This window comes from Phodopus roborovskii, unplaced genomic scaffold (assembly GCF_943737965.1).
Source record: "Phodopus roborovskii unplaced genomic scaffold, PHOROB, whole genome shotgun sequence".
In the NCBI taxonomy this organism is placed as follows: Eukaryota; Metazoa; Chordata; class Mammalia; order Rodentia; family Cricetidae; genus Phodopus; species Phodopus roborovskii.
In genome coordinates this window covers 21,449,912-21,510,859 of record NW_026126558.1, presented here as the reverse complement: position 1 = coordinate 21,510,859, position 60,948 = coordinate 21,449,912, and the positions used below count along the sequence as shown (strand labels likewise).

The window sequence follows — 60,948 nt, the reverse complement described above, 5'->3', positions numbered from 1 at the left end:
AGGTCTTCCCTGGTGGGGATGATGGCTTTCCCTGGGGCTGCTTAGATGAATGTCCCCTTCCCTTTTTCTTCCAAATCTGTATCCTCTAGCCTCTCTTGAGACCACATGCATTTAAGTTAGAATTGTTTACAGCTGGGAGGAGTGGTTAGATATTCAGGTGAGGGTCACCTGACACACAAACACACACACACACACACCCTTGGAGTGGTTAGATACTCCAGGGAGGGTCCCCTGACACACACACACCCTTGGAGTGGTTAGATACTTCAGGGAGGGTCACCTGACACACACACACACACACCCTTGGAGTGGTTAGATACTCCAGGGAGGGTCCCCGCCCCCCCCCTGGGTGGTAGAACTTCAGGGAGGGTCACCTGACACACACACACACACACACCCTTGGAGTGGTTAGATACTTCAGGGAGGGTCACCTGACACACACACACACACCCTTGGAGTGGTTAGATACTCAGGGAGGGTCCCCTACACACACACACCCTTGGAGTGGTTAGATACTTCAGGGAGGGTCACCTGACACACACACACACACCCTTGGAGTGGTTAGATACTCAGGGAGGGTCCCCTGACACACACACACCCTTGGAGTGGTTAGATACTTCAGGGAGAGTCACCTGACACACACACACACACACACCCTTGGAGTGGTTAGATACTCAGGGAGGGTCCCCTGACACACACACACCCTTGGAGTGGTTAGATACTCCAGGGAGGGTCCCCTGACACACACACACCCTTGGAGTGGTTAGATACTTCAGGGAGGGTCACCTGACACACACACACACACCCTTGGAGTGGTTAGATACTCAGGGAGGGTCCCCTGACACACACACACCCTTGGAGTGGTTAGATACTTCAGGGAGAGTCACCTGACACACACACACACACACACCCTTGGAGTGGTTAGATACTCAGGGAGGGTCCCCTGACACACACACACCCTTGGAGTGGTTAGATACTTCAGGGAGGGTCACCTGAGACACACAACACCCTTGGAGTGGTTAGATACTTAGGTGAGGGTCTCCCCCCCCATACCCTTGGAGTGGTTAGATATTCAGGTGAGGGTCCCCTGACACACACATACCTCCTTGGAGTGGTTAGCTACTCAAGGAGGGTTCCATCACACACACACACACACACACACACACACACACACACACACACACACCCCTTTGACCCACCTAGTCAACTAGTCAAATCATCAACAAACCCTGTTGTGAGTCTCTCTTGTGAGCAGAAGTCCTGAAGATGGCAACAGTTTGATTTGGAAGAGAGCCTGTGTCAGCATCCGGTGAGTAATTCTCTGCCATCACTTCTCTTCTGTAGTATTTTCACAGTCTCTCCCATCTCCTTGAATACACCCAGTATGCATCTTCCCACTCGATTGAAACAGGCGTTGCCCATATCATGGAGGAGTGGTTTCCACGTGGTGGACCCTCATCGTACTTGGCTTACCTACAGTTTTTGACACACCCAATGACTCCTTCCTCAGCACACTTTCTTCAGTTGGCTGTCAGGATGGTACAGTCTTCTCTCTGCTTCCCCAGTGTGAAGCACTTCCCCTGGAAGAAGCTGTCTGCCAAGGATGTCTGATTAAAACTTCAATGACTGGAAAATTTGGGATGCTGCAGGTCTGGAGCCTAATTTGTTTCTCTTGGACTTTCCTCAGTGCCCTAAAGAGCTCCTCATTACCCACCTCTGTGGTGGTAACATCCTGATAGCAAATGTCTTAATTTGCTTTCTATTGCAGTGATAAAGCACCCTGGAGAGAAAGAATGGCCAGGGTAGGAACTTAGAGCAGAAACCATGGAGGAAAGACGCCTACTGGCTTATTCAGCTACCTTATACAACCCAGGACCACCTGCCCTGGTGGTCACCCACAGTGAGCTGGGCCCCTCCCACACTAATCATTAATGAAAATCTCCTGCCCCCACTTCCCTACAGCCCAATCTGAAGGAGGCAATTCCTCAATTGAGTTCTCTCTTCCCAGATGGCTCTAGCTTGTCAGATTGACAAACCAACAAAACAACAACAAAAACTAACCACATAGATTGAAAAGTTTGGAATGTAGTAACTATTCTCTACCAACCCAAGGGTTAAAGCAGCATCTAAGGCCTGTAGGGGAGCCTCCTCTGCCTGACTGTAACCTACCTGTCTGATATTTCCACCCAAGTATTTTTTTTTCCCCACCAATGTATTTCTAAGATGCCTTGGTCTAAAACTTTGTTTTATTACCATAAAAACTTTGCAACTTTATGAAATTGCTCACATACTGGAACAGGAATTTGAGATAACCTAAATCCATGTCTCCAAGCATGGTCACTCAGTTTGACTCTGGAATAATCTTGAGGTGAAAGCTGTGTTTTTATGCCTGCACTGACCACCCCTTTTCAAATGTATCTTGACCTCAAGTATAGCAGAGCCTCAGAGATCAGTCGGCAGGCCTGCGCACACAGCTCTGGGAGAGCACCTCCAGTTTCATTGCTTTAAAGACTGTGGGTTCCCACGTGTGTACCTAGCTGATAAATTCCTTAAATTCTGCAGTTCTTGGGACCCTGCTTTTTGCTAGCCAACATCACCTTGATTGTCTTAGCAGACTTCTCAAAGATAGCATGAAGTGAGCCAAATGCTAGTCCCCCCTCCCGCTCCCCATCCCTACCCCAAAGTGTTCCTTCTAGATCCTAACAAATGGAGTCTCTGTCCTTGAATTGCTTAGGCCAATATACCTTTGCAACTTCGAACTCCAGCTGCTTCAGATTCATCATCAAATCCTGCTAACCCTGATCTTTGATCTGGTCAAACACACCTGTTGCCCCTATTGTTCCAGCACCCTGGGAGGGCCAAATCCACCTTCATCTCTTACACTTGATTGCACACATACCACAACCCTTTTCAAACAAGCCTTAGCACACCTCAGCTCATAGCCTCCAGGGACTTTTCCTTAGAGCAGTATCCTAGTGACTTTGTTCTGACCTGTCAGTCTTTCACTTTCTCTGTTTTAGTCCTGCTAGTTAATTTCCAGTTCCTAGAACTTGTTTGCACGATCCTATCCCAGGTTTATTAAAGACCTACCGGTGCCTGGGGTGTTCCTCCTAGTAGTCAGTCTCACTCTGCACTTTATCTGACAAGCATGGGCTTAATGGACAGCTTTCTTTATTATCCTGTATGTCAGTCCCAGCTCTATCCCTTTAAACCTTTTTCTTCCTGACACTTTTCAACACTCAGCATCCCTGTTTCTGTAACTGCCATTTTTTTTCATAATAATGCAATTCTGCAAGGGTAAGTGTTCCCATTTTTCTATGTGCCTAGCACTCGGAAGAATGGCCCTTTGGTTGGTTATATCAGAGTAAAAACTGCCCCAACCCCCAGGCATCCATTGACCACATTTTTACTATGTGCTGTAATTCCAATACCACTTTCTTTTCTAAAGCTCTTAAAATAATTGCATCAGGACAGAGATGGATGCCTTTAATCCTAGCACACAAGAGGCAGAGGCAGAGGCAGGCGGATCTCTGATTCCAAGGCCAGCCTGGTCTACAAAGAGAGTTCCAGGACAGCCAGGGCTACACAGTAAAACCCTGTCTCAAAACAAAACACTATTACATTATTTGTGTGTTTGCGTGTTTGCGTGTGTGTGTGTGTGTGTGTGTGTGTGTGCATTCTTTCTAGCACATATGCATGGCACATGTGTGATCTGAATAAGCTTTCAGAAGTCAGTTCTCCCCTCCACTAGATAGGTTCCAGGGACAGGTGATTTCATGGCCATTCAATATGAAGCAGCCAGCTCAGGCTATATTACCTTACCTACACCTGGCCACCTCTTGTTACTGAAACCCAGATTTCCCTTCAGCTTGTGTGATGGTTATTCTTGGTCTTCAACTTGACTCCATCTGGAATTAACTAAAATTCAAATTCAAGTGGCTGGGCTCACCTGTGAGGGTTTTTTGTTTTGTTTTGTTTTGTTTTGTTTTGTTTTGTTTTTCCTTAAATCATTTGACATGGGAAGAGGCACTGTTTTTGTTTTTTTTTCTTTTTCCTTTTGAGACAGGTTGTCTCTTTGTAGCCCTAGCTCTCCTGGAACTCAGAGATCTGCCTGCCTCTGCCTCCTGAGTGCTGGGACTAAAGGTGTGCGCCACCACCTGGCTGGACAGATGCACTCAGATCTTGGACGTGGGAAGATTCACCTTTAATCTGGCAACCTAGAAAAAGGACATGGAAGCTGGAAGCTTGCTGTCTTTGCCTGCCTGCCTTCACTCTCACTGGCAAATTCATTCCTTCACTGGCATTAGAGCTGACTTCTTTGGGACTCAGGCATATAAAGACCACTTCAGAAATCCAGCCTCGTGGATCAAATAACTACTAGATTCTCGGTCCTTCTGTTGTTAGACAGTTATTGTTAGACTAGCTGGACCACATTCTAAACACCATTCTAATAAATCCCCTTTGTCTACCTATCTAGATTTATTTTTTAAGTTCTGTTCCTCCGGAAAGCCCTAAGTATATCAACATGGATACCTGTACTGGTATCAGTGAAGTGGGTTTATTTGTTGAATTTTAAAGCATTCAATACTAAGTCAGGTCTGCAGATTCTCTGGCCACATAGCTTTGCATATTTTCATGCCATTTTCCACAAGAGGGTGCACTATTGTGATATCCTTGAATTGCACCCACATGGGAAGGGGATACACCTAAAGATTTGTTTGTTTCTAGAGACAGGGCTTCTTGTTGCCCACGATAGCCTCAAACTCACTATATAGCTCAGGAAGACCTTGAGTTTCTGACTCTCCTGTCTCAGTGTCCTCAATGCTGAGATGACAGTCATAGCATTGCTAACATACCCAGCTTGCATTTCAAGAATTTAAATGGGGGTGGGGGTAGAAGATGGCTCAACATTTAAGAACCCTTGCTGTTCTAGCAGAGGGTTCAAAAGGGATTCAATTCTGGGCACCTACATCAGGTGTCTTACAACCAGATGCCCAAAACTCCAGGAGCTGTGACTCCATCTTCTAGTTTCCATAGGTAGCCACACTCACGGTCCATACACCCCCTAAATAAAAATTAATTTTATGCCAAAATTGATATACCAAAATGAGGAACTGAGAATGTAGGTCAAGGGAAGGATCCTTGCTTCACATGTGTGAGATTATTCTTTAGCTACCCCCACACACACACACACACACACACACACACACACACACACAGTGTTAAAATTATTGTCTATAAATAATAATGCCTACAACTTTATCCCTAATATCATGGGATCCAAATATTTTCTTAGAATGAATGTAATCATCAGGGCTGGAGAGATAGTTTAGTAGCTAAAAAGCACTTTCTGCTCTTGTAAAGGACCCGAGTTTGGTTCCCAGCACCCACTTCCAGTGGCCCACAACCACCTGTATCTCCAACTCTGGGTGATCGAAGGCCCTTTTCTGGCCTCTGTAGACACTGGCACTCAGGCAGACACACACACAGTGCACCTAATTAAAAATAAAGCATCTTTAAAAATAAAAAAGGAATGCCATTGATTTCAAGGTATTTGTATAGATGACACTTTTGGTAGAAGGCGACGGCTTTTTTTGTTTTGTTTTGGCACTTAGGATTTATTCTATGTATATGGATGTTTTGCCTGCATGTATGTCTGTGCACTATGTGCCTGTGGTGCCTGCAGAAGACAGAAGAGGGCACAGATCCTTTGGAGCTGAAGTTAGAAACAGCCATTAGTTTCTATGCAGGTGTCTGGGCTGGAAGCTGAATCCAGGATCTGAGCAAGAACAAGGGCTCTTACCTGCTGAGCCTACGCTCCAGCTCAGCAGCGGGCTATTGTTTTGAAGTATTGGAGGGCTTATTAAGCTTGCACCACCATGCCCTGGTGTGTTCATTTATTTCTGCAAAAAAATGAAACAGAAGAATGAGACCAAGATCTGTTTTAATATTCATTTCCCAGGACCTGTGTGTGCTGTGTACAAGATAGAAAAGAGCTGGAGAGAAATGCCCCTGGGAGGCACGCCAGTTACTGCACAGTAATTGAAACCAGAATGTATCATAAACAGGCTTTAGCTTGCTAACTGCTAAAGCAAGTCAGTCCCTTAGCCATTGTTTTCTCTAAGCAATTCCCCTAAGCCCTAAACTACAGAGAGTTAATTAAAAGAAACAAATCTTCGGAGAGGTGAATGTCATGTAGCCAGGGCTAGCCCTAAGAAAAGGATTATATTGCCTCGATGACCTAAAGGAATAGCTTCCAGCTTCCATACCCCCTCCCTACCCCTGCTTCATATCCCAAATGACCTGTGGCACCTAATCTGATTTTGGACGTCATATTGTTGTCACAGCTGTACACTTGGTGATAGAACTATCCACAAATGTATGAAGTGAGCCTACTTCTTTTCCTATCCTTGTGGAATAAGGGAAACAAAACAAAACAAAGTCAGGTAAGCTGGAAAAATAATAACTAGGTTTAACTACGTGTTAGGGGGAAAAAACCCTTATTTTCTAGCTTTGATCTGGCTGTCAACTGGAATGGACTTGCCCAAGTGATGGCCCACAGAAAGGCCAAATTTGTTCTTTCTCTGCTCCTCTTGGACCTCTTTTTTCAGTAAGAACCCTGCCTGAAAGTTTAGGTCAAATAGGCTGCTTGGTGCAAAATAGAGCGGTGTCTCATCCCAGATAGTTTCCAGGCGCTTCTTCCACCCTTCCAGGATCTGAGTCCGGGCTTCTGGTGGGGTGTGGCCAATGCTGTACACCAGCTGTGGTTCCAAGACCTGGAAGCCACAGAAATGCAGAATGCCACTCTGAAAGAGACAAAGAACACAAAGCTAAGTCTCAGGAGCAGTCTGGCAGGCTACTGTAAATGAGCATCAGAAGTTGGTCTTGGGGCTGGAGAGCTGGCTCAACCATTAAGATTTGCTGCTCTTTCAGAGAACCCAAATTTGGTTCCCAGCACACAGGTGGAATGACTTGAAGCCACCTGTCACTCCAGCTCTAAGGGATTAGATGACCTTTTCTGACCACTGTGGGCACCTACATAAATGTAGCACATTTATATAAACACAAACACACACACATACACACACAGAGCAATAAAATATATAAATAGAAATCTTAAAAAAAAAAAAAAGCCAGGTAGTGGTGGTGCATGCCTTTAATCCAATCAGGGTCTTCTGGAAAAGCAGCCAGCGCTCTTAACCACCAAGCTCTCTCTCCAGTCTCTGCTCCTGGACTTTTTGTTGTTGTTGTTGTTGGTTTTGGTTTATTGAGACAGGCTTTCTCTGTAGCTTTAGATCCTATCCTAGAACTCACTCTGTAGACCAGGCTGGCCTTGAACTCATAGAGCTCTGCCTCTGCCTCCCGAGTATTGGGATTAAATGTATGAGCCACCACTTGGCTAAATTTTTAAAATTCTTTTAAAAGGGTGATCTGGGCTTGCCAATGAGAGAAAAGCCAGTCAGAGGCCTGAGGTACCCTGGTGAATTGTCACAGTTCCTTCTCTTACCTTCTGCCTTCCCTCCCTTTCTGTCACCTCATTTAGCCTCCTTGGTGGAGCTTTCTCAATGAATAAAGCCTTGAAACTGTGCCAACCCGGATCCTCTGCCAAAAGAGCCAGAAGTTCTATTACATTGGGGAGACTGCTTGCCCCTTGGCACTGGCTCGTGCCAGGGCATGTGGATGTGCATTTTCCTGCCTCCCTCGGTCTTTAGAAATGATCCTTCCACTGCCCACCTCAATCACTCTCTTCTCCAATCCCTTCCCCTCAGAAGACATCATCCTCAGAGTCCAAAGCCCACCTCTAAGGCAAGCTGAATGAATGCAGTTCTTAACTTGTCCTGGGGAGCCAGACGTGCTGGTCCATGCCTTACACCCAGCACCTAATAAGCCGAGTCAGAACTGTCACAAGTTCAAGTCACTTTGGACTTACATAATGAGACACCCCCCCTTAAGTAATTTATTTTTATTTTACGTGCATTGATGTTTTGCCTGCATGTTGGATTCCCTGGAAGTGAATATGTGGGTACAGGGAATTGAACCTGGGTCCTCTGGGAGAGCACCCAGTGTTCTTAACTGCTGAGCCATCTTTCCAGTCCATGACATACCACATTGAACCACCACCACCACCCCTTAGAAAATAAATAAAAGGGCTGGGGAGATGGCTCAGCAAGTAAGGGTACCAACCTTGCAAGCCCTGATGGCATGAGTTAGAACCCAGAAGGCTTGTAAAAAAGTGAACACAGTGGCATGATTCTGCAGTCCCAGCATCCCACGCCAAGATGGGAGGTGGGGACATGAGAACAGTCCAGAAGCTCATAAGCCAGCTAGCCTTTACACAGCAGACACACACACACACACACACACACACACACACAGGACATGAGAACAGTCCAGAAGCTCATAAGCCAGCTAGCCTCTACACAGCAGACACACACACAGACACACACACACACACACACACACACACACTTTGTTGTTCTGGAGCTGCACATACAGTTCTAGAAGACCGAAGAGCCCAAGGCTTTGGCTCCACATGCTGAGGGTCGGGTGCACGTTGGTTAGGAGAGACTGTTTGACCATATTGTGCCCTGGTGGACTGGCTCATCTATGTCACAAGTCCCTGAACGAAGCTTGGGTGCTGCTGTGCCGTTGCCAGGCTTTCCTCCTCACACCTTGGGTCAGTTTTCGGTTACTGTCTGGAGGTTTGGACTCCGAGGAATGCTCAGCTAACAAACTCCCCTGGAAGTTCACCGACAATGAGGTACCTGAATTGGCCACAGGATGATGTTCATGTCCCCGTGGACACCGTGAAGAGAGTACATGGAGCCGCTGCCCCCAGTGGTGATGGAAAGCAAGGTCTTCTTATTCTGAAAGAAAACAAGAGTCATCCTCTCCTCTCCTGGGCCCCAGTGAGTTAATGAATGGCTCCAGGGAGAGTTCATCCTATTGTTCAGCTCCTCTGCAGCCTCAGTGTGACTCTGCACATCTTCCAACTGCAGCTGTGACTAGCATGTGGCTGCGGATAGCCACGACTGCAGCCCAAATCACCAGCTCATTTAAACATTAGGAGATGGCCTGGCATGGTGGCAGACACCTGTTATCCCAGCACCCAGGAGGCAGGTGGGTCTCTGAGTCCCAGGCCAATCTTGTCTACAAAGGGAGATCCTGTGTCTTGTTGTTGTTGTTGTTTTTAATTTAGATTTAAAAAAAAAATCAAAGGTGTTTCTTGCCACTATTTGGCCTCCAAACAACAAAGTTTTTGTTGTTGTTGTTGTCTTATTTTTTTTTCCAGGCAGAATCTCATGTATGCCGGGCTGACCTAAAACTCTCTATTTGGCTGAAGATGACCTTGAACTCCTGATCTTCCAGCCTCTACCTCCCAAATGGGATTTTAGGTGTCTGCCACCATGTCAGTAAAAATTTTCATTTGATTTTTACTATGGAAAATCTCAAACATGAAGAGAATAGTCCAACGAAGTATCCACCAAACATCTTAAAGTCTAGTTTCGTCTATCCTTTGACACTCACTAATCCCAACACTCACTTTTTCGTTTTTTTCTGGAATACTTTGCAACAAAGACTGGTGAGCTAGCTTAGCAGGTAAAGGTGCCTGTCACCAAGACTGACAACCTGAGTCTTATCTGCCAATCTGCAAGTTCAATCAATCAATCAATCAATCAATCAATCAATCAATCAATCGGGGACTGAAGAGATGGTTTAGGAGTTAAGAGTACTTGCTGCTCTCCGTCCAAGTCAGGTTCAATTCCCAGCACCCACATGGGGATCTGATGCCCTTTTCTGGACTCCTTGGGCACTGTACACATGCAGTACACAGACATACAAACAGGCATAATGCCCTTATACATAAAATAATATGTAAGTGAATGAAAAAAAATCAAACAAATGCAAAACATCATACATTTGATTGACAAGAGCTGTACAATGCATCCCTCCCTGGTCTTAAGAGTCCAGGGCAGAATCTACCAGGAAATGCCCAAAAGTTCACCTACCTTGAAAGGGCCCTTGTCATACATGGTGGCATATGTATAGGCAAATTCTGCAACAAGTATTCGCTCAAACCAACCTTTCAGAATGGCGGGCACTCCAAACCATTGCAGTGGGAACTGTGGGACAGAAGACAGACAAGATTTCAGCTCAGGGCACTCCCCCTGCTGGTCCTTTCCCCCTGTGGCCAGGAAAAAATTGTTCTTTGCCTTTGCCATTCCCTCAGAAAAAGTTAGCACATTTAGCAACCAGGGGATGTGCCTTGCTCCCTTAGTATGAACTACTTGGTAAGGCTGGAGCTGCAGGATTACTGAATTCCAAGCTACATACCAACATCTTCTGAAAAGAGCAAGAAAAGAAGAACAGTAATAGGCCATGGTGGCAAACACACACAATCCCAGCAACTCTGGGAGCTGAGGCTGAAAGATTTTGAGTTCAAGGCTAGCCCAGGCAGCATAGTGAGACTCTGTCCTAGCACTTGGGAGGCAGAGGCAGGTTGCTTTCTCTGAGTTTGAGGCCAGCCTAGTCAACATATTTAGTACCAGGTCAGCCAAAAATATACAGAGAGACCCAGTCTCAAAAAAAGAAACACGACAGATGGTTTACAGGTTGAGTCCATACTTCTCTTCCAGATGACCTAGGTCAGCCCTAGCATCTAATTCCATGGGATCCAATATCCACTTCTGGTCTTTCCACAAGCACCTACATCTACATACACATGCCCATCACAGACGCACAGCCTACATAATTTAAAAAATATATTTTCCTGACATGGTGGAACACACCTTCAAACCCAGCTCTGTGAATTCTACGACAGCTTGTTCAGCATAATGATCCCAAGCCAGTCAGGGCGACACAGAGACCCTGTCTGTCTCCAAACAAACAAAAACTCAACAAAAAACTCAAGAAAAATATATGGTAGTACCTAACTCAATAGGAGAAAATTCTATCCTTGATCTTGGCTCTCTCTCTCTCTCTGTCTCTCTCTCTCTCTCTGTCTCTCTCTCTCTTCCTCCTAAAAACTATAACCATTGGCTAGGCGTGAATAAAGTCATATGCAAATAAGATCTATTTCCATGAAATCCATTTGGTGGCAAAGTCCAAGTAGCAAGGACTGCAGGTGGGTTTGCCTCTGAGAGCATTACTGAATATTTTCCCAAGAGCTTGTGTTAGCAGGCATCCTCCCAAGACGTGCCTCCCTTGTGTACACAGATCTACAGTCCCATCATCTAGAATAAACAAAGCCACTCAGAATGCAGATCACTGGCTGCTGTGACTAAGGTTTATCAGGTGCCCCATGAGGAAGTCTTATCTGGGCTACTGTTCAGTGGCAGAGCACTGGCCTAGCAAGCAGGCATGAGGTCCTGGTGTTCATCCTCCGCATCTCAAAACTGTATCTATCTGCCTTCTGTTCTCAATAAAAGCAGCGGAGAGCCTGCTCCAGTCTTCACTCTCCTCAAAAATGTGGTTCAATACTCATGAACACATTCAGGAAGAAAACCAGGACAAAGAATTTATAGGGCTTGGAGACATGGTTCAGTCAGTAAAGAGCTGGTCTCACCAGTATGAGTGCCTGAGTTCGACTCCCAAGCACCCATGTGAGAAGTTGGGTATGGCCCATAGCATGCTTCTAATCCCAGTAACAGAAGTGGGTAGGTACAGATAGGTGGATTCCTGGGGCTCTCTAGCCAGCTAGCCTAGCTGCATTGCTGAGCTCCAGGCCTACATGTCTCACTCAAAACAGATGGTTGGTATTTCATCTTTTGGCCTGTGCATGCACGCAAATATAATTTAGATAAATAGACAAAGTGCAGGCAGTTCAGCTACCCATTATCTGTGAACCTATGCAATGGCACACCCGACGAACATTATTTATTCAGACAGAATGCAGAAAGTGTCAGGTCTAGGGCAATAAGAACAAACACCCCAGACATCGCTTTCTTATGATTTCTGTCCTGGCCATACCTGAAATATCACGAGGTCTGCAGCTTCGAGCTTTTTCTGTTCAGCCACGATATCTGGGCTCAGGCGGCCTTCCTTATATGCTAGCGTTGACTCAGAAGTGTACTGAAAGTTCTCAGAGTCCTTCAGCTTACCTGTTGGGAGGAAAGGAGGGCTGAGGCTGGGCCATAGGGTCCACTGTTGATAGAGAGACAATTCTTACCTGTGATATCCTTTCTGGAAATGATAGGGTTAAAGTCCATAGCATAGAGGTCAGATTCATCCACCTCCCATCCTTTCCTCTTTAGAGCCTCTACAGCAGCCTCCTTCATGGCGTAGTTGAATGATGTCCTCTCTGAATGGGCCAGTACAATCAGGGCTCTTCTCACTGTTCCGATACAAGAAGGTGAGACGTGGAAGGAAAATCTAAAGCTGAATGAGTCTCTCATCTAAAATGCTTTGGGTCAGACATGTTTCCACCACAGTTTTTCAGACAGGGGAATAGTGGCTAAGATTATCAATTAAATAGCTCTAATCTGAAAATCTGAAGTTTGGGCTGGTGAGATGGCTCAGCAGGTCTGTGCTTGCTGCCAAGCCTGATGACCTGAGGCAATACCCAGGATCTACGTGGTGGAAGGAGGGAACAGGCCTCTGAGGTTATCCTGACCTCCACATGGGCTATGTACACACACACACACACACACACACACACACACACACACACACACAAAAAAAATGTAATTTATTCATTTTTTTTAAAAGCTGAAGGCCAGAGGGCTCCAAAATCCAAAATATTTTGAATATCAAGTCAACACCCAAGAAAAATTCCCAAAAAAGCCAGTTGTGGTGGCACACCCCTTTAATTCCAGCACTAAGAAGGCAGAGGCAAGTGAATCTCTGAGATTGAGGCCAGCTGTGACTAAATAGTGAGACCCTGCCCCCCAAAATTGTTCATTTATTTTTATTTTTTGCAGCTGAGGGTGAGGACACACACACATGCATACACACATACAGCAGACACACAGAAGAAAGGAGGATGTGCGTGAGAGTAACTCATGGCAGAATGCTTGCCTAGCATCCTTAATACCATCAAAACCACTTTGGATTTTAGATAATGAGTTTCTGATTTTAGGTTTTCCATCTGTACCAACCAGCAAAGCAAAGCTTCAGGAGCTGGGGAGGCAAGGATCATACGGGAAGAAGTGATAGCTGGTAGCTGTCTTAGCTCACTTACCCTCTTATAATTCTACTGCTGTGAAGAGACACCATATCCAAGGCAACTCTTATAAAAGAAAGCATTTCACTATGGGTTGGCTTACAGTTTCAAAAGGTTATTCTATCATCATCGTCATAGTGGGGGACAGTGGCATTCATGGCACTGGAGGAGTAGCTGAGACCCACATCCTGATCCACAGGAAGAAAGGGCAACACAGGGCCTTTGAAACCTCGAAGCCCACCCCTCAGTGACACACTTCCTCTAACAAGGCCACGCCTCCTGATTCTTCTAATCCTTTCAAATGGTGACTAAGCATTCCAATGTATGAGCCTATGGGGGCCATTCTTATTCAACCATCCCACACTTACTGTTGCTATAACAATACCACAGACTACATGGCTTTATAATGAATTAAACATGAAGGCTTATTTGGTTCATAGCACTAGAGGTTGGGAGGAGGCTGCACCTGGCGAGGGTCCTTCTCGCTGGTGGAAACTCTGCAGAGTCCTATAACAGTGCTGAGTAGCACATAGCAAGAGGGACAGACTCCAGACGGAGCCACACTGCTTCTTACAACATCCTCACTCTAAAACAATCTCACCACATACAAATCCACAGATCTGACAATAGCTTAGACCATTTCTGAGGGCCATTGTGACCCAATCACCTCTCACCCCTATGAGTGAGGGCTTCATGTAGCCCAAGCTAGCTTCAAACCAACTGTGTAGTATAGAATGACCTTGAACCCTTGGCTCTCCAACTTCTACCTCCCAAATTCTGGGACCTCCATGTGATCAAAATTCCGGGGGGTGTGTGTGTGCGTGTGTTTACTCATATGTGTGTATGTATGTACATGTAGAGTCTAGAGGACAACTTTGGGTGTCATTCCTCATGCAACTTCTACCCTGTTTGAGACATGGTCTCCCACTAACCAGAAAGTTACCAAGTAGGCCAGGCTGGCTGCCAGCAAGCCCCAGGGACTTTCCTGCGAGTATAAGTACATACTCCTATACCTGGCCTTGTTTTTAAAACACAGGTTCTAGAGATCTGAACTCATAGACTGAGCCATTGAAATTGTAATGTTATGTTCACTGCAGCCATCAAAAAAAGAACCAATGAATGAGGCTAGGCATGTGATTGAGTTGAGTATGAGTTTTGCATTCTTTGGTTCTGGCTTCAATTTGTTATGGTTTGAAGATGAAATGCCTCCCCCCCCCAGCTAGGTTTAGTTAGTCATGTCTGTAAAGCCAAGACTTGAGAGGCGGGAGCAGGAGGATAATAGGTTCTGGCTAACCTAAGAGCCAAGGCTGACCCTGTGTTTAAAGATAAAAAGTCCCTTCAGGCTCAAGGATTGAACACTTACTTAGTTCCTAACCCCTGGTGCTACTTTAGAGTGGGGCTGGCTGGAGGGAGGGAGTCTCTCCAGGCCTCTGAAGATTAGATCTGGCCCTCTGGGTGTTCTCTCCCTGTGTGCCATGAGAGCTTCTACCACAAATTCCTGGCTCCCTCTGGTCACAGCTATGAAAAGTAACTAATAAAAATGGAGAAAAGGCTGGGAAGATGGCTCAGTAAGAAAGCTGTCAAAGCCTGGTGACCAGGAGATGATCCTCAGAACTCAGGTAACGGTGGGAAAAAACAACTGACAGTGTTGTTCTCTGAAGTTCATTCATACCTGTGACATGGCACTCACACACATGCACGCACGCATGCACGCACACACATGCACCAGTCTAATAATAACAAATAAGATACATTTCAAAAATAAAAATAAAGCCAAGCAGTGGTGGCACTTGCCTTTAATCCCAGCAGTCAGGAAGTAGAGGCAGGTGGATCTCTGTGAATTTGAGGCCAGCCTGGTCTACAGAGCAAGTGCCAGGACAGCCAGGGCTGTTACACAAAGAAACCCTGTCTCGAAAAACCAAAACATAAATAAAGTGAAAATAAAATGAAAGGAAAGGATGGAGGGAGAACAAGGAAAATATTCTGAGTCAGTGAGAAATTAATGTTGGCATATTTAATTGGCCACCTACATGAAAATAAAATGACCTCTATGGAAAATCAGTATAATGGTACCCTTGTCATTATGGTGATTAGGTTACAAAAGGGCCCTCTGAGTGCTGTCAGCGTTGTTTCTTGGGCTGGTGTTAAATAACTAATTTTTAAGGATTTATTTTTATTTTCTTGAGTCATTTGTATGCAAATACCCCTGGAGACCACAAGGGGAGCACTGAGTTCTCGGGAGCTGGAGTTATGGGTATTTGTAGGGTGCCCAGCCTGTTAGATGGGTGCTCAATACTCTTAACCAAATCATCTCTTCAGCCCCGAGTTTTGTTTGAGTTATTCCACAGACGAAAATAAATTCCAGGGTGATTAAAGACTTAAATGTTTGTTTGTTTTGCAGCTGAGCTCTGAAACACAGCAGGAATTACGGGCAGCACTGCTTGCTCAACTTCTGCTTAGTCTTGGGTCTCCCTGCAGCACACAGATCTAATGGCTCATCTACTTTCTGTCAGGTCCTGCGAATCAAACCTGGAGCCTCACACCCATGAGCCAGCCTCGCAGCCACAGCACGGTTTTGTCAATGCCCCTTGTTCCTGCCTCTGGCACGCTGCCAAGAAACAGATGGGTTCATTATTCCATGAACCCCGAACCCTGGAGACTCTTGCTCCACCCCCTGCACCCGTGTTTGATTTCACTCCATTAACCCCCTGAAATGCTCATGTCATCCGTGCCACATTGTTAACTGGGTATCTATTAGGTGTCACAGGGGCTAAGCACTTGGGATACATTACAGTGGAATCTAAAGTTTATAAAAAGTAATGTTTGGCCAGGTGTGGTGGTGAAAGCCTTTAATCCCAGCACTTGGGAGGCAGAATTCTGTGAGTTTGAGACCAGCCTGGTTGACATAGTGAATTCCAGGACAGCCAGAGCTACATAGAGAGAGACCCTGACACATGGGAAAAAATAGAATTACTTTTAAAAATCACATTTAATTTCTTTAATCTATTGATTTTATAGGTGTGGGAGTTTTGTTTGCATGTTTGTCTGTGCAGCATATGCACACCCAGAACCCTCAGAGGGACTGGAGCTACAAACAGTTTTGAACTCCCGTGTGGGTGCTGGGGATGGGGCCCAGACCTCCTACAAGAGCAGCTAGTGCCCATAACCAATGAACCACTTCTCCAGGCCTATATTTGTCTGGTGTGTGTGTGTGTGTGTGTGTGTGTGAACAAGGTTTCACTATGTGACCTTGGCTGCCCTGGAGCTTATCATGTAGACCAGACTGGTTCCAAGCTTGTGGAAAAGTGTTTTAATGGTGATATTGTAGCAGTAAAAGATTTACTACCCACATGATCTGTCTGGTAAAAGACTACAGCAAGCCAATTGAAACATAGGAGAGCCACGCTGCTACTTTCCCTGCAATCTGCTGTTAGTGGAAAACAAATGTCCTGCACATTCCAGTCAATCTCAAGACTGAGTTACGGAGCACACATAAAACTAGTTATATTGCTCATTTCTGTATTGTCAGCATCTGGGAAGCTGAGGCAGGAGGACTGCCATGAGTTCCAGGACAGTCTCAGCTGCAGTGTAAGACCCTCTTTCAAAAACAATATTCAAATGTTCCCATTCTCCACAATAACCCTCATTTCATATGTACACACAAACACACCATGTTCTGTAAGATGGTATATTTTTTTTTTTTATTCTTGAGATGAGAGTTGTAACCCAGGCCGGCCTTGAACTCAATATATAGTGAGTTCCAAAGACAGTTTGAATTTCAGATTCTCCTACCTCTCCCTCATAAACACTGGGGATTATGGGTGTGTACTATCGTGCCCAGCTATGATATGTATGTATGTATGTATGTATGTATGTATGTATGTATGTATGTATATATGTATGTTTGTATTTTGAGTCAGTGTTTCTCTGTGTAGCCCTAGCTGTCCTGGAACTCGCTCTGTCAACTAGTCTGGTCTTGAACTCAGAGATTTGCCTGCTTCTGCCTGGCAAATGCTAGGATTAAAGACATATGCCACCATTGCCTGGTTGTTATTTTAATTTTTTTTTTCTTTTTCTTTCTTTTTTTTTTTTTTTTTTTTTTTTTTTTTGCTTTTCAAGACAGGGTTTGTCTGTGTAGCCCTAGCTGTCCTAGAACTCAATTTATAGATCAGGCTAGCCTTGAACTCTGAGATTTTCCTGCCTCCCAAGTACTGGGGTTAAAGGCCTGTGCCACTACCACCACCACTGCCCAGCTGAAATTATTTTTTAAAAGATGTATGTTAAATCATGATTATATGTGTAGGATTGCTTGTGCACACAGGAGTATGAGAGGACATTTGCTCCCCTGGAGGTAGAGTTACAGGTAATTGTTGTCAGGCCCAAAGGGAACTCCAAATCCTCAAACTCCAAAGGCAGTCAAGTAGGAGGGTTTCTGGTGGTTAGATAAAAGTCAGCATCCCTCGGGAACTTGTGGAAGTGATTTGCATCTGCGGGAAGGAGTCATGTATACATCTCCCTTTCCTCTGGCAAAAGGGACACGTGGCTGCCTGTGGCACCTATCAGCATATGTGTGGCACTTAACAGCATGCTTGGCCTCTAGGCTCCCTCAGTATCTCAAGTCCCTCCCTGTTGAACATTTCAAAGTCGATCCTAGCCCTTTTCCGGGCCTCGCTCACCCTCCCCTGCAGCTTTCGGTCCCCTTTACCAGCCTGCCCTTCTCAATGCGGTTTCTCTATTTCTCTCCCCTGCTGTTCTCCCTGCTCTCACAGATTGCCCGATCATGTTCAGTCTACTTCTTTTTCTCTCTGTTCTGGACTCTTCCAGATGCCTTTGGCTGTTCTCTCATATTTACAACAATTAAAACAGCAGCAGCAGCAACAACAAAAAAACCAAACAACAACAAAAAACAAAAACAAAACAAACCCTTCCCCTTAACCATAACCTGACAGCCAAACTAATTACAGCACTCACCAGTTCCTAGATTTTCGAGCAGCCAAACACAGGTTCTAGACTCAAACGTGTGTCCTCTGCAAGAGCAGCAAGTACTCCTAACCACTGAGCTATCTCTCTATGCCTAGAAAATTTTCTAGTTCTAATTGGAGGAGAAGGTGCCAGCACTTCAGGGGGTAGTTCTAGAGTCAAATGCAATAGTGCCCTCCCCCACTGTAGTTTTACTTGCCCTGGTTTCAGCTACCTGTGGTCAACAGGTTTAAAAATATCAAGTTGAAAATTCCAGAAAAAAATTTTTTTTTTTCCAAGACAGGTTTTCTCTGTATTGCCTTGGAGCCTGTCCTGGAACTCTCTCTGTAGACCAGGCTGGCCTTGAACTCACAGAGATCCACCTGCCTCTCCTCTGGAGTGCTGGGATTGAAGGTGTACTAATTCATATTTTAAAAGCCATGTGTGCTGGTTAGTTTGTGTCAACTTGACACAAACTAGACCACCTGGAAGGAGAGAATTTCAACTGGAAAACTTCCTCCCTCAGCCTGGCCTGGAGGTATGCTTATGGGACATATTCTTGATTTATGATTGATCTAGCATCTCCCAGCCCACAGTGGGTGGTGCCACCCCTTTGCAGGTGGTACAGATTTCTGTAGAGAGTGGGCTGAGCAATCCTAAAAGCGTTCCTCCAGGGCCTCTGCTTCAGCTCCTACCTCCAGGTTCCTGCCCTGACTTCCCTCCTCAGTGATGGATTGTTAGCTGGAATTGTAAGTAAGCTGAAATAAATTAACCCTTTCCTCCCCAAGTTGCTTTTGGTCAGTATTTTATCACAGCAACAAAAAAAACCAGGATGCCTGTATTACAACCTATTTTCATCATCACTCTTCTGTTTTATTTTTATTTTTGTTAATCTCCTACTCTAATTTACAAATTAAATTTAGCTATGCATGGTGGCACCCACATGTAATCCCAGCACTTGGGAGAGAGGCAAGAGGACCCAGAATTCAAGGTCAGCCTAGACCAAATTGAGTTAGAATCTAGTCTGGCCAGAATGAACAAATGGGTGAATGAATAAACAAACATTAAAGCGAATCACAGGCATGGGGTATAAGATAACATGCATGGCACTTTGATGTCTGCGGTTCTAATGGAGGGGCTTGAACGTTTATCCCTCATGGATAAATGCAGACTAGTACGCAAAGGGAAAACAGCAGATGTAGCTTTACCAGCTGTTGAAAACTCTTCCCTGCTGTCTCTCCCGGCCACTCATGGTAGAGCTTTCCTAGAAACTGCAACGGTACCAACGGAAGCATCAGCCTCATCCCTGGCATGCTTATAGCAAAGTAAAGTTCTGAGTGCATTTGTGGAGGCTGCAGTAGTTTTAGAAGGAAAAGAACTGCATACAAAAAGGTAAAATTCTACACCAACTGTGGAAATGCTGCCCAAACTCAGAGCCAGCCCCTGTGGGGAAGCACTTAGCCCTGGACGCTGGCTGCTCAGGAAAGCAGTAGATGCCAGTTAGGTACCAGACAAGTGCAGTGCCGACCTCCAGGGACCCCTCTCACACTTACCCCTGGGATGATGGCAAAGTGGGAAGACTGTCACAAAAATAGACCAAATGGCAAACCAGATTCCCCCACCAAGTTCACTGTGAAAACTCTCCAGGGCCAAGCAGGGCCCCAGTTCTATTACCCTGCTTTCCAGCTCCGGCCAGTCCTCCATCTCCACATTTTCCTGTTTTCTTCCAGAAGTTGACCAACCCCCCCACCCCACCCCCAGTTTTTTGAGACAGTCTCTCCACTATGTAGCTCTGGCTATCCTGGAACTCACTAAGTAGATCAGGCTGTCCTCAAACTTAAAGAGATCTGTCTGCCTCTGCTTCCTGAATGCTGGAATTAAAGGTGTGTGCCAAGCTCAGCAAGAGCCCCTATAAATTGCCTCTTCATTTTTAAATGTTAGCAACTCTTTCCTAAATGCTTAAGTACTTTCTGGCCTAGGCTGTGGATCCCCACAGAACTCGGGTGGTGGAGTGCTATCCTAGGACGCAAACTGAATTCTGGTTTCGATTCGGATCCCAGGGCCATATAAGCCAGGTGTGGCGATGCACATCTACAATCCTGGTATGCAGGCAGTGGAGGCAAGAGGCCAGCCTTCGTTATGCAGCAGTTTTAAGGCCAACCTGGGATACATGAGGCCCTATCTCTAAATAGGCCAAATAAGGTGCGAGAGTGCCTCTGTTAGGGAAGGGATGTTGAAGGGACAATACTCCAGTTGCCCTCAGGTGAGAGTGGGCTGCAGAATAACCGGTGCTTTTGGCTAAGAACAGAAGCTTCCCTTCCAGAGACTATTCAAGAGATTAGTCAAGGCTCATCCAGAACCCTAATCACTTTACTTTTCCTCTTTGAAGCAAGTAACAAAACTCATAGCAAGCCCCTTCACTCATAGCAAGCCCCTTCACTCATAGCAAGCCCCTTCACTCATAGCGGCCGGCCATACTCACCAGCCATGGCTCCAGATGTTGAAGGCGGATCACAGTACAAGGTGCTGATTGGCTGAGCAGCTGGTTGCCAGGACGACCCTGCAGAGTTACTGAGAGAGCTTTGGACTGCAGTCTGGATTAGTGTAAACCGGGCCAGCCGAGCACTTGGAGGCTTTATACCCTCTTACTCTGGCAGCCAGCGAAGGCGGAGCTGGATTCCCACGCCCAGAATCGCAGGGCGGAGGATACCAAGTTACTAGAAGAGAGAAACAGTTTAGGACTGGAATAGGATTCCTGCGTATGGATACATATGGGGTAAATTCAACTGCCCCATGCCCGAGACCTCCTGGGTACAAAATAGAAATTTCCAACAGAAATTGCCCGAGCTTTTGTTGGACCTGCCTGTATATATGACCGGTGTGGATTAGTATTTGCTCAGTCCTGGGAAGTCTCACACAAAGGGAAGGGTGGGGCTGGCAAAGTACTGGATCAGATTTTGCCTAGTCATAGTGACTCCAGACTGAGCTCTCAGAGAGACTAGGCATGTGAATGGCTCCCTCCCCCCCCCAGCGTTCTGGTTCTGTTCTTCTGTTCTTAGAAACTCCTCAAAGCCTGGTGGTGGTGGCACAGGCCTTTAATCCCAGCACTTGGAGGCAGAGACAGGCGGATCTCAGTGGGTTCGATGTCATCCTGATCTACAAAGCAAGTGCCAGGACAGCCAGGACTGCCTGGAAAAAACAACAATGAGAGCTAGAGAGCGCGAGCAAGAGCGAGAGAGCACGAGAGAGAGAGAGAGAGAGAGAGAGAGAGAGAGAGAGAGAGAGAGAGAGAGAGAGAGAGAGAGAGAGAGAGAGAGAGAGAGAGAGAGAAGAAACTCAGCAAAAGCTGTCCCCCTGGTGTGTACCTCTGGGTCTCCTCAATTCTGTCTCTCCCCTCCCGCCCCCCTTCCCCGCTGACAGGTAACCAAGAACTGTGCCACTCCAAGAAGCTGAGGCTGCTGCAGGAGACAGAAGCCATGAAGGAGTATTTCTAAAGTCAGACAGATGAAATTCAATAACTTTACACAAAGATTTACATCAGAACATAGAACAAAAAGGGTTTAAATCTCCATAAGTAAAAGTTATGATTTTCGGGCTTGCTGCTGCATGTCCTTAATCCCAGCAGACAGGAGTCAGAGGCAGGCGGATCTCTGTGAGTTCAAGGCCAACCTGATCTACATGGTGAGTTTCAGAAGAGTCAAGGCTCCTGCCCCAAACAAAAACCCAAAATGGTGAGCTCCTGTCCCGAACAAAAACCCAAAATGAAGTGGTAAAGTCATTCTACAGAACAAAAGGGAGATGAACTCTCAGGAAGTCAAGTAAAGGGGACTGGAAAAAAACTCTGCTGTGAAGTGAACGCTGCTTTTCCAGGGGACCCTTTGATTCCCAACACCTAACGGGGCCACCCACAACCAGTTGTAACTCAGCTTCAGGGAACCCAGTGTCTTAGTCTCGAACCTTGGACCTAACAGAGCTGGCCTCCTAGCTAACTGAGGTGCCTGCCCATTTAACAAATCAAAGCAGTCCTGGCCACCAGGTTCTCCTGGCATCCCTCAGACTGGCATAACTTGCCCCCTCCCCTAAAAACTTCAGCCCAGGGGCTGGCTGTCCTTACCCCAGAGGTTCTTCCCATATAATCCAGCTATTTTGGCCACACTGGTCCCCTTTACCCTCCTGGCCTCTTAGCCTCCTGGTGTCCTGGCTCTCTATTCTCCCCTACCCGCTCCCCTCAATGGGTAGGTTCAGGGTCCCGTTCATTCTGGACTCTTCCAGATGTCTCTGCCTCTGGCTGTACTCTCCCTTTTATCTACAGTGAACCTTCTTCTCTGCCATACCTAGGAGCAGCCATGTCTCTTTTCCTTTCTTTTCTTGTTCAGGGTCAGGAGTTGAAGTCATCGTCAGTGTTGAGATCAGGTCATGCTCTGCTACATGTCTCACTCCATGTTGTAGAAAGCAGTGAACTTCAGGCGGTGTCCTGCCTTAATAGACTCCATTTTACAAGGACCTAGAAACTGTGTTACACCGTCCAATGAGCACAGACTATAAATGATTGACTCCTGAGAATAGAAAGGACACATCCTTAGGTTCATTGAGGAGACTTGAAACTGTGAGGTCCCATGATAGAGCAGGAGAAGAGGTTCTTGTGCTGACAGATAAGCACTAGGGGAGCCAGGGATGTCAGACACACAGGGTTGTTCCTTCAAAGGGACAGGTGTATAGCCTGTTTTCTGCCCAGAAGGCTGGGAATAGATGTGGCTAATAGCCTGATGACCTTTGGGATATCTATGTGTCTGAGACCACGCCAGATCCTCCCCAACCCTGATCTCCAACCTGTTTCCTCAGTTAATCTGTAGAACCCACCTTTAAGGATGATGTCACTTGTACTTTACAAAGAATTTTGATGTAGTCATGGCTCAGCTTTGTTGTGCTCATGGGATTGAGCAAATTATCACCGGGAAGCTTTTCACCCAATTGTGATGTGCTTAAATATGCCTAAAAGAAACTACTTGACATCAGACTTGAAGTCTGAACCACCATTGGATTGTTACTCTGTTAACTGTGGTGTTTGTAGAGATCTTTGCTTAGCTACTGGCAGAGTAGAGCCAGTGAAGCTATATGAGACATTGTTTCAAAAAGCAAAAATTAGGAGCTCCAGGTATAGCTGCATCTGTATAAGTTCTCAGCTTCCTGACTGTGGATGCCATGGGACCAGATGTCTTGAGCTCCTGCTGCCATGACTGTTTTGCCATGACAGACTCTACCCTCAAACTGTGAGCTAGAGTAACTGCCTCAAGTCACTTTTGGCCCAGAAACAGGCAAATAACTAACACACTTCAGTACAATGTTAAACACTGGGTTTTCCAGTATTTCCTTACATTTTGTGGCTGAGGGCAATTGTTGCCTTGTGGTATGGTTCAGGTGTAGACAAATGCCAGCCTAAGGACCACAGCTCTCATCCTGAAAGGAATATGAGATAGTATATTCTGGAGCCATGTTGAGTGAGCACTACCTGGGAACACAAGTTTAGGTTACTAAAAATTCCACGTTCCAATGTGCAAACAATTTCACAGGAATTTTACAGTTTTACAGCACAAAGAAAGTCATAAGTCAAGACATCTTTAAAATACATTTGTGGGCCAGGCAATGGTGGTGCATGCTTTACTGCCAGCACTCAGGAGGCAGAGGCAGGCAGACCTCTGTGAGTTTGATGTCAGCCTGGTCTACAGAGTGAATTTTAGGAAGCCAAGGTTACATAGAGAAACCCTGACTCTTTTGAAATGCAATAGGAGAAACAAGCAAGGAAGGAAGGAGGAATGAGGAAGGAGGAAGGAGGAAGAGGGAAGGAGGAAGGAAGGAACTAAGTAAGGTACAGACGGGACAAGAAATGGCTAAAGAAGCTAAAACTAGCTTCTAAACATGTATTACAGTCTCTCCACAGTACTGAAATTCCAACTGGTCCATGAGCCTCTGCAGTCACAGCACAGACTCTGTTCAGGAGGTGCTGTTGTTGCTGTTCACAGCCAGACAGCTTCTTTGCAGGCATTTTGTTCATACAAACTATGTGAACTATTTACTTCACAATAAAAAATAAGTTAAACCAGTTATGGGAAATTATACCTGGAATACCAGCACACAGGAAGTAGAGGCAGGAGGATTCCCATGAGTTTGGTGCCAGCTTGGGCTATATAGCAAGTACAACTGATAGCCATGCGCACAATACACATAGGAACACATACACATATACATACACACATGTAATAATAATTATGAAAAGAATTCTCAAGGCACTGAGGTTCAAGAACTAGGAGAAAAGTTAGGAGGCTCAGAGGTTTCCGGTCATTCTTGGCTACACAGGGAATTTGAGGTCTGCCTTGGCTACATAAGACTCTGTACCCTCATGTTTTGGGGAGGTAACATTGATCTTTTTCCATGACTCAGGGTTGCTTCACGGAGTCCATCTCCCATCTTCTGAGAATTTCCTTTGGTGGATGTAAGCTGCTTTTCCTCCCCTATCAGTACCAAGGTCTGTGCCATCCTTGTTCTTCCTTACCAACCGTCTCTCATCTGCTTTGACTCGGTGCTGGGACTAAGATGTGAAAATGTATACAAATGTTTTCGTCTTCTTTTTAAAGCAGGGTATCGAGTAGCTCAGATTCATCTTATTGTATGTCTAGGGATGACCTTGAACTCTGGATCCTCCTGCATTCACTCCCATATAGTGGGATTACAGTGTTGTGTCAACACACCTGGCCTCCCATCCAAATACTAATTCGGCCCACCCATACTTAGTTTATTGGACCAGGTGGTATGGTCATAGTTCAGGAGCCTGGAGTGGGATATGAGGTAGAGAATGAAGCTCCCAGCTTGTAAGAAAGATAAAAATCAATCACTGACATGATTTGCTCCCCCTACCATATATATAATATATATATAACATGTATGTTAATATATATAATATATATATATTTTATATATATATATATATATATATATATATATATATAGAGTCTGAAAGGTAAACCTGGGCTACCAGGCCACACAGTTGGCTCTCTGCCTCTGCTAATTCACTAGCTGAGTTACATTCAGAACATGTTTTGTTGTTGCTTTTACGAGACAGGGTATCTCTATGTAGTCCTGGCTGTCTTGGAATTCACTTTGTACCCCAAGCTGGCCTCCAACTCAGAGATCCACCTGCCTTTGCCTACCAAGAGCTGGGGATAAAGGCGTTAAAAGTGACTCACCTCTTGGTGAGTCAGAACATTTTAAAAAGATTTATTTAATTATGTTTAATTCTCTCCTCCCCAAAGTGTGTGTGTTTCTTATTTGACCTATGTGGATACAATGGTGTCTTTGTGCTGGCATGTGTTCATTTGGTGAATGTGTATGTGAAAAGCATAGGACACCTTAGTGTTTGTTGCTCAGACACATTCACCAAGTTTTTTTGTTTTGTTTTGTTTTGGACCAAGGGTCACTCATTTATGTCAGGTTTGAGTGAATGTGCTAGGGAAGAGCAATGAACAAAGAACTAAAAAAAAAAAAAAAAAACTGCAATGGGCTCTGGCTAGCTGTGATTGGTCCATGGCTCGGTGACCTCACAAGGAGCCATTGTGAGGATTGAGAGAGGCCACCCATATAAGGCACCAGCTGGGCCTGGATCTTGTCCTTTCGTTGCCCTGAAGCTGTTGGTTGGCTACAGAGGATTCCCTCAAGGCTTTGGTCGTGAGAACTTCAGTTTTATTGTCCGTCTTTGACACTGAACATCTGTGATCACCACTGATCTGAACTTCGTGAGTGTGCTGACCAGTGGGTTGGGTTTGGGCCTAAATGTGGACTTCCTGCTTGGTTTGGATTTACTTTGTGCCCCTGCTTGTGTTTATCTTGTATCCACCATTTTCTACTGTTTTCTGTCCGTTTATCTTTGACATTTTGTACATTACTGAATTTTTGACCTTAACACCTGTTAGTCTGTATTAGCTGTGAAAGATACAGAATCTGATTTTGCCATCAGCTTGGAGCACACACACCTGCTTTGTTGCTTCCCTCAGCCTTTCCCTGTGGTTATAAATTCCCCTATCATCTTAAGAGTCTTCTCCTGCCCCCTGTGCCACACAAAACAACACTGGGGATTCGTGAAGGACAACATCATCCCCATGGACTCACAGTGTCACAGACAGGTTGTCATCCTTTGGATGCCCATGAACATGAGTGTAAGGAACAGAAATTGTATCATGGGTGTAGAGATGAAGAGGTCTGCAGCAATTTCAGTCATTAAAGCATTGGAGGGTGTGAATGACAAGTATCTTGAAGGAGCCTGTGTGTTCATTCTCCATCTAGTCCATAAGCATGTCTCTAACACAGGCTGCCCAAAGATGACACAGTCCATATTTGTCTTTACTGTTGCTGCTGAAGTCCAAATGTGATCCTCACGTTGGGAATGGGACAGGTTTCCTATCATCTCAAGCTTCTGAGCTCTTGGTCTCTACCAGGGGGTGCTCTTCAGAAGGTTGTGGTCCCCCATGGTGATGAAACCCCACAGGGGGAATTGGGTCATCAGAGGCAAGGGACCTGACAATGCCCAAGTCCCCAGACATGGCTTCCTTGTCCTCCCTCGGTGTGAGCCAAAGCAAAACCTGGGAAGGACACACATGTTGCTTCTCAGGGAATTTGACATGATAGTGAGAACACTGATGCAGTCCTTGGAGATAGAAAGGGATTCCTGGGTTTAGTTTTGTTTTGTTGTGGTTGTGGATAGCTGTGATAGGCTGATTTCATCCAATGACCTCACAGGAGCCATTGTGAGGAGTTGCAGACTCCACCCACATGAGGCCCTGGCTGAGGCTGGGGCTTCTGACTCTGCAGAGAGCCTGTTGCTTGGTTGTTGCAGAGCTGTTGGATTCAGACATTGGTTCACATTAACTTTGATATTAGACACTGTTCATCTGCTTTCACATCCCAATAGTGAGTTGTTTCCAGGTTTGTTGGTGATGATTGACATCTCCTAATTGATTCTTGGTTGAATTAGTGCTTCCCACTCAGCTTCATTATACCGGCCCATATTTCTATTCCTCAGCATGATCACACTCATCTTTCTTTCATACATTCTGTTATGTCTCACATGTTTTTAATAAATTCTGTCATGCCTCGGGGTGACACAGGATTATCAGACTTCTTCATCCTCTCACATCACCACGTCTTTCATTTGATCTTTGTCTCACACTTAAGTGAGCACTTATTTCAACTCTGGTCTTCCTCATATCTGCTTTGAGCTTGGGTTGGTGTTTATTTTTCTTTATCCCCTGACCCCAAGATTATCATTAGGACTTTGAGGTAGCTATGATTTTCATGAAGCAGGAATTAGAGGCTCTCCTAGACCTGCTTTTGTCTTTTTACTTGTAGCATCTTGTGGTGGTCCCATCCCCCACCTGTCTTGGTGGTGAACATGGAAGAAGAATTTCTGTGCATGGATCTCTGGGATGCAGATTTACCAACACCATCCAGAGACACTGGATCCAGGCTGTCCATCTCCACCACTGAAGATGCCATATGTTGCTTAGGTCCCATGGCTGAAGGAACCCTGGGACTCATAGGAAAAATTAGGCTTAATGATGCCCTGGCAGAACCCAATATGATCAATGGGAGGAAAAGTGTTGGTAACTTCCTTGGGGCAATGTGGCCCCTCCCAAAGAGCCATTCTCTCAAGAGCCTCACAGGTCCTCCCACCCTCCCTCCCACCCTGAGGAGGGCAGGGAGTGAACCCTCCTTGCCCACATTCCTGCCATCTGAAGACAGCAAAGGGCAAGAGGTGAATGAAGAGAGAAATAGCAAGAGTTCCACTAGGTCCAGCTCTCCAGATTCATACAAGCTGTTGGACATCAGCTGGCTGTGGGATTCTACCCCTCAGTGTTCTCCTGTGCCAGCCTATAGCATCAATAAAAATGTGGAGGACACAGAGAGTACTGCCTCATCTGGTGCCAGTGACACAGCTGAGGACTCCCTCTCCTGGCTGGAGGATACCACTTCTTATTATACCTCAGCTCCCCATGGTACTGAGGATGCTGAGAGTGAGGAGTCGTGCAGCATCCGCTCACTCAGTAACATATCCCTGGATGTGCTGTGGTTCCTAGAAGACACAAGTGGCATAGGCATTCCAGAACCACCACAGCAGAATGCCGAGGTCACTGCTAGCATCAGCACATCTCCAGACGTGAAGGAAAGTGATTCACCACCCAGTGAGAGGACCCATGATAACATCGACACCATGGACTCTCCCCAATGTGAAGACGCAGACTTTGAAATCATCGAGGAAATAACACTTGAAGAGTCACCAGTGATGTCTAGCAAGGACCAGTCCCAGGAGGAAGCCACACGCTCTAGGAAGAAGCACAGAAGGGTCTGGAAAGGGGCGAGGAGGCGAATTAGTCACCTGTTTTCCAGCTTATTCTGTTGCCTCCACACCCCAAAGACAGGAGACACAATCCCCAGGTAAGGGACAGCAAAGCATGGGAAATGGATTCCCAGGAAACAGAGTAGGCATGGCCAGTAACGTTGTCTTGTCTGTTTGATCTCAGCTGCATGGCCCTTTGTCATTCATGTTCTGCAGCTATGTATAGGACATGAACACTAAGATGTCTATGGGCCTAGAAGGAACTGTTCCCCTCTACCTCTTCATGTGGATCCTGGGGAAGCTAAATCTGAAGCAGAGAAGCAAAGGCTGAAAACAGGGGCAGTGGAAGGAAGAAGGGAGTTGTGTTTGAGAACTGGGAACAGACTGGGGAAAAGGAATGTTGTGCAGAGATATGGGATGGCAGTGTGGCTCTGTGATAAGTCCTGCTGATGTCATAGTCACTAACAGAATCCTTTGCTTGTGTTTCCTTTCCAGGTCTGAAGAAAAGGCCTGGGTCCATGGTTCCTAAACCATGGCACTCAGTTCGGCCTGGTGTGGCAACCAGCCATGGGAGAAAGCCAGGCCAGAACTCGAGAGAGCTGTGTACCCGAAATATGTTGTTCCCTATTAGACACCTGCAGCAACCAGGGTATAAGCTCCCACCCCCTCCTCTCCCTGGAATGGGAGCTGTTCCAACGGTTACCTCCCACAACGTATGCTCATAGTTGTCCAAGCAGTATTGCTGGACAGAGTGTCAGCCACACTGCCACCCTATCTTTAAGAGCCAGCCGTCCAGCTTCTGCAACCACTTTATACGTCATATGACTTGAGGTCTTCAGCACCTCCTCTCCTCATCTTTATTATCATCAATGACCAGATGTAAAGATGTCCATACACACTGTATGCCCAGGAGGTGAGGATGCCCAGGAAGAGGAATGGAGAGGAGGAGAGGGGCATGGGTGACCTGTTAGGAGAGAGGAAAGTAAGAGTGAGGAGGCAAGGACATGAATCTGGGTGGAAGGGAGGAGTGTCTCCCTATAGGAAGCTCCAGTTCCAGTCAGACAGCTTTCTAGGCAGAAAGGAATGATGATGTTGGGGATGGACCAGGTGTATCGCTGGGCAGTGGCATGAGCAAATTTCCTGCAGAACGGTGTTAGGGGTTCATGACATGGGTTCCCAGGAAGAGAAGACCATGCCTTTCCATGGAAGCCATCCCATACCCGTCCCAGGAACCTCTTTCTCTCTCTACTGTAACCAATGTTGGGCTGATCAGCTAACTAACATCTATGTTTTCTTCACAGCCTTCTTCCGCCAGGCGCCCATGGTGACCGTCCACTGTCCCAGGAGAATAGAAACTTGTATAATATTTTTGTTTCCGTGAGTGATTCCTTGCCTTCAGTTGAGTAAAATGACAGGAGTTTCCCTGTGTGCTGTGAAAAGGTGAGTAGGGCTTGAGAGGGCTGTGGAACATCACTCCAGACAAGACCAGCATCCTTGCAGGACTTTGTGTACAGGGCCTACATTCGAGGTGTATGTTGGGATCAAACATTCGATGTCAGAAAGGTGCAAGATGTCAGCCAGGGATAGAGTGTGCGTACTTGCTGAGGGAGGTGTCTGACAAGTGCCCATTGTCACAATACAGGCTGCAATCAATCTCTGAATCAGTGGGGACTGCCCAGATGACAGGGAATCCAGAGTCTTGTCTGAAGGGATCATTTCGATCAGTGGTTCTCAACATTCCTAAAGCTGTGATCCTATTATACAGTTTCTCACATTGTGGTGACCCTCAAACACAAAACTAATTATTGCTACTTAATAAGCAACCTTGTGACTGTTGTGAATAATAATGTAAATGTGTGTGCTTTTTGATTGACTTATGTGATTCTGTAAAGAGTAATTTCACCCCTCAAAATGCTTGAAACACTCAGTTGAGAACCACTGAATTAGATGAAGTGGTTTGAGTGCCCTCTCATTGGTTGTTAGATGAGTTACTGAAGCCTGATGTTGACATAATTCAGCAATGAACTTGGGCGGTCTTTCTCTGCTGAGAATGCTGGCTTTGTTCTTTGGGATATAACTTTGAGTCTGTTAGGTATTTGCGATGCACTTCTTTGGCAATAGTTGTGGATGTCTTACATACACGAGTCTCTGGGGCAGGCGGTCCTGCCCAGAACAACTGGCAGTGATGGTGTAGTCTTTATGTCAGTCTTGACAAGCAGGGTTTGACTCTTTTCTCAGTCTTGTGAAATTTTTACCATATGTCCTAGATCCTGGATGATAGTGCACCGTGACACGCAATACTTGCATTGTGACATTCATTTTCCAAATTAGCTCACTTCCTGCTTTCTCTAACCTATTGCCATGATGAAGCACTATAACCAAGGCAACTAGGAGACAAATTGGTACTTAGACATCCACAGTTGCAGAGAGTGACAATACATGACCATTATGATGGGAATCTAGCAACATGATGGATGACATCACATTGGAGATGTAGCTGATAGCTTACTTCTGATTCTGAATCATCATTTCACACACACACACACACACACACACACACACACACACACACACAGCGAGAGAGAGAGAGGAGAGAGAGAGAGAAAGAGAGAGAGAGGGAGAGAGAGATGTATTGGAATGGATTAGGTTTTGGATCTTTAATGCTTTGTGATCCCATACGACATTGCCTCCCTCTGGGCCATACCTCCTGTTCCTTTCCAGCTTCAGCTAGGGGTATAAGTATCCAAACATGTGCATCTATGGGGGACACTCTAATTCACATTAATACAACATCTTACCAGATGCTTGGAAAGGGAACTCCCAGGTTAGCATTGCTCTGAGAGCTGTTGATATCCCCTCCTTTCTGCTCCTTTTGCATTTTCAGAGAGCAGATGACTCCAATGCCTCTCTTCCCATGAAGAAGTTCCAGATTTAGAGACCTGCACCTCCATGATAAGAGATTTAAGAAAGTCATGCACTCCACTATTACCTCCAAAGAAGCGTCTTTGGTGGATCTTCTCACCGGAGAGGACCGTGTTTGACACTGTGAACCCAGTTGGATGAAACAAGGTCAGAATTTGCTAGATCATGAGATACTATCTATGAAAAGAACAAGTAACAGACACCCCTCACAATTTTCATTGGGATACAGAACACAAAAAGCCATCAGTGATGTGCCATATGTGACATTGGAAGTCTCAACACAGAGGCAGCCTGTCAGCCAGCCCATGACACTGACTCTGTGGCAGCTGGCTCACACAGATGGGATAACGGCGTTAGTGTCTTCCAACTCCTGCCTATCATAGACAGAGTAGTCAATGTTAACATAAGATTTGAACCAGCCCAAGGCACCATGGATTCAGGGAGTGTCCTGTCAATCAACTTCTTGGGTCAGGAAAGTCTACAGAGCAAGCAAGAGATGATTTTTCACAGCTTTGCTCATGAGGCCTTGGAAGTGTGGGAAGTGGCAAACTCTGTGTGACCATTACCTCATGATCTATTTCCTGTCCTGGTGAAGCTGAATGATGGGGCAGAGTGGACAGAGAATTCAGGCTATTTACCATGGAAGCAGAGAATTCAGGTCATATGTCTGGCCATCTATCCTCAAATCAAAGGCTGTATAGCCAGGGCCAATGTGACATCAATATGTTCCTGGCAGATAAGGTTACAGAATCCACTAGGGATCCCATCCAATGAGCTAAGCCACTTCCTTTCAAAGCCTTGAAGGCACCACATCTCACCTTCCCTGCTGCCTTTCCTCAGGAATGCACCTGGTCATTTCTTTTCTCTGTCCCTTTCAGTCAACAAATCCTCACTACTCATCTTAACAGAAGTTTGTTTGTCTTTTTTTTGTTTGTTTGTTTTTATTTTTTTATCCAAACTTTCTAATTCCTCAGGCTGCTCAATTGCAGCAAGTGGAAGTATCCTTTGCCTCCCTTAGATTGCAGGCTCTCATGAGTCCTAAATCTCCATAATTCAGGGAATATCTTCAACCTGAAGTTTTCCACATTTCACGGATAGAGCATCTACAGGGGACTGACCACCACACAGGATACATGATCCATTTGTTATGTTGACTACATTGGGCTCCTGACAGATGTCATGAGATGACAATATAGCCACCAACTGCCATCCTAGTGGCAGGGATAACTCACTCCACCAAGTACTTGCTCTGCAAACATGAGGACATAAGCCCAGAAGTAGCAACTACAGCAAAGCGTTGCAGGCCAGTGTGAGCATATACTCCACTTCTGTGAAGATGGAAGGGTCACATCCCCATTTGATGCTTGTACAGATGGTCTAGCCACATTGACAACCTCAGGCTTCATGCACACTGTCTCAGAAAAGAAGGTGACTGACCCTCGAGACCCCTCCTATTCACACATGAGTGAGCACATGCAAGAGCTCCAAAACCCACGTGTGAACCTAGACACACACATAAACGTTGGGAGGCATGAAGAAATGGGAATAGAAAAAAATGTGGAGGAATGTTTCATCTTTCATAATTGATTGTTCTCACGTGTGGGATCTGTTCTCAACCTGCAATAAAGTGATTGGGTTCACCAGCATCCAAGTGACAGGCTCCTGCATAACTGGGGTTTCTCTTTACTCTTTGTCTCCTCAGGTGTGTCTGCTGTGTAGAAAAGACTGGAGAACTCTTGCCTGCTGCTTCATTGTGACCGCCACAGATGAGCAGCTCTTAGCTTTGTGTGGGAGCCATTCCCACAGAAACTCAGTACTGTGGACCCTATGGGCCTCTTCTGCTTGATGTTGACACATCAGGATATATATGGACCTGGAGCAGTGTTACACTCTCCGTAGTTGGAATAAGATTTTCTTGACCTGAAAAGGAAATTCCCTTTATTTATTAAATGTTCACTTGATTTTCATCCTGTCCCGTGTCTTGTCCTTGATAGAAATCTATGATATGCAGTCCCAAGTGAATTGAAATATTGCAGCACAACTTCTCAGTCAGCATTCTCTAATCCTGTGTGCTCTTCACAGTGTCATGGACGTCGGGACTATTCAGCGAAGCCGGGGCAGTGACATGTGTATCAGCTCTTTGTCGTTGCTCCTATGTCTTGTTGTTAGCTGTGTCTGAAGCCCACAGGCATGCCAAGCCTGTATTATGGCCAGAGGGATACCATTGAATTTTCATGGGATTGGCATGAGTAGTACAGGAATGAGTTAGGAAGGCCTGCTGTTCTCAGGGTACATGACACAGGCCTCTCATTGATGAGAACAACACAGACATTTCCTGGGATGGGCCAATGCTAAGGAGACGTCAGGGATGTAAAGCTGCCGGTCACAGAGCGGAATATTTATAGGTCAATGGAACAGCCAGAGGCCACAGAAGGTCCCCAGTTCAGATGTTCCTGCATCATCTGCCCAGCTGTCAGCACAGACACAAAGAGACCTCAACGCTGATGGAAATGTGATAAGGAAGCACACTCAGGAGTCAGAGGCAGGTGGATCTCTGTGAGTTCAAGATCAGCCTTGTCTACAATCGGATATCCAGGATAGCAAAAGCCATTACACAGGAAGCTTGAGAGAGTGGTGTGTGCACACTTCTCTGTATCCAAGCAGGAGATCTGAGTTCATCCATCTCCTTTAACACACAGTTGACAAAGCTGGATTCCTAATACTGAGACGGCAGCCACCTGTTGATTCCTGGGTCTCACTGTCAATCCCACCATCCTCCTAGAGTCCCTGAACCCTCATTTAATGCGTGTCCCTGTGTCACAAAAGACAAGGTGTATGTGTCTAAGGAACAAATGCTGAGGTTTCCCTGTGTCTTTCATATGAAATAAACCAAGTGAATATGTGTACACAGTCACACGTGCACCTGCACACATGTAATAATAAACACACAGGCACAGAGGCATAATAGATCCATTGAACTTTTGTTGATTGATTGGTGTCTCTCAAGACATTTTTATGTATTTGAGACAGGGCCAGTATCCTATTGAGAAAGTGAATGCGGACCCTATATATCTCATGGTGAATTCAAACATCTGCCTACTGAGGGCAGAGGTAGGTGGATCTCCAGCGTGGCAGGCAAGCCTTGCCTACAGAGAGTTCCAGGACAGTAAGGGTGGCAGAGAGTAACCATGTATGCTTTTAAAATCCAAAGGGAGGAAACAAAGAAGGAAAGAAAAAAAATGTAAGAAAGAGAGGGATCGAAGGAGGGAAGAAGGGTGTAGGTAGGGAAGGAAGGAATGAAAGAAAGAAGGAAGGAAAGAAACAAGAAGGAAGGGTGGAAGGCAGGAAAGAACTCGGATAACGATGGGGACTAGGAATGGCTAGAAAAGCTGAACCTAGCCCAAAGTAATTGGATTAGCATTGACATGTATCAAGTTCTAATCTATCTCAAGTGCTGAAAGAGTGACTGTTCCTCCTAGCTTGCAGACACAACAGAACCTTTCTGGAGGTGTTGCCTTTGCTCCTATGGGACAGCTGCTCTTCAGGTGTTTTGTTCACACAAACTATGTGATCTATTTTCTATATAATAGAAAGTAAATTAATCCAGTTATAGGGAAGCACAACTGAAATACCAACACACAGGAAGCAGTAGGATTACCAGGAGTCCAGTGAGAGCTTGGGGTAGATACCAAGTACATCTGACAGCCATGTGTGCAACATACTTACACATAAGAACACACACACTCATCCCATCCCCCAACACACTAATAATAAAAATAGTCATTTACCTAATTTTCAAGGCACTGTCAGGCTTATTCCTGCAGTACAAGATCCTTAGAGAAGAAAACAAGAGACTGAGTTGCTCCAGGTCATTTTTGGCTACATACGGAATGGAGTTCTGCCTTGTCTACATAAGCCCCTGCACCCTCATGTCTTTGGGGGATGGAACATTGATCATTGTCCAAGAGTCAAGGTGAAAACACACTAAGCAATATAAAGAGCAATACAGCTAGTGGTGCTCCAACACCAAGACTAGATCATTCTGGCACCGTTGGAGAAGAAAACAACATAAATAACTATATGAGGATGATTGATGCCTTTAAAGTGGAAAAGAAAAAAAGAATCATCTAATGGAATCATAACAGGGATTTCCAAGATCAGATTGTCGCTGGCCGTGTCTGTTAGAAACTGTCTTGATTGGTGACTGATGTGGGAGGCTCTGACCCACTGTGGACAGCACCATCCCTAGGCAGAAGAGCCATGGTTATATAAGAAAGTTAAATGATCATGAGCCAGAGAGTGGAATGAGTCCATAAGCACTGTTCCCCCCATGGTTTCTGCTCCAGGTTCCTGCTTTGAGTTCCTGCCCTGATTTTCCTCTGTGAATAACTTGTTACCTTGAAGTACAAGCCAAATAAACCCTTTACTCCACCAGGAAAAAAAATAAAGTGGAAAAGAAAAATTATCATAAAGACATCGAGGAAAAGACAAAAAAAAATTGGAAGATATCAACAAATCCCTTAAAGAAAAACAAGAAAAAGCAATCAAACAAGAGAAGGAAACAATACAAAATATGAAATCTGACACACAGTCAATCAAGAACACACAGACCGAGCGAATTCTTGAAAAGAAGAAGCTGGGTAAATGATCAGGAACCACATATGCAATTATAAACAACAGAGTACAAGAGATGGAGGAGAGAATTTCAGGCATTGAAGATAATGTTGAGGAAATAGATATATCGGTCACAGAAAATTTTAAATCCAAAAAATTCTTAACACAAGATATGCAGGAAATCTGGGATACCATGAAAAGGCCAAACATAAGATTCATAGGGACAGAAGAGGGTGAAAAAGTCCATCTGAAAGGCATATTTAATGATTCCATAAAAATAATAGAAGAAATCTTCCTGAACCTAAAGAAAGACATGCCTATGAAGATGCAAGAGGATTACAGAACACCAAATAGACTGAACAAAACAAAACAAACAAAAAAAAAAAAACAGCTCCTCACCATATAATAATGAAAACAATTACATATACAGAATATACAGAATATACAGAAAATATACAGAATGCAGCAAACATATTAAGAGCTGCATGGTAAGGAGACAGGCCAGGGAACATATAAGGGCACACATAACAGACTAACACCTGACTTCTCATGGAACAAAGGGAGGAGTTCCTGGTTAGTATGCAGACACTCAAACACCTCGAATGCCAGCACAGACTACTTTACTCAGCAAAGCTTTCAATAACATTAGATAGATGGAGGAAACAGGCCATTCCATGATACAACCAAATTTACACAAACCTATCCACAAACCTAGCCCTAAAGAAAGTACACTAGAAGGAAATCGCCAACCCTGGGAAATCACATATGTCCACAAGAACACAGGAAATAGGTGAACTTACAAGAGCAAACTCCAAAGCAGGGAATCAAACACACAATGTGATCACCAAGAACAAAAGAAAAATAAGAGGAAGTAACAATCACTGATCACTAATAACCACTATTGTAAATGGTCTCAATTTACCTATAAACAGACACAGACTAACAGATTGGATACGAAATGAGAATCCATCCTTCTGCTGCATACAAGAAACACACCTGAAACTCAGACAGACATTCCCTAAGAGTAAAGGGTTGAGAAAAAAATGTCCAATCAAATGGACCTAAGAAACAAGCCAGGGTAGATATCCTAATTTCTAACAAAATAGACTTCAAACTAAAATCAAAAAAGTTAAAGCAGGCTCCTTGTTTCATGTTCATCACAGGAAAAATCCACCAAGAGGAAATCTCAATTCTGATCATATGTGCCCCTAACACAAAGGCTCCTGCATTTGTAAAAGAAACATTACTAAAGCTTAAATCACAAATCAAGCCCCACACACGAAGAGTGGGATACTTCAACACAACACTATCAGCACTGGACAGATCTTCCAGACAGAAGCTTAACAGAGAAATAAGGGAACTAACAGAACTTATGATTTACATAGGCTCAACATACATTTATAGAATATTCCACCCCAATACATGAGAATATACTTTCTTTTCAGCACCTCATGAAACCTTCTCAAAACATCAACAGGTACAAAAATTAAAAAAAGAAAAAGAAAAAAGAAAGAAAGACAAAAGAAAAAAATAAATAAAGAAAGAAAGACAAAAGAAAAAAAAAAAAAAGAAAAAAGTAAAGTAAATCTCCTGTACGCTATCAGATCACCACAGCTTAAAGGTAGAATTCAGCAGCAGCAGTAATTTCAGAAAGCCCACAAACACTGAATAAAAGTCAACTGAACCTCCAGTGTCAAGTTAGGAACAGAAATCAATAATAGAAAACCTAAAATTTTATGAAAATGACCTCACTACATACTCAAATTTATGGGGCACAATAAAAGCAGTGTTGAGAGAAAAATCTCATAGCACAAAATGCCTGCATAAAGAGGCAGGATAAAGCCCACACTGGTGAGTTAACTAACAACTGAAAGGGCTAGAACAAAAAGAAGCAAACTCACCCAGATGAGTAGAAGGCAAGAAACAGTCAAATTGAGGGCTGAAATCAATAAAGTAGAAACAAAGAAAACAATGCAAAAAATCCATAAGTCAAAGGACTGGTTCTTTGAGAAATTCCAGAAAATAGACAAACCTTTATCTAACCAAAAGCTGAGGGAGAATATCCACGTTAGCAAATTCAAAAATGAAAAGGGGGACATAAGACGAGACACTGAGGAAATCTAAAGACTCATCAGATCATCCTTCAAAAACGTGAATTCTCAAAAATTTAAGACTTTAAGGAGATTATCATTTTTGGGGGTAAGTACCACATACCAAAATTAAATCAAGAGCAGCAGATAAACAATTTAAATTAAATGGAGTAATCAATCATCCCAACCAAAAAAAAAAAAAAAAAAAATGCCCAGAGGAATTCAGTACAGAATTTCAAAGCGGGTCTAACAGTCTATCACCAATACTACTTAAGTTATTCCACACAATAAAAGCAGAGCAACATTTCCAACATCTTTCTATGAGGTTACAGTTACACTGACAAGCAAAACAGACAAAAACAAAACAAGGAAACATGATTATAGACCAATTTCCCTTATGAACATAGATACAAAAATACTCAATAGAATACTGTAAACCTGAATTCAAGAACACATCAGAAAAGTCATCCACATTGACCAACTAGGATTTAGCCAAGTAATGCAGGGATGGTCCAACATATGAAAATCCATCACCGTAATCCACCACATAAACAAACTGAAAGGAAAAAAAATCACATGATCATCTTACGAGATGCTGAAAAGCCTTTGACAAAATTCAACACTCCTTCATGATAATGTCCTCCAGAGAAGTCTACTACTTGAAGTTCTATCTAGAGCAATAAGACAACAAAAAGAGATCAAAGAGAGACAAATTGGAAAAGAAGAAGTCAAAATGTCACTATTTGCTGATGATATGACAGTATACATAGTGACAGAAAAATTCTACTGGAGAAATTCTACAACTGATAAACACCTTCAGTAATGTAGCAGGATACAAGATTAACTAAAAAAATAAATATCAGTAGCCTTCCTATATACAGATAACAAACAGGCTGAAAGCATATCAGAAAAGGCATCACCATTCACTATAGCCCCAATAACCTAAAATATCTTGGGGTAACTCTAACCAAACAAGCAAAATACCTGTAAGGCAAGAACTTCAGGTTTTTAAGGAAAGCAATTAAAGAAGACACTGAAAAATGGAAAGATCTCCCATGTTTTGGCTAGGTAGGATCAGCATAGTAAAAATGGCAATTCTACCAAAAGTAATATACACATTCAATGCAAACTCCCACTTCAATTCTTCACAGACCTGGAAAAAGCAATACTCAACTGCATATAGAAACACAGAAAACCTAGGACACACACCAATCTGTACAACAAAGACTCATCTGGGGCATCACTATCCCCGATTTCAAACTCTAGTATACTAATGAAAACAGATTGGTATTGGCATAAATACAGACATATGGACCATTGGAATCAAATCAAAGAGCCGATATCAACCCATCACCTATGAACACCAAAATTTGGAACTATACAATGGATAAAAGAAAATATATTCAACAAATAGTGCTGGTATAACAGGCTGTCAAATTATAGCAAAAGGCAAATGTATCAAAATCTATCATCATGCACATAAGTTAAGTACAGATGGATCAAGACCTCAATATAAATCCATCCACTCTAAACCTCATGGAAGAGGAAGTGGAAATACATTTGAATGAACAGACACAAGAGACCAGTTCCTAAATAGAACAGTAGTAGCACAGACTCTGAGACCAACAATTAATAAATGGGACCTCCTGAAGCTGAGAAGCTTCTGCAAAGCAACGGACACTTCTCCATCCAAAATGGGAAAGATCTTTACCAACCCCACTTCTGACAGAGGGCTGGTCTCCAAACTATACAAAGATCTCTAGGAACTAGATATCAAACTACCAAATAATCCAATTGCAAAATGAGATACAGCTGTAAATAGAGAATTCTCAAGATAACAATCTCATATGGCACAAAGATACTTAAGGAAATGTTCAAAATCCTTAGTCAATAGGGAGATGCACATCAAAACCTCTCTGAGATTCCATCTTATAGCAATCAGAATGGCTATGATCAAAACCGCCAGTGAGGCCTAACCACAAAAGACCAAAGTGAGGCCGCACTGGCCCGATTTTTTGGATCCCACCAGTTCTGGCGCTCTGCCAGAGTTGAGTCTGGGACCAGTTCAGTGTTCCATCCTTCCCTGGAAACTCCCTGGGTAGCTCCAGATCTCACTCCCCCATGTATCCTAGTCTGGATAGAACAATCCGGGTATTCTGCTCCATACACCACCCAGAGCCTGCCTTCCCCACCTTTGTGCTGCTGGCCTGATGCTCCAGGTGAGCATTGGGCCAGAGTGTGTGTCTAACAACTCCCACACCTCTGTGGAACTTCCTAGGTCTGCTCTGAGCACTCTGGATCCTCTTATCTATGCAGAACCACCTTGAGGCTGCACTCACCTGATCTTTGGATCCCACTGCCTGCCCTCTGCCCAAGGAGAGAACTCTAAGAGAGCTTGGTTCATCCAGAGCTGCAGACAAAAAATTCTGAACCACCTACACCTAACAGGAGAGTAGCGTAAAGAGAGAGACATACTCCAACTGCACCCACTGGAACAAGCCATGGGAAGATGGCAATACAAGAAAACAACCAACAGTAGAAAGACCAGTTTGACACCACCAGAATGTAGAGACTCTACACCAACTAGACCTGAACACAGCAAAGCAGATGAAGGAGAAGATAATGATTTAAAAAATAACTTCATAAAAATGATGGAGGCCCTCAAAGATGATAAGAGAAAATCCCTTAAAGAAATGGGACAAAAACCAAACAAAAAATGGGAAGCAAGAGAGGAAAAGACCAAGCAAAAACTGCAAGAAATGAAGAAATATCTTAAAGAAATTAAGGATGCCAAGAAAAGTCATCAAACAGATGAAGGAAACATATTAAACAGTTCATGACATGAAAACTAAAACAGACAGTAAAGAAAACACAAACTGAGGGAATGCTAAATTAGAAAAACTGGGTAAAAGATCAGGAACTACAGATACAGAATACAAAGGATGGAAGATAGAATATCAGGCACTCAAGATGAACTAGAAGAAATAGATTCTGCAAACCAAGAAAATCTTAACTCCAACAAATCCTTAACACAAAACATCCAGGAATTGGGGGACACGGTGAAAAGGCCAAACTTGAGAATAATAGGCACAAAAGTAGGTGAGAAGCCCAGCTCAATGGTGCAGAAAACATATTAAAAAAATCACTGAAGAAAACTTTCCCAATCTGAAGTTGGACATTCCTATGAAAGTACAGAAGGAGACCAAATATCAAATAGACTGAACCAAAGAAAAAAGACCTCTTGCCACATAAATCAAAACACCTAACACACAAATAGAGAAAGAATATTAAGAGCAGGGAAGGGAACAAACCAGGTAACATAAAGGCAGACCTATCAAACTTACATCATACTTCTCCTTGAAAATTATCAAGGCAGAAAATCCTGAATCGATGTTCTGCAAGTACTAAGAGTCCACAGATGCCAGCCCAAGCTACTATACCCAGCAAAACTCTCAATCGCTATAGACAGAGAAAACTAGATATTCAACTACAACACCAGATTTCACAATATGTACCCACAAATCCAGCCCAACAGGAAGATCTGGAAGGAAAACTCCAACCCAAGGAAGGTAACAACACTCACAAAGGCATAGGCAATAGATAATCCCACTTCACCAGAAAACAAAAGAAAAAGCAGGACAAATATACTCACAATACCTCTGCCACAATAACAATGTATCTAAAACAACTCAGGAATTAACAATCAATGGTCCTTACATTCCCTCGACATTAATGGTCTGAACTGACCTCTAAAAAGTTACGGCCTAACAGAATGGATACAAACAGAATCCATCCTTCTGCTTATACAACATATACATGTAAGCTTCAAAGACAACATTACTCCATGGTAAAGGGTTGGGAAAGGATCTTCCAATCAAATGGACCCAAGAAGCAAGCAGGTGTAGCTATCCTAATATCTAACAAGTTAGACTTCAAACCAAAATCAACCAAAAGAGATGAAGAAAGTAATTTCATATTCATCAGAGAAGAAAGCCATCAGTACAAAGTCTCAGTTCTAAACATCTATGCCCCAAATACAAGGGCACCCACATTCATAAAGGAAAGGCCACGAAATTTCAAAACTCACCTAAAACCTCACACACTCATAGTGGGAGACTTCCACACCCCACTCTCACCACTAGACAGGACCACCAGTCAGAAACTTAACAAAGAAACCAAAGAACTATCGGAAGTTATGTCTCAAGTGGGTTTAATAGACATCTATAGAACATTCCATTCAAATACAAATGAATATACCTTCTTCTCTGCTACACATGGAACCTTCTCTAAAACTGACGACAAACCAGGCAACATGACAAATGTCAACAGATACAAAAGTATTGGAATAGTCCACTTTATCTCATCAGAACACCATTCTTTAAAGTTGGAATTCAGATGCATCTCCCTGCCTCTCTGGGCAAAGGTAGCGGACTCCGCAGCGTGGTTGCAGTGCTGGCGCGGTCCTGGGCTCCGTGGCTGTGGCGGTGAAGGCGGCCTGGCTGAGAGGTGTAGCTGATAGTGGGCAGGTCCTGATCTCAGCAGACTATGAGCTTCCAGAACCTGTGGAGAGAATACAAAGTTCTGATTGTTATGGTGCCTTTAATTGGGTTCATACCTCTAGGCTGGCACAAAATCAAAAGCAGCCCTGTCTTCCAAATTCCTAAGGACAATACCACTGAACTAGATAAGCCTGGCACTTGCAAGTCAATCAAAGAGCCAACCCTAGAAGAAGTAGCAGGCTTTCAGTTTTCAGAAAGAAGCACCTTTGAATCTGAACTTGATAATAAAAGAAGAAATGAAAAGCGCCAGTTGGTTTAGAAAGAACTGGCTTCTCGAAGCTGGGGTGACTTTTATAGGTGTCCATCTTGGAACATACTTTATACAGAGAGCTGCAAAAGAGTCTGTGAGATCTCAGTCCAGGGACAAACAGAAGAATATTGAAGAATGAAGCAAAATAAATACTTGGAATTATTGATGTCATTAAATTAATATATGTTGGTTATTTTCTGAAAACCATTTGATTTTGTAGCTGATAATGCTGAATGTGCAGACTCTCATTAAGAATAGTTTTTAATGTTAAAACATGTGACAGTATAATAAATGGGACAAAAAAAAAAGGGTGAACAAAATAAAGCTGTCTGTACAAGGTCCATCTGAAGCAGAATGTCTCGTTTCGAAGCTAAGAAGCCATCATTGTGTAAAACTGAACCATTGACAAGTGAGAGTGTGAGGTCCACACTTTCTGCCTTGAAAAGAATCCTAGCCTCATGCTATGGCCCTTTAGGGAGGCTGAAGCAGCTGCATAATGGCTTAGGGGGTTGTGTGTGTACAACCTCACAGTCCTCAGCTTTGCTTCGAAACCTCTCAGTCACCCATCCAATTCTAAAGGTCCTAACAGCATCTGTGCAGAATCATGTGTCCTGCCTCAGCGACTGTGGCTTATTTACAGCCATTCTGTGTTGTAACCTGGTTGAAAATATTCAGAGAATAGGCTTGACACTCACAAAGGTTATTAAGTTAAATAAATACTTCTTGGGTCTGTGCACAAGTTATCTTCAGTCTGAAGCCTGTAGTTGTCGAATCCCAGTTGACTTCAGTAGTACACATACCTTCCTAGGCTTGGTCCACAGTATCTTAACCAGCAAGCCTGCCTGTATGCTCAACAGAAGGGAAGCAGATCACATCAGTGCTTTGATTTTGAAAGCTTTTTTGCTTATAATTCCAGAAAGCGCCAAAGACCGAGTCATTTTAGGGAAGCTTATAATTGTTCCCTTAAAGGGCCAAAGAGTTACAGATTCTACTGTATTACCTGGACTGCTGATTGAAATGTCAGCTGAAGTTCAACTAAGGAGATTATCACCAACCCAAAAGTCAAGTGCCCTCAAGGTGGCGCTCTTCTGCGTGTCTTTATCCGGAGATTTTTCTAATGTTGGAGAAGGAACAGTGGTCTCTTGAGAATGCAGTTCTAGAGCAATTGCTTAATCTGGGAAGGCAGCTAGTTGGTGACCAGGTAGATCTTGTCCTGTGCCAAAAAGTTATGCACCCATCTTTGAAGCAGTTACTCAGTGAGCATCACGTTATTGCCATCGACAGAGTTGGAGTTTCTCTGATGGAACCCCTGAGCAAAGTGACAGGAGCAACACCTATTGGTTCCCTAAACACAATAGCTTCTACTACTTACGGAAGTAGAAAAGATTTGTGCTCTGCAAGATTTGGCTCCAAACATTTTTTCCATCTTATTCCTAACGAGGCGAGTGTCTGCAGCTTGCTTCTCTGCAGAAGGAATGACACTGCCTGGGAGGAGCTAAAGCTCACGTGTCAAACAGCAATGCATGTCTTACAGTTAACAATCAAGGAACCATGGATTTTATTGGGTGGTGGCTGTACAGAAACACATTTGGCTGCTTATATCAGGTTCTTAATGAGGCAGAAGACATTGTCATTGAGGATGGTTACTCTAAAGCAGAACTCCGGATTGCTACTAAAGCATTTTGCAGTGCTCTAGAGTCCGTTGCTGGCTCTTTGGAACATGATGGTGGTGAAGTCCTCATTGACATGAAGAATGGACACTTTTGGTCAGGTCCATCCGATTTTACTTCTGTTGTTAACTGGCCTGATATGCTGTCAAGATGTGGGTGTGGCTTGTACAATAGCCAGGAAGGACTCAGCTGGTCTTTCTTAAAAAGCACATATTATCCTTTTGCACCTCAAACCTGCCTTGCACGGGCTGCTGTGGGCTCAGCCAGCAACATGACTGTGGACTGTTTCACTGCCAAGCTTAGTGGCCTACAAGTGGCTGTAGAGACAGCCAATTTGATTTTAGATCTTTGGTATGTCATTGAAGATAAAAACTAACGTAAGAGATAGGCATATTTATGTTACGAAACAAAATAGTTCAGATGTCTAAGAAAAAATGGTTATCGTTCCCTCCCAAAGGCCTGTTCTGTATAGGTGGAGCAATGATTTATGAAAGTATAGACTTACCTACTTAAGGAAGGCTGTGGATGTTAAATAGACATTAAGAGAGTAATAATAATTCTTGATGCCTTTGCATCATCACCCCACATTTGGAGGTTATAAATACTAAAGATAGTGTGTCACCTAAGAATATGGGAATTTCTCTTGTAATTTTTCCAAGTTGCTACAATGAGGAGTGACCCTGAACCTTTCCCACTGGCAAGATAAGAGTCTTCACTTTTCATGATAGCCATAGCTTTTCATAAAACTGGATACTTTCCTTGATGTAACATTGTTGCTCTCATTTTAAATACTATAAAAATTGTTGGGATGTCTTAATAAACTCGTTGTGTTCACAAAAAAACATAAATAAAGTTGGAATTCAACAACAACATAAATTGCAGAAACCCTACAAGCTCATGGAAACTCAACAATGCCCAAATGCACCATTCCTGGGTCAAGGAGGAAATAAAGAAATTAAAGATTTCTTAGAATTCAATGAGAATGAAGACACAACGTACTCGAACTCATGGGACATTTTGAAAGCAGTGCTACTAGCGAAGTTCATTGCACTAAGTGCCTACATGAACAAAATGGAGGATAGTCATATTAGAGAATTAACAGTACGCTGAAAGCCTTAGAAGAAAAAGAATGAAACTCACCCTGGAGGAGTAGACACCAAGAAATAGTCAATTTGAGGGCTGAAAACAATACAGTAGAAACCAAGAAAACAATACAAAGAATCGATGCAACAAAGAGTTGGTTTTTGGAGAAAATCAGCGAGACAGACAAACCTTTATGCAAACTAAACAAAAAGCAGAGAGAACATGCAAATCAACAAAATCTGAAATGAAACGAGAGACAAAACATCGGACAATGACGAAATCCACACAGTTTTCACATCAAACTTTCAAAACATGTACTCCACAAAATTCAAACATTCAAAGGAAATGGACAAATGTCTGTATAACTATCACTTACCAAAATTAAATCAAGAAGACATACGCAACTTAAATAGACCTATAACCCCCTAACGAAATAGAAACAGTCATGAAAAGCCTCCTATTCAAATAAGCCCAGGGCCAGATGGCTTCAGTGCAGAATTCTACCAGGTATTCAAAGAAGAGCTTATACCAATACCCCTCAAATTGTTCCATGCAATAGAAGCAGAAGGTACATTACCAAACTCTTTTTACTAGGCCACAATTATCTTGGTACCCAATCCACACAAAGACACAAGCAAGAAAGAGAACTACAGACTAATCTCTCTCATGAATATTGTTGTAAAAATACTCATAAAATACTGGCAAATTGAATTCAAGAAAACATCAGAGATATCATCCTCCATGACCAAGTACACTGCATCCCAGGGATGCAGGGATTGTTCAAGATACAAAAATCTATCAATGTGATCTACCATATAAAGAAACTTAAAAAAAAACACACACATTATCATTTCGCTAGATGTTGAAAACACCATTGACAAATCATCCTTTCAGGATAAATGACTTGGAGAAATCAGGGATAACAGGAACATACCTAAATAATAAAAGAAATATACAGTAAACCAACATCCAATATCAAACTTAAGGCAATTCCACAAAAATCAAGAACAAGACAAGGCTGTCCACTCTCTCCATATCTCTTCAATGTTGTCTTTGAAGTTCTAGCTAAAGCAATAAGACAACAAAAAGGAGATCAAGGGGATACATATTGGAAAGGAAGAAGTCAAACTGTCACTATTTGCAGATGATATGATACTTTACATAAGTGACGTGAAAAACTCTACCAGGGAACTCCTACAGCTGATAAACACGTTCAGCAAACTAGAAGGATACAAGATAAACTCAAGAAAACCAATAAGTCTACTCTATACAGATGATAAAAAGGCTGAGAAAGAAATCAGAAAAACATCATCCTTTACAATAACCACAAAAAATATAAAGTATCTTGGGGTAATGCTTACCAAACATGTGAAAGACCTATGGAGCCAGAATGTTGTGTCTTTAAAGGAAGAAATGAAAGAAGATACCAGAAAACGGAAAGACCTCCCATACTCTTGGATAGATTGAGTAAACACAGAAAAATGGCAATCTTGCCAAAAACAATCTACAGATTCAAAACTATCCCCATCAAACTCACAGCACAATTCTTCACAGACCTAGAAAGGATAATACTCGACTTTATATGGAAAAACAAAAGACCCAGGATAGCCAAAACAACCCTGTGAATGAAAAATAAGATTCAATCAATCATTTATGTTTAAGTGTGTGCTTGTGTGTGTGTGTGTGTGTGTGTGTGTGTGTGTGTGTGTGTTAATAAATGTGAGTGAAGGTATACATGGAGGCTAGTTTTCTATGATCCTGTGGAGCCAAACCTACTGGTAGTCTGGGAGCTGTTTGATGGCGATTCTAGGAATGGACCTGAGTCCCTTAAAAGGCCCTTTTAGCCACTGAGCCTTCTCTCCAGCAAAGAATTGAAAGTGCTGCCTCTAAGAAGTACATGTAATATCAGCTCTTGGGACAGAGGCATGAAGACTATGAGATCAAGGCCATCTTGGATTATATAAAGAGAGTCTGCCTCCAAAAATAAATTTGCCAGGGACCCACCATTGATCCCAGAATTCTGGTGGAAGAGGCATGCAGAACCTTGTGAGTTCATGGCTAGCCTGGTCTGGAAACTGAATGCCAGGACAGACTCCAAAGCTACACAGAGAATCCCTATCTTCAAAAAACAAAAAAAATTAACAATGAATATTAACCTTTTTATTTTGGGATAGGGTCTCATGTAGCCCATTTTGGCCTAGAACCTGCACCAATTCTCCCCACCCCCACCCCCATGTACATAATATCCTCTCTGCTTCTTGCTTCTACTTCTGAGTGCTGGTAAATCCAGAATCTGACAGCACATCAGCTTTTGACGTCCTGGGATTTAGACCAGGGCTTCAAGTGTGTTGGCCAAGCATTCTACCTACTGAGACACATTCCCAGCCCCCAAAGAATTCTGAAGCTAACTCCAGGCAGCTGCTATAGTTTTTCTTTTCCGGCCTGGGTTGTGTCACCTGAGATGTCTTAGGGTTTCTACTGCTGTGAGGAAACACCATGACTGAAAAGAAAGTTGGGTTGAAAGGGATCATTAGACTTACACTTCCCTGTGAATAGGTGTTTTCCTAGTTAAACAGAGGCTTTGTGAAGCTACGGCATCATAAATTGAACATAACTGTGCATGCAGGGGCCATATGTCACACAACATAATTAATGCCAAACATCCATTCCAACTCTCCATGGTGCTGCCCCTGGAGTGCTGAAGTTGGCTGGCTCTGTCCTGCAAATGACAGCACCTGCCCTGTGGATACTAAGGCACGATCCTCACCTAAAATCATAGCACGTCCCATGGTCGCGTTGTTGTCTGCACAGGCTTTGTGCTGTGTTCACCCCTATTGTCCTTGTCTTTCTACACCCACTAACAACCTACAACTGAAGTTTCCATAGGAAGGGTTCAGGACTCTCCTACTGCCTCATGAGGATAGGACTGTTGCTAATACCAGCATTCCTTATTGTATGTTATGTCAGTGTGTGTGTGTGTGTGTGTGTGTGTGTGTGTGTGTGTGTGCGCGTGTGTGTGCATATGTGTGTATGAGTGTGATATATATAGAGAGATAGATATTTGAAGACTTGTGCAGTCAATACTCCCCTGCAATCTTTTGGGTCCTGGTAATCCCATTCTGGTTGTTTGGCTCACCATCTAGTGTCTTTAGCCAGCAATCCTGGGATTCGACCTGTGGGTCATGACCCGTTCACAGGGGTCAGTCCAGACCACTAGAACACTGAGATATGTTATACTCTTACCAGGAGCAAAATTACAGCTATGAGGTAGCAATGAGAATACTTCTGTAGTGGGGGACAGCACAACAGGAGGAACTGTATTAAAGGGTCTCAGCTCTGGGAAGGTTGAGAATCACTGCACTAGGCCCTCTCATCAGCAACACTCAGGGCTTTGAAGTATCTTTAAGGTACATTTAGAGATGCACACATGCATTTTAATTATGCAAAGAGATATATAATATTTAAAGTCTGTTCATGTTACTGAAAATAAATGAAAATATTTATTGGACACAGGGCATGTAAGAAATTGAGACACCAAAATATAGATTTCTAGGTCAAGTATCAAGTATCTATGGGATCATCAGTTATGAGGATTTCCCCTAAAAAAATTAATGTTTTGTCCCATCTGAACCTGAAACGCAACATGGATGACATAGAAGGATTTTTATTTTTTTAAACTGTGGGAAAAAGTTACTGTGGTTTAAAAGGGAAGTAGCTCATGGCAGGGAATAGATGAGGGAAAAGCGGGGAAGAAAACACATTTCCTTTATCCATGGAAGTCAGATACAGGCAGAGAACAGACAAACAGCCACAGGGCAAGAAAGAAGGAGAGCTTGGAGAAGGAGTAAGAATGTGAGGGAAAGCATGCAGATCAGAAACAGTAAAAGAAAAAAGAAAATTACATTATCTGAGTGTAACGATATGATTTTCTGCCTGCTGCTTGGTCTTGTCCTGCTGCTGCGCCAGCCCCAAATGCCCATGTGGCTAATAAGAACTTCCACTTAAAATTTAACAAAAGCATAAAAAAGGGTTTTAGAAACAAAAGAACAGAGACAAGCAAGGCTTCTTGGTAGCAGCATTTTTCTCAGTTGGACTCTGATTTTTGAGAGACAAGCAGATATTTGCACGGCTCCTTTAAGGGAAATTTCCTGACTCAGCATAAGTGGCAAAAAACTGTATGGCTTTTAAATAACTCTGCTAATAATTTATTGGTGTGTATGAGAGATGACAATGGCAGGGACCACATCGCCAAGCCAGCAGCATGGGGCTGGATGGCAGCTCAGACCAAGGCAGAGAGCACAGCTCTCACTACTGGCGGTAAAATAGCTGCCGCCATCTTGGATAGACCGTGACTAACACAGCCATGATTTTCATTTCAGCAATGTTGTTGTTTATCAAATAAAAGACTCATGGCCAGAAAAAGATAAAGATTTACAGTAAAGACAGATTCATATTAAGAAAAACCTCTAAAGGTTTACAGTGTGTTTTAAAATATATGTAGACATGGGGAAAAGAAAAGAAATGGTTTTAAAAAGACAGAGAACAGCTGGGTGTGGCTGCACACACCTTTAATCCCAGCACTTGAGAGATAGAGGCAAGCAGATCTTGTGATTGCAAAGTATACCTGGTATGTAGAGTAAATTCCAGGACAGATAAGAGTTACACAGAGAAACCCTGTCTCAAAAAAAAAAAAAAAGTAAAAAATACAAAGTAATAATAAAGCCATGTAAAGATGAAAAGCTTAGAGAGAATCTGGTTACTGTATGGTGTTATATTGTCTTTGTATCTTTTGACTGCTGAGGAAATAACAACAACTGTTAAAACAAATGCGGCTGAATCAATTCAATTTATATATTTTAAAAATACTTTGACTCCAAAATTTAAGTTCAAGGACAAGTTACTGGGGAAAAGGATTTCTATTTTTGTTTCAACAGGAAATAAAAAGCTGTGGATTCCTTCCAGACTAATGTGGTTTGATCAAGCCAGACCCCCTGAAACAGTGTTCCTGGTGATCCAACATTCAAAATAGCTTGAACGAGGCAGCCTTGCAGACTACAGCCATCTTCTTAGGATCCCCACGACCGCGCCCCCTATCAGCAGGAAGTAGTTTGGAAAGAACGACGCCCAAATTCCCAAATATTGTTTATAAATGTTTGTTTTCATTTAACTGGGCTTGGTTATAAATGGTTAATGACCATAACCAATCTCTTTTTAAAGGTAAAAAAGGGGATTATGGTATAGATATGGATACTTTGTATTGGAATGGATTTTCATTTATTGATATAATTTAAGGTCAATTTTGTGATGTGTATATTCTCCTTTTGTTTAGGTATTGTGTTTATATAGCTCATTTAGAAATGTAATGTATAATGTAGTACAGATAATAGATTATTATCTATGATAGTCAAAGTTTAGAGTTAAGTTAGTTAGGTTTTTCAAGATACACAGAGATGCATTTGAGATAGATAGGCATTCTTCAAACCTTTCAAATGGTTTAGGGTTTTTCTTGACAGTGAGACATAAATGCTCCTGGCAACACCATTTATGTCAGAAAGGAAGATGGACATAGAAGAAACGTGTTATGAAGTTTGCTTTCAATATAGCAAGACTAGCCATTTGGACAAGATACTGCTCTTGTCTGGACTGTTTGACTTTGTGATGTATAAATTGGACATGCAGGACCCACAGGAAAGTGACTCCTGATTCACGATGGACATTGCTACAGAGATCCTGCTTCATGGAAGAGTCTGTGAGACAGTCTACAGGACACAGAGGAAAGTGACAGACAAACTGCCAATACAAGAAGACAGTTTAAAGTTTCCTGCTTTGCTGAAGAGTCTGCCAGACACACTATGGCCTATGGGCTGAAGATGGAAAATTACAAAAGAACTTCGGGTGACCAAGCAGTGAGTTGTCTCTGTCATTTCTAGAGCTTATATATCATCCTTCTGAGGTCTTTGAAGGAGTTGAAGACAGATAGTTATGGTTATAGTTTTCCTTAGTTAGGATTCAATGATAAGTTACATATAGGACTTTAGATTCACAAATATAGGATGGATGATAGAATAGTTTCTTTTATTCTTGCTAAATGTTAATGGACTAAATATTGTTAGCTTTGATTCTTATTTGATAACTGATGTGTTATATATTTTGCTATGTTAAGGTTAAAAGACTTCTTTTTATTTAAACAGGAAAGAGGAGATGATGGGAGATGCCATTATGTTAATATGTTTCTCATACTGGTTAATAATAAAGCACTGTTAGCTAATAGGAAAGGAAGATAGGAGGGACTAGGAGACAAGGAGGAAATAGGAAGTAGTTAGGAGGAGTCAAGATGGAGAGTCTGAAGAAAGCAGTATGCCGCAGGCTCCCCGGTAAGAGAAATACAGAGATCAGCAGAAATGGGTTAATAATTAAGGCAGAGATAGCCGATAAGAAACAAGTAACAGGGCCAACAGCATTGTATCAAATACAGAGTCTTTGAGTGTTATTTGGGGCTGGTGCAGCAGCAGGACAAGACCAAGCGGCGGGCGAAAAAACCATACTCGTTACATCTGAGTATTTCAGGAAAGTGTGCAGACACATGAAACGGTGTGGCTAAACTCTATGGGACGAACCTGGATTTGTAGCTTTGACACTGAAGACAATGTTGGGAGCAGCCTAATAACAGATACTTAAATACTTGAGCATGAGGAAATGTCAGTGCAGTGAGAGGAGCAGTTGCCTCAGGCCCTGCAGTCAGTGCCACCAGCTGAGCACAGCACCATGCTGTGCCTCATGCTCTGAAAGCCTGAGCAAAATCACCTGGGCCTCTCTGATGCTGACTCTTGGCATGGATTGGGGGAGGAGCCATAGGCAAAGAACTCAAAAGAGTATGATGTCATCTGGCTAGCTGCAATAGGTCCATGGCTCAGTGACCTCACAAGGAGCCATTGTGAGGGATTGAGAGAGGCCACCCATATAAGGCACCAGCTGGGCCTGGATCTTGTCCTTTGGTTGCCCTGAAGCTGTTGGTTGGCTACAGAGGATTCCCTCAAGGCTTTGGTCGTGAGAACTTCAGTTTTATTGTCTGTCTTTGACACTGAACATCTGTGATCACCACTGATCTGAACTTCGTGAGTGTGCTGACCAGTGGGTTGGGTTTGGGCCTAAATGTGGACTTCCTGCTTGTTTTGGATTTACTTTGTGCCCCTGCTTGTGTTTATCTTGTATCCACCATTTTCTACTGTTTTCTGTCCGTTTATCTTTGACATTTTGTACATTACTGAATTTTTGACCTTAACACCTGTTAGTCTGTATTAGCTGTGAAAGATACAGAATCTGATTTTGCCATCAGCTTGGAGCACACACACCTGCTTTCTTCCTCCCCTCAGCCTTTCCCTGTGGTTATAAATTCCCCTATCATCTTAAGAGTCTTCTCCTGCCCCCTGTGCCACAGAAAACAACACTGGGGATTCGTGAAGGACAACATCATCCCCATGGACTCACAGTGTCACAGACAGGTTGTCATCCTTTGGATGCCCATGAACATGAGTGTAAGGAACAGAAATTGTATTATGGGTGTAGAGATGAAGAGGTCTGCAGCAATTTCAGTCATTAAAGCATTGGAGGGTGTGAATGACAAGTATCTTGAAGGAGCCTGTGTGTTCATTCTCCATCTAATCCATAAGCATGTCTCTAACACAGGCTGCCCAAAGCCGACACAGTCCAAATGTGGTCCTCACATTGGGAATGGGACAGGTTTCCCGTCAGCTCAAGCTTCTGAGCTCTTGGTCTCCACCAGGGGGTGCTCGTCAGAAGGTTGTGATCCACCATGGTGATGAAACCCCACAGGGGGAATTGGGTCATCAGAGGCAAGGGACCTGACAATGCCCAAGTCCCCAGACATGGCTTCCTTGTCCTCCCTCGGTGTGAGCCAAAGCAAAACCTGGGAAGGACACACATGTTGCTTCTCAGGGAATTGGACATGATAGTGAGAACACTGATGCAGTCCTTGGAGACAGAAAGGGATTCCTGGGTTTAGTTTTGTTTTGTTGTGGTTGTGGATAGCTGTGATAGGCTGATTCCATCCAATGACCTCACAGGAGCCATTGTGAGGAGTTGCAGACTCCACCCACATGAGGACCTGGCTGAGGCTGGGGCTTCTGACTCTGCAGAGAGCCTGTTGCTTGGTTGCTGCAGAGCTGTTGGATTCAGACATTGGTTCACATTAACTTTGATATTAGACACTGTTCATCTGCTTTCACATCCCAATAGTGAGTTGTTTCCAGGTCTGTTGGTGATGATTGACATCTCCTAATTGATTCTTGGTTGAATTAGTGCTTCCCACTCAGCTTCATTATACCGGCCCATATTTCTATTCCTCAGCATGATCACACTCATCTTTCTTTCATACATTCTGTTATGTCTCACATGTTTTTAATAAATTCTGTCATGCCTCGGGGTGACACAGGATTATCAGACTTCTTCATCCTCTCACATCACCACGTCTTTCATTTGATCTTTGTCTCACACTTAAGTGAGCACTTATTTCAACTCTGGTCTTCCTCATATCTGCTTTGAGCTTGGGTTGGTGTTTATTTTTCTTTATTCCCTGACCCCAAGATTATCATTAGGACTTTGAGGTAGCTATGATTTTCATGAAGCAGGAATTAGAGGCTCTCCTAGACCTGCTTTTGTCTTTTTACTTGTAGCATCTTGTGGTGGTCCCATCCCCCACCTGTCTTGGTGGTGAACATGGAAGAAGAATTTCTGTGCATGGATCTCTGGGATGCAGATTTACCAACACCATCCAGAGACACTGGATCCAGGCTGTCCATCTCCACCACTGAAGATGCCATAAGTTGCTTAGGTCCCATGGCTGAAGGAACCCTGGGACTCATAGGAAAAATTAGGCTTAATGATGCCCTGGCAGAACCCAATATGATCAATGGGAGGAAAAGTGTTGGTAACTTCCTTGGTGCAATGTGGCCCCTCCCAAAGAGCCATTCTCTCAAGAGCCTCACAGGTCCTCCCACCCTCCCTCCCACCCTGAGGAGGGCAGGGGAGTGGAACCCTCCTTGCCCACATTCCTGCCATCTGAAGACAGCAAAGGGCAAGAGGTGAATGAAGAGAGAAATAGCAAGAGTTCCACTAGGTCCAGCTCTCCAGATTCATACAAGCTGTTGGACATCAGCTGGCTGTGGGATTCTACCCCTCAGTGTTCTCCTGTGCCAGCCTATAACATCAATAAAAATGTGGAGGACACAGAGAGTACTGCCTCATCTGGTGCCAGTGACACAGCTGAGGACTCCCTCTCCTGGCTGGAGGATACCACTTCTTATTATACCTCAGCTCCCCATGGTACTGAGGATGCTGAGAGTGAGGAGTCGTGCAGCATCCGCTCACTCAGTAACATATCCCTGGATGTGCTGTGGTTCCTAGAAGACACAAGTGGCATAGGCATTCCAGAACCACCACAGCAGGATGCCGAGGTCACTGCTAGCATCAGCACATCTCCAGACATGAAGGAAAGTGATCCACCACCCAGTGAGAGGACCCATGATAACATCGCTACCTTGGACTCTCCCCAATGTGAAGACGCTGACTTTGAAATCATCGAGGAAATAACACTTGAAGAGTCACCAGTGATGTCTAGCAAGGACCAGTCCCAGGAGGAAGCCACACCCTCTAGGAAGAAGCACAGAAGGGGCTGGAAAGGGGTGAGGAGGCGAATTAGTCACCTGTTTTCCAGCTTATTCTGTTGCCTCCACACCCCAAAGACAGGAGACACAATCCCCAGGTAAGGGACAGCAAAGCATGGGAAATGGATTCCCAGGAAACAGAGTAGGCATGGCCAGTGACGTTGTCTTTTCTGTTTGATCTCAGCTGCATGGCCCTTTGCCATTCATGTTCTGCAGCTATGTATAGGACATGAACACTAAGATGTCTATGGGCCTAGAAGGAACTGTTCCCCTCTACCTCTTCATGTGGATCCTGGGGAAGCTAAATCTGAAGCAGAGAAGCAAAGGCTGAAAACAGGGGCAGTGGAAGGGAAGGAAGGGAGTTGTGTTTGAGAACTGGGAACAGACTGGGGAAAAGGAATGTTGTGCAGAGATATGGGATGGCAGTGTGGCTCTGTGATAAGTCCTGCTGATGTCACAGTCACTAACAGAATCCTTTGCTTGTGTTTCCTTTCCAGGTCTGAAGAAAAGGCCTGGGTCCATGGTTCCTAAACCATGGCACTCAGTTCGGCCTGGTGTGGCAACCAGCCACGGGAGAAAGCCAGGCCAGAACTCGAGAGAGCTGTGTACCCGAAATATGTTGTTCCCTATTAGACACCTGCAGCAACCAGGGTATAAGCTCCCACCCCTCCTCTCCCTGGAATGGGAGCTGTTCCAACGGTTACCTCCCACAACGTATGCTCATAGTTGTCCAAGCAGTATTGCTGGACAGAGTGTCAGCCACACTGCCACCCTATCTTTAAGAGCCAGCCATCCAGCTTCTGCAACCACTTTATACGTCATATGACTTGAGGTCTTCAGCACCTCCTCTCCTCATCCTTATTATCATCAATGACCAGATGTAAAGAAGTGCATACACACTGTATGCCCAGGAGGTGAGGATGCCCAGGAAGAGGAATGGAGAGGAGGAGAGGGGCATGGGTGACCTGTTAGGAGAGAGGAAAGTAAGAGTGAGGAGGCAAGGACATGAATCTGGGTGGAAGGGAGGAGCGTCTCCCTATAGGAAGCTCCAGTTCTAGTCAGACAGCTTTCTAGTCAGAAAGGAATGATGATGTTGGGGACGGACCAGGTGTATCGCTGGGCAGTGGCATGAGCAAATTTCCTGCAGAACGGTGTTAGGGGTTCATGACATGGGTTCCCAGGAAGAGAAGACCATGCCTTTCCATGGAAGCCATCCCATACCCGTCCCAGGAACCTCTTTCTCTCTCTACTGTAACCAATGTTGGGCTGATCAGCTAACTAACATCTATGTTTTCTTCACAGCCTTCTTCTGCCAGGCGCCCATGGTGATCGTCCACTGTCCCAGGAGAATAGAAACTTGTATAATATTTTTGTTTCCGTGAGTGATTCCTTGCCTTCAGTTGAGTAAAATGACAGGAGTTTCCCTGTGTGCTGTGAAAAGGTGAGTAGGGCTTGAGAGGGCTGTGGAACATCACTCCAGACAAGACCAGCATCCTTGCAGGACTTTGTGTACAGGGCCTACATTCGAGGTGTATGTTGGGATCAAACATTCGATGTCAGAAAGGTGCAAGATGTCAGCCAGGGATAGAATGTGCGTACTTGCTGAGGGAGGTGTCTGACAAGTGCCCATTGTCACAATACAGGCTGCAATCAATCTCTGAATCAGTGGTGACTGCCCAGATGACAGGGAATCCAGAGTCTTGTCTGAAGGGATCATTTCGATCAGTGGTTCTCAACATTCCTCAAGCTGTGATCCTATTATACAGTTTCTCACATTGTGGTGACCCCCAAACACAAAACTAATTTTTGCTACTTAATAAGCAACCTTGTGACTGTTGTGAATAATAATGTAAATGTGTGTGCGTTTTGATTGACTTATGTGATTCTGTAAAGAGTAATTTCACCCCTCAAAGTGCTTGAAACCCTTAGTTGAGAACCACTGAATTAGATGAAGTAGTTTGAGTGCCCTCTCATTGGTTGTTAGATGAGTTACTGAAGCCTGATGTTGACATAATTCAGCAATGAACTTGGGTGGTCTTTCTCTGCTGAGAATGCTGGCTTTGTTCTTTGGGATATAACTTTGAGTCTGTTAGGAATTTGCGATGCACTTCTTTGGCTTTAGTTGTGGATGTCTTACATACACGAGTCTCTGGGGCAGCCGGTACTGCCCAGAACAACTGGCAGTGATGGTGTAGTCTTTATGTCAGTCTTGGCAAGGAGGGTTTGACTCTTTTCTCAGTCTTGTGAAATTTTTACCAGATGTCCTAGATCCTGGGAGATAGTGCACCTAGACTCGCAATACTTGCATTGTGACATTCATTTTCCAAATTAGCTCACTTCCTGCTTTCTCTAACCTATTGCCATGATGAAGCACTATAACCAAGGCAACTAGGAGACAAATTGGTACTTAGACATCCACAGTTGCAGAGAGTGACAATACATGACCATTATGATGGGAATCTAGCAACATGCTGGATGACATCACATTGGAGCTGTATCTGATAGTTTACTTCTGATTCTGAATCATCATTTCACACACACACAGTGAGAGAGAGAGAGGAGAGAGCGAGAGCAAGAGAGAGAGAGAGATGGGGGGAGATAGAGAGAGAGAGATGTATTGGAATGGATTAGGTTTTGGATCTTTAATGCTTTGTGATCCCATATGACATTGCCTCCCTCTGGGCCATACCTCCTGTTCCTTCCCAGCTTCAGCTAGGGGTATAAGTATCCAAACATGTGCATCTATGGGAGACACTCTAATTCACATTAATACAACATTCTTACCAGATGTTTGGAAAGGGAACTCCCAGGTTAGCATTGCTCTGAGAGCTGTTGATATCCCCTCCTTTCTGCTCCTTTTGCATTTTCAGAGAGCAGATGACTCCAATGCCTCTCTTCCCATGAAGAAGTTCCAGATTTAGAGACCTGCACCTCCATGATAAGAGATTTAAGAAAGTCATGCACTCCACTATTACCTCCAAAGAAGCTTCTTTGGTGGATCCTCTCACCGGAGAGGACCGTGTTTCACACTGTGAACCCAGTTGGATGAAACAAGGTCAGAATTTGCAAGATCATGAGATACTGTCTATGAAAAGAACAAGTAACAGACACCCCTCACACTTTTCATTGGGACACAGAACACACAAAGCCATCAGTGATGTGCCATATGTGACATTGGAAGTCTGACCACAGTGGCAGCCTGTCAGCCAGCCCATGACACTGCCTCTGTGGCAGCTGGCTCACACAGATGGGATAACGGCGTTAGTGTCTTCCAACTCCTGCCTATCATAGACAGAGTAGTCAATGTTAACATAAGATTTGAACCAGCCCAAGGCACCATGGATTCAGGGAGTGTCCTGTCAATCAACTTCTTGGGTCAGGAAAGTCTACAGAGCAAGCAAGAGATGATTTTTCACAGCTTTGCTCATGAGGCCTTGGAAGTGTGGGAAGTGGCAAACTCTGTGTGACCGTTACCTCATGATGAATTTCCTGTCCTGGTGAAGCTGAATGATGGGGCAGAGTGGACAGAGAATTCAGGCTATTTACCATGGAAGCAGAGAATTCAGGTCATATGTCTGGCCATCTATCCTCAAATCAAAGGCTGTATAGCCAGGGCCAATATGACATCAATATGTTCCTGGCAGATAAGGTTACAGAATCCACTAGGGATCCCATCCAATGAGCTAAGCCATTTCCTTTCAAAGCCTTGAAGGCACCACATCTCACCTTCCCTGCTGCCTTTCCTCAGGAATGCACCTGGTCATTTCTTTTCTCTGTCCCTTTCAGTCAACAAATCTTCACTACTCATCTTAACAGAAGTTTGTTTGTTTTTTTTTTTTTTTTTTTTTTTTTTTTTTTTTTTTCCAAACTTTCTAATTCCTCGGGCTGCTCAATTGCAGCAAGTGGAAGTATCCTTTGTCTCCCTTAGATTGCAGGCTCTCATGAGTCCTAAATCTCCATAATTCAGGGAATATCTTCAACCTGAAGTTTTCCACGTTGCACGTATGGAGCATCTACAGGGGACTGACCACCTCACAGGATACATGATCTATTTGTTATGTTGACTACATTGGGCTCCTGACAGATGTCATGAGATGACAATATAGCCACCAACTGCCATCCTAGTGGCAGGGATACCTCACTCCACCAAGTACTTGCTCTGCAAACATGAGGATATAAGCCCAGAAGTAGCAACTACAGCAAAGCCTTGCAGGCCAGTGTGAGCATATACTCCACTTCTGTGGAGATGGAAGGGACACATCCCCTTTTGATGCTTGTACAGATGGTCTAGCCACATTGACAACCTCAGGCTTCATGCAGACTGTCTCAGAAAAGAAGGTGACTGACCCTCGAGACCCCTCCTATTCACACATGAGTGAGCACATGCAAGACACACATGAGTGAGCACACACATAAACGTTGGGAGGCATGAAGAAATGGGAATAGAAGAAAATGTGGAGGAAGTTTCATCTTTCATAATTGATTGTTCTCACGTGTGGGATCTGTTTCTCAACCTGCAATGAAGTGATTGGGTTCACCAGCATCCAAGTGACAGGCTCCTGCATAACTGTCGTTTCTCTTTACTCTTTGTCTCCTCAGGTGTGTCTGCTGAAACACCTGTATGAGTGGTCTATATCTGTGTAGAAAAGACTGGAGAACTCTTGCCTGCTGCTTCATTGTGACCGCCACAGATCAGCAGCTCTTAGCTCTGTGTGGGAGCCGTTCCCACAGAGACTCAGTACTGTGGACCCTATGGGTCTCTTCTGCTTGATGTTGACACATTAGGATACATATGGACCTGGAGCAGTGTTACACTCTCCGTAGTTGGAATAAGATTTTCTTGACCTGAAAAGGAAATTCCCTTTATTTATTAAATGTTCACTTGATTTTCATCCTGTCCCGTGTCTTGTCCTTGATAGAAATCTATGATATGCAGTCCCAAGTGAATTGAAATATTGCAGCACAACTTCTCAGTCAGCATTATCTAATCCTGTGTCCTCTTCACAGTGTCATGGACTTCGGGACTATTCAGCGAAGCCGGGGCAGTGACATGTGTATCAGCTCTTTGTCATTGCTCCTATGTCTTGTTGTTAGCTGTGTCTGAAGCCCACTGGCATGTCAAGCCTGTATTATGGCCAGAGGGATACCATTGAATTTTCATGGGATTGGCATGAGTAGTACAGGAATGAGTTAGGAAGGCCTGCTGTTCTCAGGGTACATGACACAGGCCTCTCATTAATGAGAACAACACAGACATTTCCTGGGATGGGCCAATGCTAAGGAGACGTCATGGATGTAAAGCTGCAGGTCACAGAGGAAAATATTTATAGGTCAATGGAACAGCCAGAGGCCACAGAAGGTCCCCAGTTCACATGTTCCTGCATCATCTGCCCAGCTGTCAGCACAGACACAAAGAGACCTCAACGCTGATGGAAATGTAATAAGGAAGCTCACTCAGGAGTCAGAGGCAGGTGGATCTCTGTGAGTTCAAGATCAGCCTTGTCTACAATCGGATATCCAGGATAGCAAAAGCCATTACACAGGAAGCTTGAGAGAGTGGTGTGTGTACACT

General features: G+C 44.0%; 2 protein-coding genes across 2 annotated transcripts; one reads left to right on the top strand and one right to left on the bottom strand.

Moving 5' to 3' along the window:
• Positions 1 to 5,927: 5,927 nt before the first annotated feature.
• On the bottom strand, positions 5,928 to 20,685 carry Nqo1 (NAD(P)H quinone dehydrogenase 1). The gene is made up of 6 exons (XM_051201524.1): positions 20,604 to 20,685; positions 12,170 to 12,334; positions 11,971 to 12,101; positions 10,011 to 10,124; positions 8,766 to 8,867; positions 5,928 to 6,806 (listed from the first exon to the last, which is right to left on the bottom strand). Exons 1-6 carry the CDS (start codon positions 20,608 to 20,610, stop codon positions 6,501 to 6,503), a joined length of 825 nt encoding a protein of 274 aa, XP_051057481.1. The 5' UTR covers positions 20,611 to 20,685; the 3' UTR covers positions 5,928 to 6,500.
• Positions 20,686 to 43,244: 22,559 nt separating this feature from the next.
• Positions 43,245 to 45,001, top strand: LOC127234482 (molecular chaperone MKKS-like). The gene is given in 3 exon segments (XM_051201434.1): positions 43,245 to 44,076; positions 44,078 to 44,547; positions 44,550 to 45,001. Coding segments are annotated over 3 exon segments (1,689 nt in total). The 5' UTR covers positions 43,245 to 43,294; the 3' UTR covers positions 44,987 to 45,001.
• Positions 45,002 to 60,948: the final 15,947 nt, after the last annotated feature.

Excerpts from the sequence above, each read along its gene's own strand:
- Nqo1 (XM_051201524.1), bottom strand. Across the intron at positions 12,102-12,169 it reads TTCCAGAAAGGATATCACAG|GTAAGCTGAAGGACTCTGAG; the intron begins GTAAGAATTGTC and ends TCCTCCCAACAG. Across the intron at positions 6,807-8,765 it reads TCATCCTGTGGCCAATTCAG|AGTGGCATTCTGCATTTCTG; the intron begins GTACCTCATTGT and ends TGTCTCTTTCAG.